Source organism: Drosophila ficusphila, unplaced genomic scaffold, assembly GCF_018152265.1.
Source record: "Drosophila ficusphila isolate 14025-0441.05 unplaced genomic scaffold, ASM1815226v1 contig_357, whole genome shotgun sequence".
Lineage (NCBI taxonomy): Eukaryota > Metazoa > Arthropoda > Insecta > Diptera > Drosophilidae > Drosophila > Drosophila ficusphila.
Window position 1 is genome coordinate 1,959 of NW_025064266.1, and position 66,311 is coordinate 68,269.

The 66,311-nt window shown below is 41.4% G+C and overlaps 7 protein-coding genes and 1 long non-coding RNA gene across 8 annotated transcripts; 1 reads left to right on the forward strand and 7 right to left on the reverse strand.

Moving 5' to 3' along the window:
- Positions 1-9,117: 9,117 nt before the first annotated feature.
- On the reverse strand, positions 9,118-9,546 carry LOC122319993. The gene is made up of 2 exons (XR_006245433.1): positions 9,453-9,546; positions 9,118-9,390 (listed from the first exon to the last, which is right to left on the reverse strand). It is a non-coding gene; the product is annotated as an uncharacterized LOC122319993 (long non-coding RNA).
- Positions 9,547-13,290: 3,744 nt separating this feature from the next.
- Positions 13,291-18,906, reverse strand: LOC122319991 (adenylyl cyclase X E-like). The gene is given in 14 exon segments (XM_043207893.1): positions 13,291-13,707; positions 13,709-13,959; positions 14,016-14,139; positions 14,253-14,404; positions 14,476-14,547; positions 14,550-14,569; positions 14,631-14,992; positions 15,053-15,506; positions 15,807-16,170; positions 16,224-16,324; positions 17,358-18,135; positions 18,204-18,363; positions 18,632-18,772; positions 18,823-18,906. Coding segments are annotated over 14 exon segments (3,366 nt in total). The 5' UTR covers positions 18,895-18,906; the 3' UTR covers positions 13,291-13,392.
- Positions 18,907-20,300: 1,394 nt separating this feature from the next.
- LOC122319992 (adenylyl cyclase X E-like) lies at positions 20,301-21,949 on the reverse strand. The gene is made up of 4 exons (XM_043207894.1): positions 21,575-21,949; positions 21,360-21,519; positions 20,520-21,303; positions 20,301-20,460 (listed from the first exon to the last, which is right to left on the reverse strand). Exons 1-4 carry the CDS (start codon positions 21,656-21,658, stop codon positions 20,427-20,429), a joined length of 1,062 nt encoding a protein of 353 aa, XP_043063829.1. The 5' UTR covers positions 21,659-21,949; the 3' UTR covers positions 20,301-20,426.
- A 1,801-nt stretch (positions 21,950-23,750) lies between these two features.
- Positions 23,751-29,910, reverse strand: LOC108101383 (adenylyl cyclase X E-like). Its single transcript, XM_043207890.1, has 12 exons — positions 29,618-29,910; positions 29,431-29,571; positions 29,216-29,375; positions 28,376-29,159; positions 28,216-28,316; positions 27,806-28,160; positions 27,195-27,642; positions 25,168-25,529; positions 24,987-25,081; positions 24,775-24,926; positions 24,582-24,717; positions 23,751-24,420 (listed from the first exon to the last, which is right to left on the reverse strand). The coding sequence occupies exons 1-12, from the start codon at positions 29,717-29,719 to the stop codon at positions 23,912-23,914; spliced, it is 3,345 nt and encodes a 1,114-aa protein (XP_043063825.1). The 5' UTR covers positions 29,720-29,910; the 3' UTR covers positions 23,751-23,911.
- A 2,790-nt stretch (positions 29,911-32,700) lies between these two features.
- LOC122319989 (adenylyl cyclase X E-like) lies at positions 32,701-37,198 on the reverse strand. The gene is made up of 12 exons (XM_043207889.1): positions 37,043-37,198; positions 36,849-36,989; positions 36,636-36,795; positions 35,788-36,571; positions 35,626-35,726; positions 35,233-35,560; positions 34,579-35,026; positions 34,066-34,427; positions 33,910-34,004; positions 33,695-33,846; positions 33,489-33,633; positions 32,701-33,275 (listed from the first exon to the last, which is right to left on the reverse strand). The coding sequence occupies exons 1-12, from the start codon at positions 37,142-37,144 to the stop codon at positions 32,734-32,736; spliced, it is 3,360 nt and encodes a 1,119-aa protein (XP_043063824.1). The 5' UTR covers positions 37,145-37,198; the 3' UTR covers positions 32,701-32,733.
- Positions 37,199-38,702: 1,504 nt separating this feature from the next.
- LOC122319990 lies at positions 38,703-40,090 on the forward strand. The gene is made up of 2 exons (XM_043207892.1): positions 38,703-40,017; positions 40,073-40,090. Exons 1-2 carry the CDS (start codon positions 38,818-38,820, stop codon positions 40,082-40,084), a joined length of 1,212 nt encoding a protein of 403 aa, XP_043063827.1. The 5' UTR covers positions 38,703-38,817; the 3' UTR covers positions 40,085-40,090.
- A 7,118-nt stretch (positions 40,091-47,208) lies between these two features.
- LOC108101782 (adenylyl cyclase X E-like) lies at positions 47,209-51,715 on the reverse strand. Its single transcript, XM_043207891.1, is given in 15 exon segments — positions 47,209-47,789; positions 48,002-48,146; positions 48,208-48,359; positions 48,423-48,517; positions 48,579-48,940; positions 49,092-49,472; positions 49,474-49,540; positions 49,748-50,075; positions 50,141-50,241; positions 50,303-51,042; positions 51,044-51,087; positions 51,152-51,311; positions 51,365-51,423; positions 51,426-51,504; positions 51,558-51,715. Coding segments are annotated over 15 exon segments (3,357 nt in total). The 5' UTR covers positions 51,660-51,715; the 3' UTR covers positions 47,209-47,247.
- A 2,238-nt stretch (positions 51,716-53,953) lies between these two features.
- Positions 53,954-58,449, reverse strand: LOC108095870 (adenylyl cyclase X E-like). The gene is made up of 12 exons (XM_043207895.1): positions 58,294-58,449; positions 58,100-58,240; positions 57,887-58,046; positions 57,039-57,822; positions 56,877-56,977; positions 56,484-56,811; positions 55,830-56,277; positions 55,318-55,679; positions 55,162-55,256; positions 54,947-55,098; positions 54,741-54,885; positions 53,954-54,528 (listed from the first exon to the last, which is right to left on the reverse strand). The coding sequence occupies exons 1-12, from the start codon at positions 58,393-58,395 to the stop codon at positions 53,987-53,989; spliced, it is 3,360 nt and encodes a 1,119-aa protein (XP_043063830.1). The 5' UTR covers positions 58,396-58,449; the 3' UTR covers positions 53,954-53,986.
- Positions 58,450-66,311: the final 7,862 nt, after the last annotated feature.

A 66,311-nucleotide genomic window follows, 5' to 3' on the forward strand; every position in this document is an offset into this window, starting at 1 on the left:
GTCGAGGGTCTTTCAGAGTCGTCATTGGTAATTAAGCGCATTTCTTCGTCGAATATTTCATAGGCGGCGGGGGTTCGTGTTAGCTTCTTCAGTTCTGCGTGTGTCTTGTTCACCTCTTTGAGGAACTCTTGTATGTTGTTTGTATTCTTATGGATTATGTTTGTGTTATGTATTTGTGTTTTAGTTGCTGAGGTGGGGTTTTCTGTTGGTGGTGGATTTTGAAGGGTTTGAGAATATGAAGTTTCTTGGATTGGACTATGACGGGTGAAGTATATGGAGCGGGCAGTTTTGTGGTCAACTTTTTCTGTGATTCTGATGGCTATTAGTTCTTGTTCTTTGAGGAAGATTGGGCATTTTCTGTCCGTGGATGAATGGTTACCCCTTGCAATTAATGCATTTAGGTGGTTGCCTACAGTCGTTGTTGTCGTTGTTGTGGATGGACTCAGAGCAGTTTTTGCATGTAGGGTTCTCTTGCTTGCAGCCAATTTGCGGGTGGTTGAAGCGAAGGCATTTTTGCATTGCATGGGACGTGGTATGTATGGACGTGTGAATACTATTTCATAGCCGATAAACACTTTTTCAGGGAGATTGGTAGAATTAAATGTCAGTAATATAAGTCCTGTTGGAACTCGATTTTGATCGATTAGTTTGGTCCATTTGTACACCTCAGTAACTTTTTGGGACTTCAGTTCGGCTAGAATTTCTTCTTCTGTGACATTCCTAAGCAAATTACAATAAATAACCCCTTTGGTCTGGTTAAGGTTTTTATGTTCGTATGCTTCTACGTCTACTTCACCAAGTTTTTTTAATTTTTAGTAGTTTTTCGGCTTGTTGTATGTTTTTTGTTTGGATTAGGATTGTACCTGCTCTTGTAATTTTGCATTTTTCCACTTCACCTCCGCAGATGTAGTCGATTGATTTTTTAAGAATGAATGGGTTTGTGTTTTCAAGGGATGTATTGTCTTTACTTTTTATGACAATGAATTTATGTTCAGTTATTAAGTTTTTTAGAAAAAAGTCTGTTTTTGTCTGGTGGTAACATTTTGGTTATGTGGGGCGAGCCCCCTGCTTGTGGTTGTTGTGATCACGTGACTGTTTGTTGTTGTATTTTTTTTTGATTTTTTGGGAGTCTCTTTTGATTTCTTGATTGTTTTTGCAAATTTTGCTGATAAGCACTGGTTGTTGGTGATTTAGATCGCCGTAGCTGCACGTCTTTACTCAATGAGGTCTGGAGTGAAACTGATAATAAATAAAATAAATTTATTATTATTATGAAGATTGTGTTTCAGATGTGATGATCAAACACAGAAAATAGTTAAAATTAAATTCGTTTTTGTAAGTCTCCGTTCTCCGTCAAATGTTATTTTTAGGAATGGAGAGAAAGCTGGAGAGAAATCGTTTTACTGGCAGTCAAATTAAATTGAAGATAAAATTATTTTGCATGTTATACTAATTTGAAGAAAAGGCGTATACGTAATATTTCAACAATTTTTTTTCGTTTATGTTCAGATAACATAAAAAAGACGGAAATATGTATGACAATTACTTCAGCATGAAACTAAATGCAATAAATGCTGAAAAAAACTCTTCATAAATCAATTATTTTTTATAATTTATATTTTAAAATTTAAAAAATAATGTAAAATCTTTATATTTTCTGGCAGTGTACGGCGACAGAAGCAGATAAGGCCAAGGGGATCACGGGGGGGCGTGAGCGGGCAGAAGCTTTGAGTCTTTGGTTACTTTCTTAATTTCATTTACGCAATAGCAGCGACGCCAGCAGCGGCGGCAGCGGCAACTTTCCAGCTTCCTTTGGACTGTTTTGTTTTTCAATTTGGCCCTGGCGATGGAAACTTTACCAAATACATCTCAAAAGCAGCAACAGCAGCCAGAGACGAGGGCAACAACAGCAACAACAACAACTAGAAAAACAACAGCAATAAGAGGAGACGTGCAAAGTTTCTATTAAAACGGATTTAATTATGTAATGGAATCATGATAAATTTCGCGCAACGTGAAAAGTGTTTTGGCCAAGTCTACCCTTCTCGCTCGTTCGCTCAAGTTGTAACACACAAAGGCCAAGAAAAAGGAAGCTAAGACAAAAGTTGTACAAGTGGAGCAGGCTAAAAACCGAAGAGGAGATGGACGGCCCAACCAGATAGCCAGATAGATGGATAGTTGGATAGATAACACTGTGCGACAAAATTTAACGAAATGTTTGTTTGAGTTACTTTTTTGATTGTTTTCGGTTAAGGGGCATAAGTTATGCACAAAAATATTTATGCCACCTTCTAAGTGATAGGATTTCTTTTTTTATGATAAATTTTATGAAATTATTATTATGAAAATAATTAACACAAAATATTTTTTTTTTTTACTTCCAATAAACTATTATTTTTTTTTAAGTGAATTTTTTTCCAGATTTTTTTGGCTTTTTCAGAGGTATCCTCGCGTAACAAGTTCCATACGAAGTCGCCCAGAGTATAGAGCTGGGAGAAAAAAATTTTAAAGCATTGTTATAAAAGCCTAACGGTATATTTGCTTATTACATTTTAATTAATAGATATTGAACTTGCATAAAACGCTTATAACGGTGAAAAAATATTTTCCCAATATGGTATTATAAGGCTGTGAAATATGCAAAAACACGCGTTTTGGGACCTTTGAGTGTGCGTAGAAGCTGATTGGCTATTGATATTAACAAATCCAAAAACTTGTATTCTTATTTTGACTAGTAGAAGTGAAAAATAAGAAAAAATCAACTCAAACATTTTTTTGTCGCACAGTGTAATGGGGTGTGGCCAAAAACCTGGCAGCCCCAAGAAATCCTGCTTTATGTTAAGGCCCGTGATTTATAAGGAGTAGTTTAATTAACGATGCTCATAACTAGTGGTTCAAAGTTTCCGCTTCCGGTTCTGCCGCGCCATTTTCTATTGTTATTTCCGGCTTTTCAACCAGACTGCTACGACTTCAAGTGCTGTTCACTTAATGCTTCCCAATTAGCCAAGCGAAAGTTGGTTTTATCATCTTACATTAGTGCTTATAAAGTATGTTTTTAATACATTAAATTAAAGATGGAAAAATATTAAGAGGGTTTTAATAGCTTACAAATTTAGTTAGCTTTTTTCGACTTTAACTTTTTCAGCATGTATCTTTTTATTAGAAAAATTCTCAAAATAAAATTGGCTTATAAATTAATATAAGTTGATATCTAAAAATTGACTTTGATTTTAATAACATTGATTATTAAAAAGTATGAGGTGGTGTATGATAATTATATAAAAATGTGCAGTATGCGTATCCAAAATTAAACAATCTTAGACTAAGTACAAAAAGTGTTCGTTTCTCTTGATTAATTAAAATGCGTAGTCATAACTTTTTTCCTCCCATATCCCTCCTATATGAACTTTCCTTGCGATTGTACAAATATTTGTATATCTGTGGGGAAATGTGTGCCAGAGTGCATTATTCTGTGTGTTCCACTTCGCCTTCGTTATGCACATGTGTGTGCTTATTTGTTTGTTGCTTTGTGTTCCTGCTGGCAAAGATTCTTTGTTCTCTTGCCATACTAAATAATTAACATTTGTGAAGTTTTTGTTCGCTCTCAGCGCCCCAAAATGGTATTCTTTTCATGTACTTCTTTGGCCGTAATTAACATTTCAAGACCAGAAAACAAATGCACCATCAGCGGCAGCAACAATAATTTAGAAACATTGTGCTGTGCAACAAAAGTTTATCCTAATTTTGTTGACGTTCATTCCCTTGGTTTTCCTTCCGCTCTAATTGATTGTCGTTTAAGTCAAAAACAATGCTTGATTAAAAATTGTTATAGTTTTTTTTTTTGTTGTATGTTTGTATGTTTCTGAGTAATGATTTCTAAAGAAATACCTGCTTAGAAGTTTTCCTAATTAAAAACATAAAAAACCCAAAAAATAGCAATCGATTTTCTACGGTGTTCAGTTATATACAATTGCATCTTGTTTTTTTAATTTAAAGATAAGTTCATTAAGTATTTACGATAATAAATACCTGATTAAAATATTTGCAATTACAGAATAAATTAAAATACAAAGTAGTGTTAAATGAAGGCTGGAATACTATTTAACGGCTTTTGTTTTATTATCAATATTTATTTAGTCATCAACTTCTTCTCTTATATTCTTTTTTTAATTATTCTCTTATTCTCTTTTTAATTTATTTGGCAGATCGTCGTATTGATTGGTTACTGTATCATGTAATTTAGACACACATGCTAAAAAAAGTACCTTTCTATTTAGCCCACACATTCATTAGCAGAGCTGCCTTTTGTCCACATTCTTGGCCACAAATTCACTATCATTTTTTACCGCATTGTCATTTATTTGCTGCTCGTTTTTTTACCTTTTCTACCTTTCATTGTATCTGTTTTGTGGTCCGCCATTTCCTCGCGAGTCCTTGCCGCCCATCCTTGCATAATTTCTATTTTTTCTCCGTCGGCCGCTTAATAACGTTTTAATTGTTGTTGTGGGCTTTGACCGTCGAGGACCGTGGAAATTTCCCACGCAGATCTGCCCCCGACCTCCCGCCATGCCACGCCCCCTTTCGGCCATATCGCCGTGCCGCTCAGCATTTTATTATCATAATGAGCATGCGGTAAGGGGTTGGGTTTTCCACGGCTGTCTGTGTGTGTGTGTGAGTGCTAAAAGGAATGTTGCATAATGTGGCCACCGCGACGCCGAAAAACCATTCGAAATTATGCATGCGGCGGTATTATTTCTACTCTTTGTTTTCCCCGCTCCGTAAATTCTTTTTTTTTTTTTATTGTTTTTTTCTGTTAACTCTTAACTTTTTCCGGGAGGAAATAAATTCAAGTTGCTCTGGCGAGTCTATTTAGATTTTCAAAACAGCTTCGCGGCTCGCTGAGTTTATTACCATGAGTTTAAAGCGACTTCTGGCTGTCTGCTTATCAAGTTGCCATTAAATCTCCCGCTTAAACGTCCTCCAATCCCCTGCCACGCCCCGCCGATAAGCAAAATTTCAGCGCAAATTTATTTGATGTGTTTTATTGTGTTGTTAAATTTCGCGTGGAAAACGAAGGCAGAAGAAAAAAAACAAACAAACAACCAAGGGACAGAATAAAAAATATACCCCACCTCATTCAGGTTGCTTAGCTCTATCAGTCGAGCCGTTTATCATTCCCAGAAGCTCCTGGCTCCTTCAAATGGCTCTCAGCTGTTTTGGGCCCCGTTCACCTGCTCTGTTACCTGAATTGCCTGAATGCCTGGCTGGTTGCCTGTCGCCAAAGTTCATTAAATGCGCCATGAATGCCAAATGCCCGAGCGGTCTGAACTTTAAGTTGAAATGGGACTCGATTCCAGCTCCCCGGGAATTTCGAACAAATTGAAGCCGAACTGAAGGAGAGAGTTCAATGTCACTGGCAATTGGCTTATTTGAATGCAAATGAGCTGGAACTGCTTTAAATTCCAATTAAATTATATTTCGTCTCATTTTGTTTAATGCGATTCGATTGAGCGATGACATTTTATGTATAGGTTTATATTTCAGTTTTACATTAAATTTATTATTTAAGATCAAAAAATATGTCAAATGAAAATTAAAATCATAATACTCTTTAAAGCTTATTTGTTTGAGATTTGAAGTTGGTTATGTAACTCAAAACATTTTCATGAAATTAAAATCCATTGATACTTTAATAATTGCTATTGCCAGCTCAATTCTTAATATTGTTACATTACTTAAATACAATTAATCTGTATATTTTGTTTCCTTGTAAATAAGCTCCGAATGGCAATTGCTCAGCTGCAGATCGATTAAGTGGAAATTTCTTCCTATGTGGTTTTTGGTCCCCCACATTTGAAAGAGTATTTCGATAAAAGCCATCATTCCTGCCCAGATTCTTCTCACTTCGACCCCCAAACCATAAACAAGACATTATCGAGCCACCGAACAAAAGTCGAACCAGAAATGCAGCTGGCTTCGTTTGGATTATCGTTTATTGCATTATTTTTATGCGATGAACGCGCGTCGATTAGAAAACTAAAAATGTATTTCGCATTTCGCTCGCCGATGCTTCTGCTTCTGCTGCTGTTGCTGTTGCTGAGTGGCGAAAAGCGAATGAAATGCAATAAAAATGGAGCAGAAATGAGAACTCCCCATGGAGCACTGGGAACTGGGGGAAAAAAAGGGGCGAATAAGGGCGAAAAAAAATGGCAAAACGAGCTGCGGAGCAAATGGCAATCGCATTTGGCGCATTGCACTTTGCCAGGCAACAGCAACACTGGCAGCAGCGGCAACTATCAGCAGTTTACAACAATATTGGCACCTCCACTTGGCTAACTTGGCTAACTGTGAAATTGTGGCCCATAAAACGTGAGCACTGCCATGGAAAACATGGCGAGAGTTTTCGACTATAAAATATCCGGTACTCGACCTGAAATTACTATATCAAATCGATAAACCAAAAGAGACAAGGGAAATAAATATGGCGGTAAAGTTGCAGTCAATGAAATTTAAGTACAAGTTAAAAATTATTTTACTTTGTTATTTCAAATAATAAAAACCGGTTATGACACAATACAATATATAAATATTTAATGGGAATTATATGACAAAAGCGAGGAATTTACTTCGATTTGCATTTCAAATTCATAACATACAACATACATAACATAACATACACAAAAAATATTTGTCTTAGTTATCCTCTTTAATGCAGGTATAGAGTATATTTCCTTTATAAAAAAAAAATTCCCGCTTTAAAGTGTATTCTAAAGTATTTTTTATATCATGAATGTTTTATGCTTACAAATTAAATAGAAATTTTATTTATATTTATTTAAATACACAGCAAAGCTCTCTACAGTTTTATAGTACCAACCTAAAGCTCTTCAACTGCCAAGCAGACAAAAATCTTGGGCGGCCACATGGCGTATACGTGTTAATTTAGCGCAACGATTAGACACAGCGCGCTCCTTGGCTCGTTGTTGCAACCACGAATCCTTCGGCTTCCTCCGACAATTGCAGTTTGGTAAATTGCCCGTTTGCTTAGCACAATAAATTTCAACACTGGCTCCTGTCAGTCAATGGCGAAGGGTTGGCGGGGATCTTGGCCGGTTAGCCTGCTTGGTTAAGTACATTTTAGCCGAAACGTTTTCAATTTGGCCAGAGTCAGTCTATTTTTAGGCTAAGCCCGACACAAAACACTATATTTTGCCGGACTATAAGTAATGATGTGACGATTTGGCAGCAACCGAATGAGGTGAGCGAACTGGAATGGGTTTGGATCGTATACTGTATACTAGTATATATAAATATAACCTAAGCATGGGCGTTTCTTAATATAGTTCATTGGCCCCGGGCGATGTTTTGCACTGATGTTTAGCATTTCCCACACGCAATTCAAGGCCTCTCTTTGTAGGTTTATTTAAGGTTGGGTTATAACAACTTACCAAATTAAGTAGTCGCAAAATTTTTGGTTTTTGGAAGGGTAACGAAAATAAGTGGTGTCTTCTCAAAGAGTAGATAGCTAAGCATTAATTTTTGTAGAGCATAAAATAATTAAGACAACAGTCAAGCAACATGTGATGCATTTTAAGCAAGTCGTAAAAATTAAATATTTAATTAATAAAAAGGGTCTAATTAGTTTATTAAACATTGAATTCTTCAGAGCCTTCAGTCTTCAAATTATTTTCCTTATGATTTCATTTGGACGCACTGTATAGTTAAAGAGTATCTCAAATTTCCAACCATAACTCTTGGCGAAATGTTGCCCACTTTGTTTGTTTGTTGCTGCCGTTAAATAAAATTTACTTTGCCATGCACTTTGGGCATACATTCTGCTCGGTAAAAGTGGCCGGGGTCCTTGTTTTCATTTTTCGTGCTTCGTTTTCGTGTTTCTCCTCCTCCAGGAGTTTTTTGTTTCCTTCGGCGAGGAAAGCAGCTCGGGTCGTTTGCCCAGTCTGATAAATTGTTTCCGTAGAGAGAACGCTGCACGTAATTGCTGAGCGGATCGATGAAAAGTAGCTTAAGGATGCCAGACAAAAGTGAGTTGTTGCTGTGCTCTTATTGTTGCTATTGTTGGCTACTCGCTGCTGCTGCTGCTGCTGCTTCTGCTGGCTGGCTGGTTGTGACAAGGCCAACTAATTTGTACACTTCACTCGGCAAACCGAACGACAGTTGGCATAAAAATAAGACAATGTTCAAAGCTGCAGAGCCAACTCATTGCAACCAACACCCTTGCAACTTGTTTCCGTGTGAAATGTAATGCAATTTCATGTCAAAAACCAACACAGACGACAGCACTCACTGGCAAACTTTAAAGTGATATTTTTGTGTCGGTTAGTGCAGCACACCTGTCCTGTTGCCTTCTACCTTCTGCCTGATGCCTGATGCTACTACCTACCACCACCTGCTGGCTTCGTCCTGCAGGCTTTATCCTGCCGACTTCCACCTGCTGCCATCTTCGAGTTCGTGGGCTGCCGTCTCTTCTTGGTTTTTGCTGTCACTGCAGCAGAAATAGCAGCAGCAGCAGTAGAAGCACTGGCAGCAGCACCAGACAGAAGTGCCAGTCATGGGGCCGCAAGAAAACAAACTTCAGCCGCTTCCTGTCCCCTTCCCCTCCATTCCCAATATTCCCTTTCCCCTTCCTTCCCCTCCTCCACTGCTTTAACTCCGCTCATCCTCGACCGCAGCACACGGCGCTTACTTCCGCTTTTGAGTGTTAAGCAACGCACACAAACGGATGTACACTCAACTACTCGGTTCGAAGAAATTTGGTATCAGAATTTTATAGTGACGACTTCTTAAAAGTATTAAAAAACTATACTTTTATAAAGAACAATATGAATTTTTTTATTTTTTTTATTAACAATTATTTGATATTGATTTTTAGCTAGCATTTCTCTGCTAGATTTAAAAATTGATAAAATAAGATATAGGTACATAAATTCGTTTAGCTACATATACAACCATGATAAGCATGTAAGAAAAGTAAAAATTGCCTTAGCAACAATATATTCAATAAGCATTAAAGCCAGTTTTGTTTTTTTGCTTCTTTAGACGATTTTTAATATTTCTAATATTTTTGCATATTTACAACAAAAAATTCATCATGACAATGTTCATCGATGTGCTCTTTACTTGTTCAAAACTGTTCATACATTTTAAAATTAATCAACACTCCATAGTGTCTGTACCAAAATTACAGACGCCATTGGCGATTGTGCAATGCCGTCTTCCCAAAGCATGGTTTCTTCTAACATATCGACCTCCATTGGTTTGGGATGCATGTCATTAACTCTGAAGTCCCTTCTCGTACGATTACGGAAGCGTTTTTTTGAGATATCGTAAATACTCGACCGAAAGTTTCATCCTACAGTTCTTTTTTGCTTTCTATGCTTAGACAGACAAATAAAAATGTAAAAATACCTTTGGTTTTGTTTGAGATGACATACTTAGCCAGCTTGTCTTGAAGTTAAAATTTAATATAAGAAGGTAACACAATATGAACTAATATTTAAGAGGAGAAGAAGAAATCAATTGTCTGACACTGTTTTCAATGTTAACGCGGTTATGTACATCATTTATAATTTTAGCTGCAATTAATAAGGATACTTTAGAGAATATTTTCAAAATGGAATTAAATTTAACCATATTTTTTTCTCTGCAGGTAGCTAGGGCACTCACACTCGCAGGATTCGTTGTCCTTTGACATGCATGTCTCGGTCTTTAGCTGTTCAACCTGTCTGCTGCTGCCACTCTGTGTGCAGTTTTTGTCATTCCCGGCTCTTTACTTGAGCGCAGCCTGAAGGCAGTGCAAGTTATGACAAAACCTGCCACGCCCCCACGCCCATCGAACGCCGTGCCTTTCACCTTTCACCCTTCTCCCCTGCCACCCAATTGGCCAAGTTCCTTTGGCCGGAAAAGGATGGAGGTGGAGTGAAGTGGCAGGACGAAAGACCAAAAAGTGCATAGGAAGCGTTAAAGGTGATTCACTTGTTTGTTGCTTGTTTGTTTGCAATTTGTTGCCATAATTCTGTAGTCGTTGCCTCTTGGTTTTCACGCTTCTGGATTTAGATTTCTGCCAAAGCGGGTTGGCTGTGAGTGGAAGTGGAAATTGTTATGGCAACGCACTTGATCCTCGAGCGAGATGGAATTTCTAGCAGTATATAATGTTGAATGGTGGAGGTTTAGTGATCGGGCTTAATGAAAAGAAAGCCATTCTTAAAGTATTAATAACTGAGGAAATGTATAAGTTTTATATACAGTTTGACTGCAAAAGGAACATTAATTTGATGTTCATTTTAATGTACATGCTTTAAGGAGCCAAAATAAAAGTTTAAACTTTAGGGCTCATTAATTTAAACTTATTAAATTAATCCTACTTAATATTATATTAAATTAATTCTAAAACTTAATTATATATATACATATACATATTTTATATCTAAGCTTTTTCTGGGTTCTAAAAAGCTGAAGTAAAAACTAAACTAAAAGTAAACCAATCTATGTTGTTATTTATAATGCTAATTCAGGAAATGTTTCAAGGGCATGCGGAGCTATTCTCCCATCCTTTTTCTTTCAGCTCCACTGTTTACGGGGCGTATACGTGATATTTTCGTTTGCATCTGCACCTCTGCGAATGCTGACCATTTCGGTGGCCATATCAATTTCGCCATCGCTCGCTTTCGGTCCACATTACCGTTAAAATTGTATTGGATTGGTCCTGGATGCTTTGCTGACCAACTGGATAACCGAATGGCTATTGTGGCCCCAAGTCAGTGCCAGATTGAGCTATCCTGTATCCTTTTCCCATCGTCTGCATTCAGTCGCACTTCGCCATACACACACACATACATATACAAATATATGTATATATCCTTACATGAGTATGTGCTTATAGATTTTTCGTTATAGCCACACGAAGTTCTTCTTAAAATGCAATTTTCAAGATTTTTCTTTTCCTTTTCAGCTCGTTTGGCTGGCGCCATTTTAGTCCTTGCCCGCTGATTTTAAGCCTTTTCTTCTTTTCCTTCCTTTGCTCCTCCGCTCCGCTCAGCTGGCCAACACTTTTGGCTGCGGCCACGCCCCCTTTTGGTTGTGCTTGCATGTGTCAAAAGGTATTTTTTATGTTCAGTTTCGTGTTTTTTCAGCGTTTTTCCAGCGTTTTATTTTCCTTTTCTTGGTTTGGTTTCTGGGCTCACAGGACATTGTGAGTGTGGAAGGACGAAAGGGGGCGAGTCGAGTCCCATCTTGTGTGCAGGTAATGTGGCACTTGGCTAAAATGGTGTGTGAAATTTTATGCGAAACGGCTTAAGATGTTGTTGCTGTGGCCGGAGTTGTTGCCGTGCTTGTTGTGCTGATATTTCTGGAACGGAACACAATCATTCTGCTATGTTGCACATAAAAAGTTACGTTGAGTGGCAGTATATATGTATGTATATATATATACATACCTTAGTGGGGGCGGATAGTTCCCACTTTTCGGTCGGGTTTAGTTCTATTCTCTGACCGAAGCCCTGCTGATGATGACATTTTCGTTTTGGTCGCTCCGATTGGCAGCAAAACATACACACAATACTGGTAAAAAGGGAAAGAAATCCCTAAAAAAGATTAGTTAGCTTGGGAGGGTTTAGTTTCAGTTCAATCCTTACTTTTTTATTTTTTTACTCTTGTGCGGACTTGAGTCAATGTTGTTAGTTTGGATTCTGGGAATGGCAAATGGCATGAGAACGAAACTCGATTTCGATTGCGTTCTTGTTTTTTTGCTCTCACTTTTTGTCATCGAAACATTTTCGGCATTGTTATTGAGTGTGCTAGAAACTGGTCTTCATTTCCAGCTTCGGTATTTGAAGTAATCATCTGAATACGAAACAAAAAGCGGATAAACACATGTCCTGCAAAATGTTCATTAAGGGAAATGCAAAGGCCTTAAATAAAATGGTAACTAACTATGCTTGTGTTCAATTTTCATGTGAACGACGCTTAGTCTAATTAAAACAAGAAATTTGAAATGTTTCACGAATGTGTACCTCCACTTAGCCAAATTAACAGCGTTGATTTTAAACTAAGCTCCACGATTTTCACTTGTTTTTTACCTTTTGCTGTTTGATTTATTCATGTAAAAATATTCAGTTTTAAGTTAGCAAAAAGCACATGGCAAATAAATAATAATGACTGCGATATCACAAAACTCGCACATCAATTTTAACTATAAATATTTATTAATTAATAGAATTCAAATTCTAAATACCCTGTAGCAGACATTTCTTTAAAGATAAGCAATCGCAAATTGTAATATGTATTTGGAAATAACTGTTTAGTCCCTATTCGCGTAACTCAATTTCTTATTTAGTTTAAAATCTTAATTGATTCATACAAAGTGCTGGTAAAACCTGAAATACCCTTGGAATCGAAACAAATAATTGTTTTTAATTTTCTCACCTGTTTTCTGGGCAAATAGGTTTCGAATTTTAATTTGCATTTGGAACTCACATGAGTTTCAATTTGTTGCCAGTGCGTTTTTCTACTTTAAAAGGTGTGCTAGTGTGTGTTTTTTTTTGGTGACATGCATTTGGTCGAGAGAGTTTTACATATCAAAGGAAAGTTGGACTGTGTCCGTGCGGATAAAACAACTCTATGCCGAGCGGAAAGGGAAAACGGATCCTGGGGGCTTTTCACCGGAAATGGATGTTTCTCTAACGCGTATCCTCGCATTTTCCGTCGGTCGTGCTTTTTGATGTTTCACTGGGGCGAGACCACGTCAATTACAGAAAACAATGACAAGCATCATCAGCATCAAAGGGGACGATCTCACCTTCCTCGTCCTGCAAATGCCATCATATTTCCAAATTGGTTGTAAAAATACCTTTTAATTGCTCGTGAGAAGGGGGACTCCATGGCAAATCGAAATCAGCAGGCCCACGGCACTCAAAATTTTAACACGGTTCGGGATTAATTCAATTAAAACGGAGCGGAATGGGGCAAAAAGGCAAAATCTAGTCAACAGCCGGGTTCTGATTTCGGTTTTTGCTGCCGCCGTCCTTGCTTTTGACACTTTTAATGGAAAGGCCTAGCGAAATCATTAATTATGTTACGAAATTTTGATGGAAAATGCATGTCACTGTGTGGATTGGGAAAATGGGGAGACATTCTAGCAAAACCCTTAGACTTCTCTTTATAAGTGCAATAAATTGATTGTAATACATACACAACCACATCAAGTTTATAGGTTATCAAACAATATTAGAAATTTATTTCTGTTATTCTTCCAGTAAGTATTAAAAGCCAAAAATATATTTATGAATTTCGATTTTTTGTTGGTCTGTTCTTGTTGCGAAATTTTATCAGTAAAACCATAGGAATAAATTAGTCTTTTTTGGTATCAAAGTCGTCTTAAAAGCGAGAAGTTATATTCGAAAGGCTTTTCAAGTCACCAAAAACGCTATTATCCTGGTACGTAGATGCCAAGGATATCGCCGTGCTGCGCTCCAAGTGACTTGGCGTCCGTTTTTGTTCAATGTAGATGAAGTTAAGGTCTTCATCAAGTTTCACCAAGAAGGTTGGAATTTTTCCACGCCCCTTTACAAAAGTCATGTCGCGATACTCGCAGTAAATCCCGAAGTCGTTGAGGATCCTGGCGGACTCCTCGGTGACCTGGATGTGCCCCACTAAGCCCGTCGATTCCATTCGAGAGGCCATGTTCACTGGGGGTTCCCCAGATGTCGTAGTGCGGCTGAGAGGCTCCCACAATTCCAGCCATAACCTCACCGCTGGAAATGCCAATGGCGATGGTGCCGTCTGTAATGGTTCGATCGCTCGGAATGCCTTGGTAGATCTCGTTGCTTTTGGCCAAAGTGCGCATCATGTCCCGGGCAAAAGAGGCCATCACAAAGACCACCTCCTCGAGTTCGTTTTCGTGCACTCGAATGGATAGTTTTGGAGCATCTGCATCGCCGGTGTCTAAATCGTAATTTGAAAGGTTGGTTATAACGTTTATCATTTTCCTAACGACTTACCAGTCGATCCAATTGGTCTACTCGTGGAACCGGCAAAGCTCAAATCGAGGCCACAGGCAGCCATATATGTGCATCCTACAATTTTGATTTTCTCAACCGAAAAATACTCCTTGTAGAACAGCAACTGTTTTGGGATTAAACATCGGAAAATAAGAATTATGTCGTGGAATAATAAGTATATAAAAAATAACTTTAAAAATATATAACTTATCTACCTTAACGTAACTCTTATCTTACCAACACATCGAATTCGGCAATAATTTCATTCAGTACACGCAAGCCTCGAAGATCTGTTTCAAAGTTCATTAACATGGCAAACATTACGGAAACCATACTATAGTTTTCATAATACAGTTCGTGTTTGGCCAAAGAATTAAGGTATACGTCAACTGTAAGAAAAATTAGGAAAGACCTTTTCCACTGATATTCCACTATACCCATATCAATTAGGACCACCTACCTATGTAACTAGGAAGAATATTGTTAAGGATTATTATGATTGATTGGTTGGTTAAGCTGGCGTCATTCTCCTTTTTTTCAACTCCACTCGCCAGCTTAATAATGAATAATAATAAAAAGTTATTAATCAATTTCAGCTGGTAAATCTAAACTTACTTGAAGTTCACTTTGTTAACAAACTCAAGTTGGCGCTCCTTCACAAACATTGTCACCAGGGTGATGCAGATCAGTAAACCATGGGCGTACTCAGCGGGAAAATGGGGGTTCGTGGTAATGCTGCTGTGAAAGACGAACTCAAATTGGAAGAAGATGATCACCATGTATCCAAGTGTCTCCAAAACAGCAATTGCTGTTTTCACTAAAAACGGAATTCTGGTGAAGGTGAAAGTGATGCAGATCATTAGGGAAACCATGTTGGAGGCGACCCAGGGATGGAAACAGATTTTACTATCGTCATCGTAGTGGAAAAGCTTTTCCTCAATGTTCCTTAACTCGAACTCGTCCCGTTCGCAGGACATCTAATTATAGAATATATTGCTGTAAATAATGTAAACCGTTTTTGTCACTTTAAATCTTACCACTATTAACAACATTATGGTATAACTTGAAAACACTAGGAACAAATACAATACAATGCGAATGCCCAAACTTCCTATGATTTTCTCGTGTATCTTAAATATTGTGCAGCTAAATAGGCTATACTTATGGTCTGATTCCCTATATCTCGTCCAGCACATCTTCTTGTACCAAGCGATGAGGGTCAAAATGCTCATCACTGTGATCACGCAAATCGAAAAAATAAGGCAGAAGCCGCCAGTTATTTCGGAGACCATCAGTTGAATGTACATTAGACAGCAAGTAAGACAGCAGACCAACAACATACTATACTTGAACATATAATCGGTCTGGTTCAAGTAGGCCTTCTCCATGGAGTGATTGTAAAAGGACAAACAGGAGTTCAGTTGTTTGTTCAGTTGCGGATTCTGATTCTGATTTTGCTTTTGGCGATACTTGTAATACAACTCTTTCGGACTGTAAAAAGGGTGGGGAAAAATAGGTCAATACTACTTGGTAAAATTATAAAATAAATGTTGATTAATAATCAAAAAATGTAAATGTTTTTATTTTATTTCTAATAAATTAAAGTTGATATGCAAAAGGAGTTTTTGTTATTTTTTTACTTGCTACAAAGCAATTCAATTAAATTTTTGGGTAACAATTAGAAAAATATTACTAATAAGGTAAATGCTTCCCAATACAATTTTGTTTTAATATGTAACAAATATTTTTCCATTTTCAAATTATTTTTTTTTGCCTATATAATCAACTTACTTAAATGCACTGACGGGCATTTTCCGAAATTGTTCGCGTAACTCGTCCTGGAAAACAACTCTTAAACTTTCACTAGTATTAGCGCTCACTCTATATTTAGAGCCCAAGTTCATATGAGAAAGGGAATGCAATTCAAGGAGGGATTTATCACTTTCGCTTGACTCATCATCCTCCCTTATTTCCTTACGAACAATATAAGTACTTATTTGGCGTCTACGCAGAACAGGATTGTGCCTTGCGCTTTCAGGACCATTTTCAATGACGTAGCGATCGCGTTCAAGGTGGTTTAAGGTATCAGCACTAATATGCACGAAACCCGAAACTCCACTGGACTCCAAGGCATTGGCAATGTTGACATCCGTTCCTAAAGAGTGAAATGTTAGCAATTCGATCACAACTAATCACCCTGCTTCTTACCCCATATATCTAGTTGCAGCTTGGCTTCTCCGATGACACCTGCGAACAGAGTTCCCGAATGAACTCCAATGCGCATATTAATGTCCAATTGCTGGACGTCACTGGGGGTTTGCGATAAAAGGAATTTTAGTTGTAAAGTTCAAGTTCATTTGTGTAAAAAATAGGTGTATTGATTATTTTTGTAGCGCGTAAGTTGGATCGCCTCCACGTTCTTTTCCATTTAGCAATCCTGATAGGACTGGAACGAGGGGAGTGCAACCGGTTTTATTTTTTATTTTGACTTGCGTAATCTTTTACTACCGTCAAATGCTGAAAAACTTGTGTATATCCATCACAACTTACGTCTGATGAATTTAATATCGTAATTTGATAATAAATAAAAGTTTTGATTAATCTTATGTTTTTTTTTCCATGAATATTATCCGGCCGAATACTGAATACCAAACAAAGTGGCCGAATAGGCCGAATACTGAATAGTAGCCGAATATTCGTGGTATCTCCAATATAAATATCTATATAAACAGATCATTTACTGGTAATGAATAAATAGATGATTGTATATTTGCATGTAAAGTTTGGCTTATTTGCCATGAGATTCTGGAAGTCTATAAATTCATAGATTTTTGTTTGCTCACAGTAATTTATTTTTAAATTTGTTGTTTGTCTGCTGTCTTCTATTTTTAGGGAAATATAAATTGTCGTTTTATTTACTTTTACCTACCCTACTCTCTTAATTTCACTCAGAAAATAAGTAGATAGATCTACGTATTTTCTATACGGCAATTTCACATTTCTACATAATTTTCTTTATCTGACCTACGCCTTTTTTAAAATCCGAGTTGTTTATGTGTGTCGGTTCCTCCATGGAGGAAAAGCAAGAACATCACTCTGTAGTCGACGAGCAAATTTGCGCTTTTCGTCTAGGCTCCAGAGCTTGTATTGTATTCTTTGTGGAAAATGTAATTCTTATTTTGTATTAGTTATTGACTTAAACGAATTTTAATTAAAAGAAAATCCAGAGATGATTTCCTTAATTAATGAAAGTGTAAAGTGTAAAGAACACATATATCCTTTGTCCTTCTTCCTTTAACTAAATTTAATAAGACGCCCTTTGGTTCTGATGTTGATACTCACCGCACCTCCTGTATTTCATTGATCATGGAGAGCCCGAGCGACACACATTTGGTGGCGTGATCGGGATCTGGACCCGACAATCCCGCCACACAGTAGTAGCAGTCGCCCAGGAATTTTATGCGCTGCACTTTGTAGCGAAAGGCAGCCAAGTCGAACCGGCCGTAGAGATCGTGGAGGACCTTCACCAACTTCTCAACCGTTAGTGTGGTTGTCAGGTGGGTGTAGTTGACCACATCAGCGTACAAAATAGATACTTCCGGATGCATTTGAATGGCCATTGCTCTTTCCATGGCGCTAAAGGCATGCATTCCACCACCCTGCCTGGCCAATTTTAAACGGGTTTTGATGTCTCTTTGCAGTAACTGGGAGATCTGTGGCGGCAGGATGCTGTCCAGCAGCTGCTTCTCCTGCAGGCGGGCATTCCGGAGCCAGATCTCCTCCTTGATGTATTGATGGCGATCAAGGAAGGACGATCGTACCACCGTGTCGTTCATCACGCGGTAGAAAATGCCCACCAGGTTGAGGCACAAGTAGTGGACAATATCAACTGACATCCCGCTGATGGAAAATAGTTCTCCCAGAAACTCGAAGAACCCTTCGGCCAAATAATTGATAAAGTACAGAATATACAAGGCGGACACCAAGAGAGCCAAAAGGACTGCTCCTTTGATAAAGTGAATCGGCAGGAACATGTACACCATGTACAAAATGTACGTGTCGTAGAACGTGCCCAGTACCCAATTATGTGCGTAGTGGTGGTATATCGATTCAGTTAGGTCTAAATAAATGTCGGGATATTAGCAGAAAGTTAAGGTAATATACAAATTAAGGACAGCAGATACCCACCTGTAAACACCAAAGTCAAGGAGGCAAATATCGAGCTGGCGTACATATACCACGTGTGCTTTGCAATAAAGTCATCGCAAAAGTTGACACTTAATACAGCTAAAATAACAACGCAGCATCCTGTGACAAGGACCACGTCGAAATAGATAAGTTTACGGTCCTTTGGAAAAAATGCATTTAGATTAATAAGAAAAATACATTTAATTTAAATAAGTAAATACCACTTTATACGAAAGTGTCGCAAAAATTATAATTTTATTTGAATCAAAGCTTTCTAAATAAATCTCGTTAAAAACTCATTTGTAAACAATTATCTTAACAAAGAATTTTCAACATAAAATAATCAATTAAGCAATAAACTCAAATGAGAGTATTTTGGAAAAAAATGAACCCCCTGAATATTGTTGTCAACATTTCAAAGGCCTTACCTGAATTGTGGTTAACAAAAGCGTACAGTGAACCAAGGTGACACAAATATGCAGCATAAAAAAAGCACATAGGTAACTTTTCCACAGGCGTATTCGATAAAGTCGGAACTCGGTTTCCAACCGTAGCTCTGCACATCTCGCCTGCAGATTAATAAGTAATTTCTTCTAGTAAAGTTAAACTGTATTATTACCTTAAGGTAGCCGGGTTCCCACATGCGCTCTTTTGCATAATTAAGTTTGCATTTTTCCCTAGCAGAAATCATTTTTTTGTTGATTTTTTTTTAAATAACCTTTGCCTTATAATTTTAAAAGACAAGAAGTTTTGGCTTAACTGTACAATATACTTTTAACCAAAAGCCGACTTTGGTAGTACATTTTTGAGTTTTCACAATAACCTTACAAAAAATTTGTTTAAATTTTACAAATCTGAATTTTTAACAATTTAGCTTAAAACTTTTCCATACTCTTTAGAATTGCTGACCATACTGTAGCAGGCTATATGCATATACAGTAGAATCCTGTTATAACGACTCCGCTTATAGTGTCCGTCCGGTTATTGCGACGAAAACTCGATGGCTTGATTGGTCCCCGACAGACTTATACACTTATATCCTTTTGCTTAGTGCGTCTTCCGGGTATAACGAAGAAAACTCGTTGGTCCCTTGAAAGTCCCTATAAGCGGATTCTACTGTAATTATTTTCTTCGCCGTGCAGAGGTATATCTAGAATATATGATAAACTATTTGATGAAGACTGACCACCCTTCTTCGAAATGAACAGTAAGTTATCATCGATGTCCACAAAATAGGTAGGAACTTTCCCACGACCTTTGTCAAGGTCAAGCCGCGGAAATTGCACTTAATCGGTCACCTGGATGTGTCCTGGTAGTCCTGTCGATTCCATCTTGGAGGCCATGTTGACCGGGTTTCCCCAGATGTCGTAGTGAATGAATGAGATCTGGGGGCTGCGAGGCCCCCACCACAAGGTACCGATGATTGTCTTCAGGGAGGGAAACTCAGTAGCAAAAATGCAAATCTTGCACATTTTCGTGTTGGTCACGATCTGAATGTAGAGCAGGCAGCAGCCAATTCCCCAGGCCAGGAGCGTGGAGTACTTGAACACAAAGTCAAAGATGCAGACAGCATGGAAATCGAAAGCTGAGAAGCAAAATTGTTTAATTAAGTAAGCCATGGAAGTTTCAACTTGACATAATATCATAGTTTAAAGTATTATTTTATAAGCATTAACACATCAAATTCGGACCAAATTTTCCTTCGAGGAAAGCCAAAATTTCCCAGTGACTATTAAAGCAGCACTTACTGGAATCCTCCGACCGGCATCTTGTTGAACTCCTCGCGCAGCTCATCGGACATCGAGTCGATGTTTGCGGTTTCGCCACGAGTACTCCGACTCGTTTGGAGTGTCTTGATGTCCAAATTAACATGGGACTGCACCCCATGTAGGGTGGATCTCACCGATTCCCGCTGGACGTGACCCCTTATCAGGTAGGTGCCCATCGGGTGCTTCTGCAGCATAGAATCTCTCTGGGCTTTTTCGGTGCCCGGAAAGATTATGTATTCGTCTGCATTCAGGTTGCTCAGGGTTCGCCCACTAACGTGCACATATCCCGGTTTTCCAGTGGCCTCTAGGCGATTGGCGATATCAACATCCGCACCTGGAAAAACATTGACTTAAATAAGAGGGATAAATATCCTCATGAGCAACTCACCCCAAATGTCAAACTGCAGCTTTGCCTCGCCGATGACTCCTGCGAAGAGGGAACCCGAATGAACTCCTATGCGCATGTCGATTTCAAGGCGCGCTCGATCCTGCAAACCCAGCGAATAAATAAGAACAGACCCCAACCCAACTTTCAGTGAACACTTACCTCACCTCCTGGATGTTGGCTATCATGGAAATGCCCAGGGACACGGCTTTCGTGGCGTGATCGGGATCTGCCTCCACCAATCCCGCCACACAATAATAGCAGTCGCCCAGGAACTTGATGCGCTGCACCTTAAAGTGCGAGGCAGCCATATCGAATCTTCCGTAGAGGTCGTGGAGCACCTTCACCAACTTGTCCACCGCCAGGGTGGTGGTCAAGTGGGTGTAGTTGACCACGTCGGCGTACAGGATACTCACATCCGGATGGATCTGGATGGCCATGAAGTACTCCGCGCTTGAGACACCCAAGCTCTTGCGCTCGAACTCGTTCTCCGGCTGCATGATCCTGTGCTTGATGCTACTCTGGATGGGCTTGGCGATCTGCGGAGGCAGGACGCTGTCTAGGAGCATCGATTCCTGGCCCAGGGCGTGGCGCAGCCACCTCTCCTCCTTCATGAACTGGTGGCGATCGAGAAAGGAGGCGCGCACCATCGTGTCGTTCATGATGCGGAAGAAGATGCCCATCATGTTGAAGCCCAGGTATTGGAATATATCCACGGAGACCACGTCGATGCCGTAGACCCTTCGTAAAAAGCGTTTACTGGTGAAGGCCAGGAAGTGCATGAAGTAGGCCACGTAAATAAGGCTCACGGATGTGGCCAAAAGAGCAGCTCCCCTGATGGAGGGAATTGGCAGGAACATGTAAATCATGCAGAGCACGAAGACGTCGAACGTGGTGTTCAGCGGCCAGTGGGAAATGTAATAATGGTAAGTGTTCTGCATTAAATCTGTGGATCGAGAACAGATAAAGGTGTGAGTTGGTTAATCAACCAATAGAACTGACCACAAAATACCACGGCAAGCACGGACAGAACGGAGGTCAAAACCATAACCCACGGGTGGCGAAGCACAAAGCTCTCAAAGAAATTGACACTCATCAAGGAGGCTACCAAAATCAACGAAAGTCCATCGAAGAGCAAGTTCATCTTATTAATTTCCGTGTTCTTATGAGAAGTTCATTTAGTAGAAAAGTTAAATCTTAAACCAATGAACTCTCACCTCGACACAAGTCCATGTGACTAATTGAAGGCAAAGCATCACCAGTAAAAACAAGGGGTAGAAAACGGTGAGGTAGCTTATCATAAGACGGACCTGATACTTCCTGTACTCCTCCTCCAAATTCAGCTCCTTGCACTTTGCCTGGGAACGATCCGTTTATTAAATGATAAACTGGTCATTTGCTCACCTTCAAATAGCTGAGCTCCCAATGCAGCTCGTCAGCGTAGTCGGCTTTAAAAGTAGCTTAGAATCTCTTGTATTTTAAATGGACAAGAAGAGAACTTTATGCATTTTTTTATTAATCAAAACCCATGCCGGTTAAAAATTACAAATAACAATTTTACACCAGCCAAAATTCCGATTTCTTATACAATTTTCGACCGCCCACAAAATATAAAGCTTTTTGGTGTAAACACTTTTTTTAATGCACATTTAAGAAACTACTTTCTCTCATTTTCTTCACAAGTTGGATTTTGAGAAAATAAATCCAGTGAAGAAGAGTCTCGTGAAACCAACTTCAAGTTTTCATCGATTCCCACAAAGTAAGTGGGGATGTTTCCGCGACCTTTTACGAAGGTCAAGCCACGGTAAGTGCAGTGGATGTCGAACTCCTGGAGGACCTTGGCGGACTCCTCGGTGACCTGGATGTGACCTGGCAGACCGGTTGATTCCATTCGAGAGGCCATATTGACCGGGTTCCCCCAGATGTCGTAATGAGGCTGCGAGGCACCCACCACTCCGGCCATTATCTCTCCGCTGGAAATCCCGATGCAGATCTCTCCACTCGCCAAATCCCGTTATCCGACTGTATGATCCTGCTTTTGATGCTGTCCTGGATGGGCTTTGCGATCTGGGGCGGCAGGATGCTGTCCAGGAGCATCGATTCCTGGAGGAGGTCGTTCCGCAACCATACTTCCTCCTTGATGAACTGGTGGCGATCGAGGAAGGAGGCGCGCACCAAGATGTCGTTCATAATCCGGAAGAAGATGCCCATCACGTTGAAGCCCACATAGAGCAGTTTATCAATGTCCAGAACATTGTAAAAGTCCGAAAACAAAGGGGTGTACTGCAAGTTGTTCAAGAAGTTGACCACGTAAATAAGGCTCACTGAGGTGGCCAAAAGAGCAGCTCCCTTAATTGACGGAATTGGCAGAAACCTGTAAATCATGCAGAGCACAAACCCATCAAATGTGTCAACGAAAAATTTACAACGGAAATGTACTAATTAAAGAATAAATTCATAGTAGTATCTTCGAAAATAAAATTGTCACTATTGAATGAATTCTTGACAATTAAAAAAAAACAAGAAAGGAAGCTAGCTTCGGCAAGCCGAAGCTTATATACCCTTGCAGTCATCAAATATCAAATAGGTTAAACAGAATCGAAGCTATGACGATTTTTCTATTAATTTTCCATATTTTCGACTGTTGTTCATATGACGGCTATATGAAATTAAATTCGGTATTAAAAAGTCGTTAGACTCTATTGTTAAACTATATATTTTAAAAATCATGCTTGTCTGATGAAAAACAACGATGTTATCATTTTCTTTCCGATATTTCTATATAGATTTTTCGATCTTTCCTATGACAAGCCCTATGGTAACGATGACCGATTGTAATGAAATTTTTTCTCGTTTCAAGGGTTATTAAAAAGCTCTAAATTTTTAAAATCATGCTCGACGGATTAAAAACGATTATTTCTATAAATTTTTTCAATCTTTTCTATGGCGGATAGCTATATGATAGAGTTATGCGATTTTGATAAAATTTAATCCGAAATTCAATAGTAGTTAGAAAACGCCATGTGGAAGAAATCAAGTCGATCTGATCAAAAACAACGGAGTGAGAATTTTTATTTCTTTCTCTCGTATGGGAGCTATCCGATGTAGTCGGCCGATCCAGCCCGTTCCGACTTATATACTGCGTGCAATACCTACACAACTTTTGGGAAAGTTTCAGCAAGATAGCTTTAAAACTGAGAGACTAGTTTGAAGAGAAACAGGCAGACGGAGAGACGTATTTGGATTCTGATCGTGATGCTGATCAAGAATATATATACTTTATGGGGTCTGAGGTGTCTCCTTCACTGCGTTGCAAACTTTTGACTGAAATTATAATATCCTTTTTATACTCTTTACAGTAATTGACCATACCAAGACCTGTTAATTTAAAATTTAAAATAAATTTTTTATTGAAGGGTAAGTAAGTAAGGGTTAAGGGTAAGGTCGTAAGTACACTTTGTAAACCCAAATACAAACAATTTACAGGAGACAAAATCAAAAAAAAAAAAACCGAAGGAAAGTAGCACGTAAAATTTTTCCCGTTTGAACACCAACTAAACGTTTTCTTCGTCATGCAGAGACATATCTACGATAGCTGATAAACTATTTGGTGAAGACTGACCACCCTTCGAAATGAACAGAAAGTTATCATCGATGCCAACAAAATAGGTAGGAATTTTCCCACGACCCTTGACAAAGGTCAAGCCGCGGAAATTGCACTTAATGTCAAATTCCTCGAGAATTCTGGCGGACTCCTCGGTCACCTGGATGTGTCCTGGCAGTCCTGTCGATTCCATCCTGGAGGCCATGTTGACCGGGTTTCCCCAGATGTCGTAGTGAGGCTGCGAGGCCCCCACCACTCCGGCCATTACCTCCCCGCTGGAGATTCCTATGCAGATCTCCCCGGTGGCTAAAGCCCGATCAAAAGGTGTTCCTGCATACGCCTTGTTGCACGCCGAAAGGGTTCTCATCAGGTCCAAAGCAAATGAGGTCAGGATGATCACAACTCCTGGATGTTTATATTCGCTTTTAATTGTCCCCGACCGACTGCGACTTCGTTGCACTGAAAAATTGTAATTTTTGTGTCATTAAAATGCAATAAGTACATACTTATAAATGGTTATTAACAATCTATAAGGCTTTAAAAAATAAGTCTGTAAATCAAATCTTCAATACACTTTTTTTTTGTTCCTTTAAAAGGTTTAGATATCAGTCAGTACGTACTTTCTAGAAGCATTGAACCGTAATTAGTGGACCGATGTTTTGAGGCCAATTTAAAATCCAATCCACAAGCTGCCATGTAAGTGCACCCAACGACCTTAATCTTCTCAACCACGTACTCTCCCTTATAGTTAATTAACTTAAACAGGAAGGAATATTAAGTTTAAAATAACAAAGTGTTCAATTATTGAATTACCAATCGATCAAATTCTGTAATGATATCATTAAGCACTCGTAAGCTGGGTAAGTTCATTTGAAAGTTGGTAAGCATGGCGAACATGACCGATACCATTTGATAATTTTCAGAGTAGAGTTCGTGTTTGGCAACTGAGCTGAGATACACCTCGACTAAGAATGAAAGATACAAATAATCAATGGATTACTAACGAAATTTAGTCTGAAACTGACCAACATGGGCAGGTAGAATGTTGTTCAGCAGAATGATGATAGTTTGGTTTGTGACATCGGCCGCCTTTTGCTTGTTTTGCAAATCCACGTTGAGCCTAGACATGAAATAATTACATGATGATAATTAATGATAATGATAATTAAAATGGCTATAATTATCGTAACAAATTGTTCCACCCACTTGTAGTTTATTTTCGTGTTGAACTCCGTCTGACGTTCCTTCGCATACATAGTGACCAGCATCATACAAACCCGACAACAATGCGCTATTTCCGCTCTCAAAAACGGAGAAGTGGTGGCACTGTGTTGGAAAACGAAGCCGTACTGGAAAAACACGATTAACACATATGCAATTAACTCCAAAGTGCCGATGATTGTCTTCAGGGCGAAAGGGATTCGGGCGAAGGTGTAACTCATGCCGAGGATCAGCGCCATCATGTTCGTAAAGGCCCAAGGATGAAAACAGGAACTAAAATCCGCTTCGTAATGATAGATTCTGCTCTCAATGTAATCCAACTCATACTGGTCCTCGTCACATGTTTCCTGTTTTTTTTTATTAAAATCAAAACAAAATTGAGTTATAAAAAAATCCCTGGAGTAAAGGTCTTTTGTTTTTCTTTGTTTCATTATACTCTTGCAGAGCAAAGGGAATTATAAACTCAGACCCCATAAAGTATATTTATTTTTGATCAGCCACCATAACCATCAGAATCGAAATACGTCTGTACTTCTGTCCGTCTGTCTGTTCTTATGTAAACTAGTCTTTCAGTTTTAAAGCTATCTTGCTGAAACTTTACCAAAAGTTGTGTAGTTGTTAGTTAGGGCCGGATCGGGCGATATATGATCAGATCGACTTAACTTCTTCCAATGGCGTTTTCTTACTACTACTGAATTTCGAATTAAATTTCATCAAAATCGGATGACAATATCATATAGTTGTCATATGAAAATATGGTCGAAAATATGGAAAATTAGTATAAAAATCGTTATAGCTTCTATGTTGTTTAACGTTTATGTATTTTTTTCGACATATTTGATGTCTGCAAGGGTATATCAGCTTCGGAGTGCCGAAACTAGCTTCCTTTCCTGTTCTTTCTAAGCCTACGAAGCATAACATAAGTATTAAGGGCCACAACTAGTGTGAAGTTTTAAAAAAATCAAAAAAATTTTTTTTCATTTTTCGGTAGATTACACTTACACATATTAAAATTTTAAATCGATATCTCAAATAGTTTTTGAGTTATAACAATTTAAAGAGCAGCCGCTCTCATAACAGTACAAACGATCATTTTATCTTTAAACTTTTCTCGAAACAGCATTTTCCGAATTTGCTGCAGTGATAACTCAAAAACTAATGATCCGATCACTATCAAATTTGTTTTGTATGTTCTATATATAGTTCTCCGTACCATGAGCTATCGGTTTTTTGATCCGATCAAAAATCGAATTTTGGCAGGTCAAAAACGACCAAAATTTTGGCTAAAATTCGATTTTTTTTTAAACGCCGCCATTTTGTCAATTTTTGATATTTTTCTTTTATCGTAGTTCATGGTATAGACAATATCATCTAGTTTAACGAGAATTTTTCAGTTTTTGATTTCATCCACGGAGAGGGCCGGAATCACTGCAGCAGTTAAGGCACTTTTTTTTTTTAGCGCCGTTGAAGATCGACGCTAACTTAAAAAATATTTAATTTTTTTCTTTAAAAATTTCACTGTATATTCTTAAAACATGTATTAATATATTCTGAAAATTTTAAAATAATTGATCAAGTAGTTTAATTTATAAAAATCCCCAAAAATCACCTTTTTTTTAGGCCGTAGGCCCTTAAGTAGGTGTTTAACAAAAAAAATGCAAATTTTAAATTATTTCAGTGTATATAAAAGAGTACTTATTTTTGTAACAACAAATATTTTAACCAAGTAGACCTATAATGAAATAGGGAATTATATCTAAAGTCAAATGCATTTGTTGGCTTCTGTGTTTTTATACCCTTGCAGTAGGGCATTCTTATTTCTGACAGAATTTTGCAAAACAGTGAAGGAGCATTTATTTTGCTCAAGATTTGTGATAACTGCAAGTGTATATAAGCTTCCTTTCTTGTCTTCTATATCGTTTGTGGAAGATCAAAAATTTTTTTGAGCTAGTTAGTATTTTTGGTCATTATTGCCTAGAATTAGATAGTGAATAAAGTTTTGAAAATCTTACTAGTATCATGGAGATCACCATATAGTAGCAAAAAATAGTCATCATGTAGACAGTGATCCGCAGGACGAAGCTGTGCTGGATCTTCTCGAACAGGGCAAAGGCCATGCAACTGTATTTGCCGTAGATTTTGAAGTCATTATGGCCGAACCTCCACCAGCAAAATTTTTTGTACCACGAGAGGCACAGCAAGAAAGTCAGTATGGAAAATGCACACAAGTCGATAACGATGCAAGTCTTGCACAAACTCTTGTTGGTCACAATCTGAATGTAGAGCAGGCAGCAGCCAATTCCCCAGGCCAGGAGCGTGGAGTACTTGAACACAAAGTCGGGTTGATGCAGATAGCTCCATTCCAAAGAAGAGTCTTTGAAGGCCACACAATAAGTGCCTACAACCCGTTCGGACTTTTCACTCTCATTTCTATCACGGCGGCAGCAGGGAAATCGAAAGCTGAGAAGCAAAATTGTTGGATTAAGTAAGCCATGAAAGTTTTAACTTGACACAATATCATAGTTTAAAGTATTATTTTATAAGCATTAACACATCAAATTCGGACCAAATTTTCCTTTGAGGAAAGCCAAAATTTCCCAGTGACTATTTAAGCAGCACTTACTGGAATCCTCCGACCGGCATCTTGTTGAACTCCTCGCGCAGCTCATCGGACATCGAGTCGGTGTTTGCGGTTTCGCCACGAGTACTCCGACTCGTTTGCAGTGTCTTGATGTCCAAATTAATATGGGACTGCACCCCATATAGGGTGGATCTCACCGATTCCCGCTGGACGTGGCCCCTTATCAGGTAGGTGCCCATCGGGTGCTTCTGCAGCATAGAATCTCTCTGGGCTTTTTCGGTGCCCGGAAAGATTATGTATTCGTCTGCATTCAGGTTGCTCAGGGTTCGCCCACTAACGTGCACATATCCCGGTTTTCCAGTGGCCTCTAGGCGATTGGCGATATCAACATCAGCACCTGGAAAAACATTGACTTAAATAAGAAGGATAAATATCCTCATGAGCAAACTCACCCCAAATGTCAAACTGCAGCTTTGCCTCGCCGATGACTCCTGCAAAGAGGGAACCCGAATGAACTCCTATGCGCATGTCGATTTCCAAGGCGCGCTCGATCCTGCAAACCCAGCGAATAAATAAGAACAGACCCCAACCCAACTTTCAGTGAACACTTACCTCACCTCCTGGATGTTGGCTATCATGGAAATGCCCAGGGACACGGCTTTCGTGGCGTGATCGGGATCTGCCTCCACCAATCCCGCCACACAATAATAGCAGTCGCCCAGGAACTTGATGCGCTGCACCTTAAAGTGCGAGGCAGCCATATCGAATCTTCCGTAGAGGTCGTGGAGCACCTTCACCAACTTGTCCACCGCCAGGGTGGTGGTCAAGTGGGTGTAGTTGACCACGTCGGCGTACAGGATACTCACATCCGGATGGATCTGGATGGCCATGAAGTACTCCGCGCTTGAGACACCCAAGCTCTTGCGCTCGAACTCGTTCTCCGGCTGCATGATCCTGTGCTTGATGCTACTCTGGATGGGCTTGGCGATCTGCGGAGGCAGGACGCTGTCTAGGAGCATCGATTCCTGGCCCAGGGCGTGGCGCAGCCACCTCTCCTCCTTCATGAACTGATGGCGATCGAGAAAGGAGGCGCGCACCATCGTGTCGTTCATGATGCGGAAGAAGATGCCCATCATGTTGAAGCCCAGGTATTGGAATATATCCACGGAGACCACGTCGATGCCGTAGACCCTTCGTAAAAAGCGTTTACTGGTGAAGGCCAGGAAGTGCATGAAGTAGGCCACGTAAATAAGGCTCACGGATGTGGCCAAAAGAGCAGCTCCCCTGATGGAGGGAATTGGCAGGAACATGTAAATCATGCAGAGCACGAAGACGTCGAACGTGGTGTTCAGCGGCCAGTGGGAAATGTAATAATGATAAGTGTTCTGCATTAAATCTGTGGATCGAGAACAGATAAAGGTGTGAGTTGGTTAATCAACCAATAGAACTCACCACAAAATACCACGGCAAGCACGGACAGAACGGAGGTCAAAACCATAACCCACGGGTGGCGAAGCACAAAGCTCTCAAAGAAATTGACACTCATCAAGGAGGCTACCAAAATCAACGAAAGTCCATCGAAGAGCAAGTTCATCTTATTAATTTCCGGGTTCTTATGGGAAGTTCATTTAGTTGAAAAGTTAAATCTTAAACCAATGAACTCTCACCTCGACACAAGTCCATGTGACTAATTGAAGGCAAAGCATCACCAGTAAAAACAAGGGGTAGAAAACGGTGAGGTAGCTTATCATAAGACGGACCTGATACTTCCTGTACTCCTCCTCCAAATTCAGCTCCTTGCACTTTGCCTGGGAACGATCCGTTTATTAAATGATAAACTGGTCATTTGCTCACCTTCAAATAGCCGAGCTCCCAATGCAGCTCGTCAGCGTAGTCCAGTAAACATGGCCTAAATTTCCTTCTGAACGACGAAGAAAAGTATTGGTAGGTGCCCATTTTAGTTCGATGTGTATCTTTGTGTTGGATTGCTTCGAATGAATAAGGTCTCTATCTGGACTAACAAAGGTGTGTGTCAATTTAGAGCATTGCTACTAGGATTGCAAAACACAAACTCGGTTTATTACGATTATTATTATTACTTTGCAAGTAGCTTAGAAAGTTATAATTTAACTTTAAAATCTTTTGGATTTAGTAAACAATATTAAAAATTTAAATGGACAACAAGATAACTTTAGGCATTTGTTTGTTGATTCAATTCCGGGCTTTAAAGTTACAGCCATGGACAGATAAATAGCACAAGTCAGACAAAGAGAAGAAATGTCCAATGTGTTATCGAAAACGTATTCTATCAGGATAAAGGATATATTGATTCTAAAATATATTAAGTAAATTCTGTAATAACTAAAAAACAGTAAACTATTTAACGATAGAACAATGTTTATACCTTTTTTGTCAAAGTGCCTCCAAATCGCATGGACACATATAAAGCACAAAATTTTCAAAAATGTTTTTTTTTTTAGAAACTGGAGGTCTTAGCCTCTTTGTTTTAGTATCGTCGTTTCCAAGTTCGTTTCTTCGAAAAGTTTACATTTCCTCGATGTGAGGCTTTGTCAAGTGTCTTTTTGCCGATGCGTCAAAATAGTAATCTTTTTGAAATCAGTTCTCTAGGCAAATTCATGTTACATGTTACATAGAATCGTATCTAATTTGATAAAAGATAAAATAGGACCACTTTTTTTCCCCCGGACTGTGAGTCATTTGAAGTATTCGGTCGGTTTTTGATGAAATTTTTTTAGAATTCGGTTTCTATTCATATAATAATTAATTTGAACGACTTTTTAATAATTTCTGCAAGTAATTTTTATATTTCGTTAATTTCAGTAGCGGTTTTGCCAGATTCACTAAGTTGATAAGTGAAGGTCCTTTTTATACCCTTGCAGAGCAAAAGGGTATTATAATTTCAGTCAGAAGTTTGGAACGCAGTGAAGGAGACACCTCAGACCCCATAAAGTATATATTTTCTTGATCAGCATCACGAGCAGAGTCGGAATACGTCTGTACGTCTGTACGTCTGTACGTCTGTCCGTCTGTCCGTCTGTCTGTCTGTCCGTCTGTCTGTTTCTATGTAAACTAGTCTCTCAGTTTTAAAGCTATCTTGCTGAAACTTTCCCAAAAGGTGTTTAGTTATTGCACGCAGTATATAAGTCGGAACGAGCCGGATCGGCCGACTATATCGGATAGCTCTCATACGAGAGAATGAAATAAAAAATTCTTACGCCGTTGTTTTTTATCAGATCGACTTGAATTCTTCAAGATGGAGTTTTCTAACTATTATTGAATTTCGGTTTAAATTTTATCAAAATCGGATAACTCTATCATATAGCTGCCAAAGGAGAATTAATGGAAATAAATTTGATAAAATCGTTGTTTTTTAACCCACAAGCATGATTTTTTGAATATTAAGTTTTTTTAACAACCCTTATATTGAGAAAAAATTTCATAAAAATCGGACAACTATATCTTATAGCTGCCATAGGAAAGATCGAAAAATCTATATAGAAATACCGGAAATAAAATTATAACATAGTTGGTTTTTATTAGATAAGCATGATTTTTGGAATATAAAGTTTTCTAACGACTCTTGAATTACGAATTAAATTTGATCAAAATCGGACAACTATATCATATAGCTCCCATATGATCTATAGTCGAAAATATGGAAAATGAATAGAAAAATCGTCTTAGCTTCGATGTTGTTTATTTTGTGTATTTTGTTCGACATATTTGATGACTGCAAGGGTATATAAGCTTCGGCTTGCCGAAGCTAGCTTCATTTCTTGTTTTAAGAGTACAATGTATCACGTGTCCAATTTTTTTTTACAAAATTGTTTCAATTGAAATTCATTTTTGATAAACATACACCAGAAAATTAGTATTAAATCTTTACCCTTTGAAAATTACGTGTAATACCAATGTGTGCTTTTAAGTGGCCACACCAAAGACTGATGTGTTATAAAAAAAAACAATGAAAAATGTAACAAAATTTTTTTTGGCACAATTTGATAAGCAAAAGTACGGAATATATAAGACCTCAAATAAACCAAAGAAATAACTTAAGAAATAACTTAAAGAAAACTTTTATTTGTACATTTGTGTAATTTATCTGTCCATGGCTGTACTTGTATCAAGAAAGGAAGTTAGCTTCGGCGAACCAATGCTTATATACCCTTGCAGTCATTAAATATGTCTAACAAAATACATAAAGTCAAAAATCATCGAAGCTATGATATCTTTTCTATTATTATAATTTTGTAAATCTTCGACGATTGTTTATATGACAGCTATATGATATAGTCGTCCGATTTTTATGAAATTTAATTTGAAGTTAAAGAGACATTATAAAAGTCATTCAAAAATTATTTTTGTCTGACGGAAAACAATAATGTAATAATTTTATATCCGATAACTTCCGTTAATTCTGTATGAATTTTTTTTATCTTTCCTATGGCATATATATGATGGTTGTCCGATTTTTACCAAATTTTTTTCTTGATTCAAAAATATTTAAAAAACCTAATGTTCTAAAAATCATGATCTTGGGATAAAAAATCAACTACGTTATCATTCTTTTCCCATTACTTATATATGTACCTATATACTTTTTGATCTTTCCTATGACAACTATATGAAAGAATTATCCGATTTTGATAATATTTAGTTTGAAATTCAATAGCAGCTAAAAAACACCATCTGAAAGAAATCATGTCGATACTATCAAAAACAACGGCGTAATCAACGGCGTATGGGAGCTATCCGATATAATCCGCTCCGACTTTTGCACAGTGAGCAATAACAACTTGAATTTCGAATTGAATTTCATAAAAATCGGACGACAATATCATGTAGCTGCCATCGCCGACTTAATTCCCCGATTTTTTTTACATTGGTCGGCCGCCCAAAATTTCAAGTTCTTTTTTAGAAAATATATATTTTAATGAACATTCAAGAAACTACTGACTCTCATCTTCCTCACTGGTAGGAGTTGCATATGGTTCCAGTGAAGACATTACTGAATAACGTCTCGATGAGGCTCGATCGACGAGTCTCGCGGAAATGAACTTCAGGTTTTCATCGATTCCCACAAAGTAAGTGGGGATGTTTCCGCGACCCTTAACGAAGGTCAAGCCACGGTAAGTGCAGTGGATGTCGAACTCCTGGAGGACCTTGGCGGACTCCTCGGTAACCTGGATGTGACCTGGCAGACCGGTTGATTCCATTCGAGAGGCCATGTTGACCGGGTTCCCCCAGATGTCGTAATGAGGCTGCGAGGCACCCACTACTCCGGCCATTATCTCTCCGCTGGAAATCCCGATGCAGATCTCTCCACTCGCCAAATCCCGGTCGAAGTGGAAATCCGAGTAGGCCTTGTTGCACACCGACAGGGTTCGCATCAGGTCCAGGGCGAACGAGGTCATAATGAAGACCACCTCATCGTGGTTGGACTCGGTCTCTTTGTTATCAAGGGACGATCTCTGGTTTAGAACCCGTTCCACTGGAAAAAAAATTTAATCAGGTATTGTTATTTAAATACTAATAAGATGTGTAATTCGTGAAAATATTTATGTAATATATATGTATATTATTATCTTCATAGTTTTCTAGGCACAAATTTTGTTCCGTGGAAAGATTTTAAATCTTATGATAGTCTTCAACTGAATGTATTTTAGCTGTACATTTAACAATGGCGTTCAGTCTTAATACTTACCATCTACATGGAGTGAACTACTGCGTAAATTACTGCTGGCTCTGACTCCTGAAGCTAATGTGAAGTCCAATCCACAAGCGGCCATATAAGTGCAACCGACGACCTTAATTTTCTCAACAACATAATATTCTTTGTAGACCGACAACTCCAAATCGAAAAAACTCATGAAGGATGTTTACAAGATGTTAATATATATTTTGTCTTACCAGTTTGTCAAACTCTGTAATGATATCGTTAAGAATTCTTAGGCTGGGCAAATTCATTTGGAAATTTACAAGCATGGCAAACATAACTGAAACCATTTGATAATTTTCGTAATACAGCTCATGGTGAGCTATGGAATCAAGATACAGGTCGACTAAAGGAAGGAAAGAAAACACTTGTAAGCCAATTATTATGGATTAATATTAAGCAAACTTACCAACATGAGAAGGCAGAATGTTGTTAAGCAGAATTATGATGGATTGGTTTGTAACATCAGCTGCTTTTTGTTTTTTCTGCAAGTCTACGTTAAGCCTGTGGATAACACTAGTTTAATAAACATTTTTTTGAGTACAACTATCATCCTTTTACTCACTTGTAGTTAATTTTTGTGTTGAACTCCGTCTGACGTTCCTTTGCATACATAGTGAGCAGCATCATGCAAACCCGAAAACAATGAGCTACTTCCGCTTGCAAAAACGGAGAAGTGGTGGCGCTGTGCCGGAAAATGAATGCGTACTGGAAAAACACGATCAGCAGGTAGGCCAAGGTTTCGCAACCACTGACTACTATCTTCAGTACGAACGGAATTCGTGCAAAGGTGTAGCTCATGCCGATTATCAAAGAAATCATGTTCGTAAATGCCCACGGATGAAAGCAGAAATCCCGATTCATTTCATAGTGGAATAGCTTGCTGTGAATAACACTCAGCTCAAACTGGTCGCGGTCGCAGTTTATCTAAGGATTGGGAAAGATAAGTAACTTCGTATATAAATAATGATTTCTATGACAGAGGCTTCATGAGGTGTAAATTAATTGAACTGAGTTCTTATAAGCATTTTCTGTTTAAGGCATTATAACAGAAATTAATACCAAAGCCATTTCTTACCATTATTAAAGAGATCACCGAGACGTAGCATATAATGATCAGCAAGTAGGCGGTAATGCGCAGAGTCACACTGTACTGAAGCTTCTCGAACAGGTGGAACACCGTGCAGCTGAATTTGCCGTACACTTTGGATTCCCTGTGTCTATCCTTCCACCAACACACTTTCTTATACCAGGCGATACACAACATGGCAGTCAGCAAGAGAAATGTGAGTAGATCCACCACAATGCAGGCCTCGCAGACAAAGCTGTTGTCCACCACCTGCATGTAGATGAGACAGCAGCAAATTCCCCAGGCCAACAGCATCGAGGCCTTGAAAATGAAGTCGGGCTGCTGTAGGTAACTCCTTTCCAGAGAAGAGTCTTTAAACGCCACACAGAACGTGCCCAAATTGCGTTCGACGCTTTCATCCTCGTTAACACCACGGCGACAGCAAAGCTTTCGAAAGCTGAGAACAGATTTGAATCAATGTTTTTTTTTAAATTGTAATGGATTAAGAAATAGGAAAATTACAATACCCCTTCATAAATCTATTTAAAACCGCTTTAAAGGGAAAAGTGATTAAAGTAAATTGAGAAAGTAAATACACGATTATTGTTATTTTATTTAAGGGCACATATAAGAAATAATTGTTGATCAACTTATATAGCTTACTTGAAGCCACCGACTGGCATTTTTCGGAACTCCTCACGAAGCTCATCCGACATTGAGGAAGGAGCGGCCGTTTGTTCCCGTTGTATCTCTATATACGTGATATCAAGGTTCGATTCCGACAAGACGGTTTGAATGGAACCTCGGGATACAGTTCCAGTGATAAGATATGTGCTCATCGACTTCAGCAGGTTGTCCTTTCGAGCCATTTCAGTGCCTGGATATATCACATAGTCAGCAATATTCAAGTAGGCAAGAGTGCGCCCACTAACGTGGACCTGACCCGCCTTTCCTGTGGCCTCTAAACGACTGGCGATGTCAACATCAGCACCTTGAAATGTGAATAATACATAGGAATAGAATACGATTTCGTAACAGATTATGGGATAGTCGCACCCCAAATATCGAGCTGCAGCTTCGCTTCGCCGATCACACCTGCAATTAAAGAACCTGAGTGGACTCCTATGCGCATATCGATATCCAATCCGCTTTCCGTCCTGAAAACCCAAAACACTTTTCAGTGATCTACTATATTTTGTTATAAGGTATGAAACATACCTCACCTCCTGGATGTTCGCAATCATTGATATGCCCAACGACACCGCCATCTTGGCGTGATCAGGATCTGGTGTCGTTAATCCTGCCACACAATAATAGCAGTCGCCTAGGAATTTAATACGCTGCACCTTGAAGTGGGAGGCTGCCATGTCGAATCTTCCGTAGAGGTCGTGCAGGACTCTCACCAGACTCTGAACTGTCAAGGTTGTGGTCAAGTGGGTGTAGTTGACCACGTCCGCGTACAGGATACTGACATCGGGATGAATCTGGATGGGCATAAAGGTGTCACTCTTACGCCGGCGACCCATGGAGAAGCGTTCGGGCGCATTTTCCGACTGCCTGATCTTGCTTTTGATGCTGTCCTGGATGGGCTTTGCGATCTGGGGCGGCAGGATGGTGTCCAGGAGCATCGATTCCTGGAGCAGGGCGTTCCGCAACCACACTTCCTCCTTGATGAACTGGTGGCGATCGAGGAAGGAGGCGCGCACCAAGATGTCGTTCATAATCCGGAAGAAGATGCCCATCATGTTGAAGCCCACATTGTGCAGTATATCAGCGGCTAGATTCTCGTAGCCACTGGTTTCGCGCTCAAACGAAGGGTGTTTGATCAAGTTGCGTACGAAGTAGCCCACGTAAATAAGGCTTACTGAGGTGGCCAACAAAGCAGCTCCCGTAATTGACGGAATTGGCAGAAACATGTAAATCATGCAAAGCACAAACACGTCAAATGAGGTATTTAGAGGCCAGTGGGAATTGTTCTTGTGATATTGGACATATGCTATGTCTGGAGAAAAACAGCATTCAGCATAGAGTATGCCGATAATACCACTATTATTTCTGAGACTCACCATTAAATGTCACGGCATAAGCCGCCAAAACTGAGGTGAGAACCATTACCCACCGGTGGCGCGTTACGAAACTTTCGAAGAAGTTGACACTTAATATTGAACACACCATAACCAGATGACTAGCAGCAGAAACTGTATTTATGGACATTAAACTTGTATTCTGCGAAAAAAATATTTCTAAAAATGTTAATTTGTTAAACTGAGATGTCTCACCTCGACACAAAGCCACGCGATTAACTCCATACCCAGTGTCACCAGTATAAACAGGGGGTAGAATACGGTGAGAGAGCTTATCATCAGACGGATCTGATATCTCCTGTACTCCTCCTCCAAATTCAGCTCTTTGCATTTTGCCTATTTGTGGTTTATTTAGATTTTGTAAGTGATAAATTTGACGAATTTCCTACCTCCAAGTAGCTTTGCTCCCAGACGCGCTCGTTGGAATAGTCGAGATGGCACCGCCTAGGTTTCTTCAAGTATTCCCGTTTGTAGAATGTCTTACTGTTCATATTGAATAGATGTTTTTTATCGGTTGTATAGTCTTGAACGTCCGATGCTCACAAGGGCTGAGCCTGCTTTGCCTCAACATTTTTGTAAACCTTTGAATATTATTTTTCTATGGTTGCTAAATTGAAAGAAATTCAACATTTATATTAAACAAGTTATTGTAATCTTGGCAAGGTATTGTAATTAGATTATTCCGTTATAAGGTAAATTCCAGCCTAAGTGCTAGAAAAAATCATCGAAGGAGTCTACGCACAACCGCACTCCAGGACTCCTCTAAATACTACGTACCAGCTCGTGGCGTTGCCCATATCCTGACCTAGCACCTTTCAGATCCCAGCGATACAAATCCACAACACAATTGACTTGTCCGGCGTTCGAAGTCTCGACTTTGCGGTCGTGATCCTGCTGAACCGTCCTTTTGCTTTGACTTCAATTGGCTTTCACACGCGTTGATACTCGTTTATATAATTGTTTAAGTTATATGTATATGTAGTTTCATTTGACCTTCCTTGACAAAACCGTCCTCCGTGGCTATGCCAACCTAACGGTTGGTTGGATGGCGTTACGCCCTCTTAATAACATGCGCTAGATCCGTTATTCTTTTCCGTGTAATTGGGTTCAAGGTCCAACGATGTCCCGTTAGTTCACGGCGCATTCTCTTTGTGCGAATCCAAAGTCCGTCAATTTACTGTTCGACCTGAATGGCACCGTTATTTCGCGGTCTCCGCTCTGCGCCAGTCCAAGTTTCAAAATTTCCCGTTCTCCCTGGTTGACTTTGACCTCTTCGGCATTCCAGTCTCCCTCGTTGTTGCTAAGCTCTACTCACCTGCACCTCAAATTGTGGGGATTTTAAAACTCCTCACAACCACCATCAACTTCTCAACAATTAGTGTGGAGGACAGTTGGAGGTAGTTGACCACATCTGCGCTTCTCTTTGATATATGATACTGATGATTCAGAAAGGACGATCATAAAGTGAACCGTGTTGTTCATTATTATTATTAGGGGGGGGGAAAGGTTACCTCGACCCAACTGGATCTATTGTACCCCTATCTGAGCTTAGAGCTTACCCATCAACCCGGCTCCTTTGATAAGGTTAAGGAGCTTTATCGGGTCGATGCTTCCAGAGGTCCCAAGTGTAAGGAACCTGGACCCGAGGGTTCTGCTCCTCAGGCTACTTAGTGCTGGGTAATCTGATATTATGTGTAGGGAGGTTTCATCCTCGCTATCACAGAATCTGCATGTTTTACTGTTTGTAATCCCTATATTGTAGCAGGATGGCTACGTAGATATATATGTATGTATGTGTAAATGGTTATATTATTTGTAAGTGCGCATTATTGTAAAGTAGCTTTAAGTATAACGGGGAAGATCGTGTGTATTAATAAGAAATAGCATATGCAGCTGCATGTTTTCTGTGATCTGGCTCTCACTCTCTTGCGCTCTTGCCTCTCGCTAAAACGAGGGTTGATTGGGATCGCAAGAGTCGAGAGGAGTTCAGTCGAACACCAGGAGTTGAGCCATCGAGAACTTAAAAAAGTAAAATAAAGAATATTAAAATTGAACTTGACTGTGTTGGTGTTTTACTGGGATATACATTCACATCCCTACAAAATCAGAAGTGGGCCGATCACGAGCTAATATTAAAGAGAAAAACATTAAATAAAATAAAAAAATGAATTTTGACAATACATCAATTGCACAACTAAAAAAGTGGTTAAGTGTATTAGACTTGCCAACAACGGGTTCAAAGCGAGAACTTATTTTGCGTTTAAATAATTCGCAAAAAGAAATGCAAAAGAAATTTGAAAGTTTGAAAAATGGAGAAGATGGAAACGAAGATAATGAGGATGATGGTGAAATCGAAAATACAGAGGACAGTTACGAAGAAGCTGACGAAGATGGAGATGGTGCAAATTTCAAGGAAAAAGACGGAGAAGAAGACGAAGATGGCGATAACAACGGCAGAAAAGGCGGAGAAGAAGACGAAGATGGCGATAACAACGGCAGAAAAGGCGGAGAAGAAGACGAAGATGGCGATAACAACGGCAGAAAAGGCGGCGAAGAAGACGAAGACGGCGATAATAACGATGGAAAAGGCGGCAAAATTTACGAAGACGGCGACAACGGAGAACTTGGAGAAGAGAAGGAGATAAAGAATTCCAGTCAGATTTTAGACATTTCGTTGCGAATGGCAACAGAAGTTTTAAACGAATTTTCGGGAGAAACCTGTGCTCGAAAATGGATTACGCAGATGTTTAATATTGGAAGTATTTATGGTGTTAGTGGACAATACATAAAAATGCTTATGATTAGCAAAATTAAAGGCAAAGCTAAGTTATGGCTGCATGCAAATCCTGGACGCATACTATTACCGATGGAGGACCTGATTGATGACCTGATCGGAATGTTTGGCGAGAAAGCATCCAAGTTAGAAACAAGGCGCAAATTTGAAGAACGGAAGTGGAGTGCTGGAGAAAGTTTTGGAAGTTATGTTGATGACAAGGTGATGCTGGCTCAGGGCATAAATGTAGACGCTGAAGAACTACTGAGCGTAGTCATCGAGGGCATTCCCAACATAGGGCTGCGTATTCAGGCACAAATTCAATGCTTTGACGATGTTAAGCAGTTGAAACGTGCATTTGCTGATGTTGGATTACCCAAACCGTACGGAGCTAAGAAGGAGGCGACTTCGTTGCAGAGCAAGGACGACAATATTATGCGCTGCTTTAACTGCAACGCTAGAGGACACTGGGCGAAGGACTGCAGGAAACCAAAGCGGGAGAAAGGATCGTGCTACGCATGCGGTGAGATGGGGCACTTTGTGGCGCAGTGCCTGAAGAACAAAACTAAAGGTGTGGGCGACAACAATTATGTAAGAAATTTTGAAATTAATTTTATGAATAGTTCTAATAGTAAATTGAGTACAGAATGCCTCATAGATACAGGAAGCCCAATTTCGTTTATCAAAATTTCAAAAGTACCGAAAGATGTTTGCAAGTTACCAGTTTTAAGTTTATATCATGGATTAAACAAAAGTTATTTGAAACGTATGGAAAAATATTATGTTATGTCTTAAAGAATTTAAATAAAATACATTTTCATTTGGTTATTGTGGCAAACAAATCTATGAGTCATGATGTAATCCTAGGTAGAGATTTTATGGAAGCATGCGATTTAAAATTGAATCTGGACACTTTGAAAATGGTTACGTTGGAGAAAGTTGAAAAGCAGATAGTTAGTAATGTTAGAAATAAAAAGTCAGATAGTTAGTGATGTTAGTAGTAAAAATCAGATAGTTAGAAATAATTTAAGTAAAATTGGAGAAGAAAATTATTTAGTTAGTGATGTTAGAAGAATTATGAATGGGGAAAACGTTAGTAATCAAAATTACACTATGGACGAGATTATGTTAGAAAATACTAAGGAATTGGAAATAAATATAGTGGAAAAGGAATTATTTAATATTAATATAGAAGATAAATCTATTGAATATGAAATTGGAAATCAAGTGGACTATAATGTTAGGCGACATTTTATCAAAATGGTAGAACGTTGTTATGTAAATAAAGAAAGGCCAAAGGAACCAGAGATTAGATGTGAAATAAAACTGAGGTTGGAAGATTCGAAACCCTTTAGTTGTTCGCCCAGACGATTAGCTTACACAGAAAAAGAAAAATTGCAGATCATATTAGATGAATATTTAGAGAAAGGAATTATTAGACCCAGTGAATCGGAGTATGCATCTCCAATAGTGTTAGTGAAAAAGAAATCAGGAGATCAAGGTTATGTGTGGATTATAGGAAGCTTAATAAGACAATGATTAAAGATAATTATCCTCTACCGTTAATAGATGATTTATTAGATAAGTTAGTAAATAAAAAAATATTTTCAAAATTAGATCTTAAGCATGGATACTTTCATGTGTTTGTTGAAAAGGAATCAATTAAATACACCTCATTTATGACGCCGTTAGGACAATTTGAGTTTATGCGGATGCCAATGGGGCTTAAAAATGCCCCGGCGGTTTTTCAAAGGTTTATCAATAAAATATTTGCAGATATGATAAGGGAAGACAAGGTAGTTATTTATATGGACGACATTATGATTGCGAGTAAAGAAATACAGGAACATTTGGATGTACTACAGGAGGTTTTTGACAGATTAGCAAGGAACAAACCAGAGTTAAGAATGGATAAGTGTGAATTTTTGCAAGAAAGTAAAGAATATTTAGGCTTTGTAGTAACGGGCAAAGGAATAAAGGCTAATGACAAGGGAATAGATGCTATTAGAGATTTTCCAGTTCCTGTTAAGGTACATGGAGTTAGAAGTTTTCTCGGATTGTGTTCGTATTTTAGAAGATTTATTAAGGGGCACAACTAGTGTGAAGTTTTAAAAAAATTAAAAAAATTTTTTTTTCATATTTCGGTAGAAAACACCTTTAAAAATAACATATTAAAATTTAAAATCGATATCTCAAATAGTTTTTGAGTTATAACAATTTAAAGAGCAGCCGCTCTCATAACAGTGCAAGCGATCATTTTATCTTTAAGCGCGTTTTTCTCGAAACAACATTTTACAAATTTGCTGCAGTGATAACTCAAAAACTAGTGATCCGATCACTACCAAATTTTTTTTACATGTTCTTTATATAGTTTTACGTACCATGAACTATCGGTTTTTTGTTCCGATCAAAAATCGAATTTTGGCAGGCCAAAAACGACCAAAATTTTGGCTAAAATTCGATTTTTTTTTTTTAAACGCTGCCATTTTGTCATTTTTTGATATTTTTTTTTTATCGTAGTTCATGGTATGGAAAATATTATCTAGTTTAACGAGAATTTTTCATTTTTTGATTTTGTCCACGGAGAGGGCCGGAATCACTGCAGCAGTTAAGGCATTTTTTTTTTTAGCGCCGTTGGAGATCGACTATAACTTAAAAAATATTTAACTTTTTTCTTTAAAAATTTCACTATACATTCTTAAAACATGTATAAATATATTCTGAAAATTTGAAAAGAATTGATCAAGTAGTTTTTTTTATAAAAATTCCCAAAAATCACCATTTTTTAGGCCGTCACACTAGTTGTGCCCCTTAAGGACTTTTCGACGATCGCCAAACCTTTGTATGATTTATTGAAGAAAGACAAAGAATTTAGTTTTGAAGACAAGGAGTTACAATGTTTTGAGATCCTTAAGAAAAAGTTAGTCGAAGCACCAGTGTTAGGTTTGTATTATTATAAAGATGATATAGAGTTGCATACAGATGCAAGTGCACAAGGATTTGGGGCAGTATTATTACAAAGGAAAGAGGATAAAAAGCTGCATCCTATATTTTATTTTTCGAAAGCTACAACAAAGGACGAGGCGAAATATCATAGTTTTGAGTTGGAAACGTTAGCCATAATATACGCGCTAAGAAGATTTAGAATTTACGTACAAGGCAAACGTTTTAAAATTGTTACGGATTGTAATTCATTGACATTAACGTTAAATAGAATAGAATTAAACCCCCGTATTGCCAGGTGGGCATTAGAACTGCTTGAATACGATTTTGAATTAATACATAAGGCGGGCAAGCATATGCAGCATGTAGATGCGTTAAGTAGGAACACAAATATTCTAATAGTAGAAACAAATAGTTTCGAAGACAATTTAGTTATATGTCAAGCAAAAGATGAGAAATTAAAAGAAGTTAGAAAAAGATTAGAAAAAGCTGAAGACAAGATGTTCGAGATGAGAAATGGGGTAGTTTATAGGAAAGCAAATGATGGAAGATTACTGTTTTGTGTGCCACGAGAGATGGAAGAAAAAGTTTTGTACAAATACCATAATGAATTAGGTCACTTAGGAAGAGATAAAGTAATGGATGCAATTGTTAGAACGTATTGGTTTTCGAATATAAAAGAAAAAGTTGTTAGGCATATAGATAATTGTTTAAGATGTGTAGCGTTTTCACCAAAGTCTGGGAAAGGAGAAGGATTCCTTCACAGCATTCCAAAAGGAAATGTACCATTTGAAATAATACACATTGATCATTACGGTCCTGTGGACTCTGGAAGGTTAAAGAAACATCTTTTTATAGTTATAGATGGATTTACTAAATATGTTAGGTTATATCCAACAAAGACGACGAATACGAAAGAAGTTATTGTAGCGTTAAAGGATTATTTTAGATCATACAGCAGGCCAGTATGTATTGTGTCGGATAGGGGAAGTTGTTTTACATCAGAGGATTTTACAAAGTTTTTAGAAGAGTACAATATTAAACATGTAAAAATTGCGACTGGTTCCCCTCAAGCAAATGGACAGGTGGAAAGAGTTAATAGAATATTAGGACCAATGATAGCAAAATTAGCGGATAATGAAAAGGGACTACACTGGGATACAGTTATTGAAGACGTTGAATTTTCGTTGAATAACACAAAACAAAGAAGTATTGCACAAATTCCAAGTAGAATGTTGTTTGGTATTGAACAGAAGGGAAAGATTATCGACGAATTAAGACAGAAGTTAGAAGAGTTAGATACAGTTAGAGACGTTATTGAAGTTAGGCAACTAGACGATATTAGGAAAAAGGGATCAGAAGCGCAAAGGAAAGTACAAAATGACAACGAAAGAAGATATAATGAAAAGAAAAATATGAGTTCAGAGTACAAAGTTGGAGATTATATTATGGTCAAGAACTTTGATTGTTCAGTTGGAGTAGCAAGGAAGTTAATACCAAAGCACAAAGGTCCATATGTTATAGATAAAGTCTTAAGAAATGATAGATATTTAATTAAAGATGTCGAAGGATTTCAATTATCACGAAAGCCATATCAAGGTGTCTGGAGTAGTCAAAATATTAAACATTGGATAGGAAAGCGATAATGTAACTTAATTTATTGTAATTAATTGTAAAATAACATAAGATCAGGGGATCTTAAAGGGTCAGGACGGCCGAATTGTAGCAGGATGGCTACGTAGATATATATGTATGTATGTGTAAATGGTTATATTATTTGTAAGTGCGCATTATTGTAAAGTAGCTTTAAGTATAACGGGGAAGATCGTGTGTATTAATAAGAAATAGCATATGCAGCTGCCTGTTTTCTGTGATCTGGCTCTCACTCTCTTGCGCTCTTGCCTCTCGCTAAAACGAGGGTTGATTGGGATCGCAAGAGTCGAGAGGAGTTCAGTCGAACACCAGGAGTTGAGCCATCGAGAACTTAAAAAGTAAAATAAAGAATATTAAAAGTGAACTTGACTGTGTTGGTGTTTTACTGGGATATACATTCACATCCCTACAATATTAAATAGGTGTCTCCTTAGTTTGCAGTGTCCGGTTAGTAAGCCGGTAACTATCCTAAGTGAACTCTTCCCTAGTTGTATTTAAACCTCTTCATGTCATAATTGACGATGAGGGTTTTGGCTTGTCTTTGGCCTGTGGTGTTTTCCCAGCAGGCTTGCTCATATGTACCTCTTCTGTTCTTAGGTAATCTTTGACTGTGTGTCTGCCTATGCCACAGTAAGGCTCGGGTCCTATAAGGGGTCGTTCCGCCCCTAGTTTTGCCAGCCTGTCGGCTAGTTCATTCCCGGATATGTCTTTGTGTCCTGGAATCCATCTTAATGACAGCCTGTTGTTGCTGCCCAGAAGGTTCAGCTTTGTTCTTACTTCTCGAACCAGCTTCGAGGTGATTCTATTGCATAGTGCAGTAATTGCCGCTCGACTGTCCGAGAGGATCGCAATGTCCTTGTTTGTGTACCCACGCTTCATATTGAGCTCTGCACACCGTCCTATGGCGCAAACTTCAGCTTGGAATATGCTGGTGTATTGGCCTAACGATTCATGGTATTTGATTCGTGGTCCTACTACTCCAAGGCCAGTGCCTTGGTGTGTTAAAGAACCGTCCGTATACCATGCTATATTGTGACTCGCCATGGAGTGTACTTGACATGATGAGCAGAGAAATTCTTTTCAAAGATGAATTCTACTGTTATTTCGTCCCTGGGGTGTGAGCTCAGGGAAGGTTCGACTAGTAGTTTTGCTGCATCCCTTGAACTGAGGATGCGGTCACTGCCATTACCACAAGAAGTGATTCTTAGTAGGGTGGCCTTCCGCTGTAACTCTACTACGCAGTGTAGCGGAGTGAGTTCCATGAGAACTTCCAGTGCCGGTCTTTGCAGCCTTTGGAGCTGTGCCTTGCTCGTTTACCCCAGGCTACTGACCCATATGTGAGTATTGGCCTCACAATTACAAGGTATAACTATCTGATAATTTGGGGTGAGGTCACCCAAGATTTTCCTCCAATTTTCCGACAGGTGAAGAGAGCCCTGAGGCACTTATACACTGTCTTTTGCATATGGGTTGCAAACGTTAGCCTCCTGTCGAAGGTAACTCCAAGCTACTTAACTTCCCGGCTTATTGCTAAGGGAGTACCTAGTAGGATGATTTGTCTCATCTTCTTTAGTTGTTCATTAGACGATAAAAAATGCCCACCTGGTTGAGGTTCGGAGAACCCTTCGGCCAAAAAGTGGATGGACTAAATTTTATACATGAGAGCCTAAATGACTACTCCTTTGATTAAGTGAATTGGCAGGAACGTGCACACATGTATAATATGAACGTGCCATATTAAGTGCTCAGTAGCCAATTGTGTCCAAAATGGCGGAATATAAGGTCTTAGTAAATATTTAGACATTATCAGAAAATAAAATTAATACAATTATTACAATCAAAAGAACAATGCGGCAACTTGTGACAAGTGTCACAACGCAATCGACAATTTTACTGTCCTTTTTTATACCCTTGCACAGCAAAAGGGTATTATAATTTTAGTATATATAAAGTATATATGTATATTCTTGATCAGCATCACGATCTCAGGGGGCGGACGCAGGGGGTGTCCGGGGGTCTGGACCCCCCAAAATCTCTGACTTTTTCAAATTTCCTTACAGCACACGGCTTTTCAACCATAAAAACTAAATTTTTTTGGTCGGACCCCCAAATGAACAAATTTTTTGATCGGACCCCCCCAAACGTAAAAATTTTTGATCGGACCCCCAAACAACAAAAATTTTTCGATCGGACCCACCCCCCCCCCAAAATTTTTTTCTGCGTCCGTCCCTGCACGATCTGAATCGAAATACGTCTGCACGTCTGTCCGTCTGTCTGTTTCTATATAAACTCAGTTTTGTGTCTTGTCTTGTCTTGTCTCTCAGTTTTAAAGCTACCTAGCTGAAACTTTCCCGAAAGTTGTGTAGTTATTGCACACAGTATATGTATACATAAGTCGGAACGGGCCGGATCGGCCGACTATATCGGATAGCTCCCCCACGAGAGAATGAAAAAAAAAATCCTTACGACGTTGTTTTTGATCAGATCGACTTGATTTCTTCCATATGGCGTTTTCTAACCACTCTTGAATTTCGGATTAAATTTTATCATAATCGTGTTAACTCTATCATATAGCTGCCATAAAAAGATCGAAAAAAAAATATATATAATGGGAAAAAAGTTGTAACATCCTTGTTTTTAATCCCACGAGCATAATAACCCTTAAGCAGGAAAAAAAATTTCATTAAAATCAGACAAAGTTATCTTATACATAGCTGACATAAGAAAGATCGAAAAACTTATATAGAAATAACGGAAATAAAATTATAACATCATTGTTTTTTATCAGACAAGCATGATTTTAGGAATATAGAGCTTTGTAATGACTCTTGAATTACGAATTAAATTTCATCAAAATCGGACGACTATATCATATAGCCGTCATATATACATAGAAAAATCGTCAAAGCTTTGATGCTGTTTAGCCTTTATGTGTTTTGCTAGACATATTTGATGACTGCAATGGTAAATAAGCTTTTGTTCGCTGAAGCTAGCTTCCTTTCTTGTTTTTCGATATTTTATCTATCTCTCCTATGAGAGCTATTCAATAACGTCTTCCGATCCGATATACTGCAAAACTTTTGATAAGTAATTTCGAGGAACCTATAAAACTAGTTCGTATAAGAACAGACAGACTAAATACCCCGATTTTTATTACATTGGTCGGCCGCCCAAAATTTCAAGTTCTTTTGTAGAAAATATATATTTTAATGAACATTCAAGAAACTACTGACTCTCATCTTCCTCACTGGTAGGAGTTGCATATGGTTCCAGTGAAGACATTACTGAAAAACGTCTCGTTGAGGCTCGGTCGACGAGTCTCGCGGAAATGAACTTCAAGTTTTCATCGATTCCCACAAAGTAAGTGGGGATGTTTCCGCGACCCTTAACGAAGGTCAAGCCACGGTAAGTGCAGTGGATGTCGAACTCCTGGAGGACCTTGGCGGACTCCTCGGTAACCTGGATGTGACCTGGCAGACCGGTTGATTCCATTCGAGAGGCCATGTTGACCGGGTTCCCCCAGATGTCGTAATGAGGCTGCGAGGCACCCACTACTCCGGCCATTATCTCTCCGCTGGAAATCCCGATGCAGATCTCTCCACTCGCCAAATCCCGGTCGAAGTGGAAATCCGAGTAGGCCTTGTTGCACACCGACAGGGTTCGCATCAGGTCCAGGGCGAACGAGGTCATAATGAAGACCACCTCATCGTGGTTGGACTCGGTCTCTTTGTTATCAAGGGACGATCTCTGGTTTAGAACCCGTTCCACTGGAAAAAAATTTAATCAGGTATTGTTATTTAAATACTAATAAGATGTGTAATTCGTGAAAATATTTATGTAATATATATGTATATTATTATCTTCATAGTTTTCTAGGCACAAATTTTGTTCCGTGGAAAGATTTTAAATCTTATGATAGTCTTCAACTGAATGTATTTTAGCTGTACATTTAACAATGGCGTTCAGTCTTAATACTTACCATCTACATGGAGTGAACTACTGCGTAAATTACTGCTGGCTCTGACTCCTGAAGCTAATGTGAAGTCCAATCCACAAGCGGCCATATAAGTGCAACCGACGACCTTAATTTTCTCAACAACATAATATTCTTTGTAGACCGACAACTCCAAATCGAAAAAACTCATGAAGGATGTTTACAAGATGTTAATATATATTTTGTCTTACCAGTTTGTCAAACTCTGTAATGATATCGTTAAGAATTCTTAGGCTGGGCAAATTCATTTGGAAATTTACAAGCATGGCAAACATAACTGAAACCATTTGATAATTTTCGTAATACAGCTCATGGTGAGCTATGGAATCAAGATACAGGTCGACTAAAGGAAGGAAAGAAAACACTTGTAAGCCAATTATTATGGATTAATATTAAGCAAACTTACCAACATGAGAAGGCAGAATGTTGTTAAGCAGAATTATGATGGATTGGTTTGTAACATCAGCTGCTTTTTGTTTTTTCTGCAAGTCTACGTTAAGCCTGTGGATAACACTAGTTTAATAAACATTTTCTTGAGTACAACTGTCATCCTTTTACTCACTTGTAGTTAATTTTTGTGTTGAACTCCGTCTGACGTTCCTTTGCATACATAGTGAGCAGCATCATGCAAACCCGAAAACAATGAGCTACTTCCGCTTGCAAAAACGGAGAAGTGGTGGCGCTGTGCCGGAAAATGAATGCGTACTGGAAGAACACGATCAGCAGGTAGGCCAAGGTTTCGCAACCACTGACTACTATCTTCAGTACGAACGGAATTCGTGCAAAGGTGTAGCTCATGCCGATTATCAAAGAAATCATGTTCGTAAATGCCCACGGATGGAAGCAGAAATCCCGTTTCATTTCATAGTGGAAAAGCTTGCTGTCAATAACACTCAGCTCATACTGGTCGCGGTCGCAGTTTATCTAAGGATTGGGAAAGATAAGTAACTTCGTATATAAATAATGATTTCTATGACAGAGGCTTCATGAGGTGTAAATTAATTGAACTGAGTTCTTGTAAGCATTTTAGGTTTAAGGCATTCTTACAGAAATTAATACCAAAGCCATTTCTTACCATTATTAAAGAGATCACCGAGACGTAGCATATAATGATCAGCAAGTAGGCGGTAATGCGCAGAGTCACACTGTACTGAAGCTTCTCGAACAGGTGGAACACCGTGCAGCTGAATTTGCCGTACACTTTGGATTCCCTGTGTCTATCCTTCCACCAACACACTTTCTTATACCAGGCGATACACAACATGGCAGTCAGCAAGAGAAATGTGAGTAGATCCACCACAATGCAGGCCTCGCAGACAAAGTTGTTGTCTACCACCTGCATGTAGATGAGACAGCAGCAAATTCCCCAGGCCAACAGCATCGAGGCCTTGAAAATGAAGTCGGGCTGCTGTAGGTAACTCCTTTCCAGAGAAGAGTCTTTAAACGCCACACAAAAACGTGCCCAAATTGCGTTCGGCGTTGTCATCCTCGTTAACACCACGGCGACAGCAAAGCTTTCGAAAGCTGAGAACAGATTTGAATCAATGTTTTTTTTTAAATTGTAATGGATTAAGAAATAGGAAAATTACAATACCCCTTCATAAATCTATTTAAAACCGCTTTAAAGGGAAAAGTGATTAAAGTAAATTGAGAAAGTAAATACACGATTATTGTTATTAAATTTAAGGGCACAATATAAGAAATAATTTTTGATCAACTTATATAGCTTACTTGAAGCCACCGACTGGCATTTTTCGGAACTCCTCACGAAGCTCATCCGACATTGAGGAAGGAGCGGCCGTTTGTTCCCGTTGTATCTCGATATACGTGATATCAAGGTTCGATTCCGACAAGACGGTTTGAATGGAACCTCGGGATACAGTTCCAGTGATAAGATATGTGCTCATCGACTTCAGCAGGTTGTCCTTTCGAGCCATTTCAGTGCCCGGATATATCACATAGTCAGCAATATTCAAGTAGGCAAGAGTGCGCCCACTAACGTGGACCTGACCCGCCTTTCCTGTGGCCTCTAAACGACTGGCGATGTCAACATCAGCACCTTGAAATGTGAATAATACATAGGAATAGAATACGATTTCGTAACAGATTATGTGATAGTCGCACCCCAAATATCGAGCTGCAGCTTTGCTTCGCCGATCACACCTGCAATTAAAGAACCTGAGTGGACTCCTATGCGCATATCGATATCCAATCCGCTTTCCGTCCTGAAAACCCAAAGCACTTTTCAGTGATCTACTATATTTTGTTATAAGGTATGAAACATACCTCACCTCCTGGATGTTCGCAATCATTGATATGCCCAACGACACCGCCATCTTGGCGTGATCAGGATCTGGTGTCGTTAATCCTGCCACACAATAATAGCAGTCGCCTAGGAATTTAATACGCTGCACCTTGAAGTGGGAGGCTGCCATGTCGAATCTTCCGTAGAGGTCGTGCAGGACTCTCACCAGACTCTGAACCGTCAAGGTTGTGGTCAAGTGGGTGTAGTTGACCACGTCCGCGTACAGGATACTGACATCGGGATGAATCTGGATGGGCATAAAGGTGTCACTCTTACGCCGGCGACCCATGGAGAAGCGTTCGGGCGCATTTTCCGACTGCCTGATCTTGCTTTTGATGCTGTCCTGGATGGGCTTTGCGATCTGGGGCGGCAGGATGGTGTCCAGGAGCATCGATTCCTGAAGCAGGGCGTTCCGCAACCACACTTCCTCCTTGATGAACTGGTGGCGATCGAGGAAGGAGGCGCGCACCAAGATGTCGTTCATAATCCGGAAGAAGATGCCCATCATGTTGAAGCCCACATTGTGCAGTATATCAGCGGCTAGATTCTCGTAGCCGCTGATTTCGCGCTCAAACGAAGGGTGTTTGATCAAGTTGCGTACGAAGTAGCCCACGTAAATAAGGCTTACTGAGGTGGCCAACAGAGCAGCTCCCGTAATTGACGGAATTGGCAGAAACATGTAAATCATGCAAAGCACAAACACGTCAAATGCGGTATTTAGGAGGCCAGTGGGTATTGTTTTTGTGATATTGGACATATGCTATGTCTGGAGAAAAACAGCACTCAGCATAGAGTATGCCGATAATACCAACATTATTTCTGAGACTCACCATTAAATGTCACGGCATAAGCCGCCAAAACTGAGGTGACAACCATTACCCACCGGTGGCGCGTTACGAAACTTTCGAAGAAGTTGACACTTAATATTGAAGACACCATAACCAGATTAAAAGAAGCAAAAAATAAATTTATGGAGATTAAACTTGTATTCTGCGGAAAGAATATTTCTAAAAATTTTAATTTGTTAAACTGTTAAGTCTTACCTCGACACATAACCAATTTACAAACTCCATGCCCAGTGTCACCAGTATAAACAAGGGTAGAATACGGTGAGAGAGCTTATCATCAGACGGATCTGATATCTCCTGTACTCCTCCTCCAAATTCAGCTCTTTGCATTTTGCCTATTTGTGGTTTATTTAGATTTTGTAAGTGATAAATTCGACGAATTTCCTACCTCCAAGTAGCTTTGCTCCCAGACGCGCTCGTTGGAATAGTCGAGATGGCACCGCCTAGGTTTCTTCAAGTATTCCCGTTTGTAGAATGTCTTACTGTTCATATTGAATAGATGTTTTTTATCGGTTGTATAGTCTTGAACGTCCGATGCTCACAAGGGCTGAGCCTGCTTTGCCTCAACATTTTTGTAAACCTTTGAATATTATTTTTCTATGGTTGCTAAATTGAAAGAAATTCGACATTTATATTAAACAAGGTATTGTAATCTTGGCAAGGTATTGTAATCTTGGCAAGGTATTGTAATCTTGGCAAGGTATTGTAATCAGATTATTCCGTTGTAAATTCCAGCTTAAGTACTAGAAAAAAATTATCGAAGCAGTCTACGCACGACCGCACTCCAGAACTCCTCTTAATACTACGAACCAGCTCGTGACCTTGCCCTTAACCTGACTTAGCACCTTTCAGATCCCAGCGATACAAATCCACAACACAATTGACTTGTCCGGCGTTCGGAGTCTCGACTTTGCGATCGTGATCCTGCTGAACCGTCCTTTTGCTTTGACTTCAATTGGCTTTCACACGCGTTGATACTCGTTTATATACTTATTTAAGTTATATGTATATGTAGTTTCATTTGACCTTCATTGACAAAACCGTCCTCCGTGGCTATGCCAACCTAATGGTTGGTTGGATGGCGTTACGCCCTCTTTTTATAACATGTAATTGGGTTCAAGGTCCAACGATGTCCCGTTAGTTCACGGCGCATTCTCTTTGTGCGAATCGAAAGTCCGTCAATTTACCGTTCGACATGAATCGCGATCTCTCCGCTCTGCGCCAGTCCAAGTTTCAAAATTTCCCGTTCTCCCTGGTTGACTTTGGCCTCTTCGGCATTCCAGTCTCCCTCGTTGTTGCTAAGCTCTACTCCCCTGCACCTCAAATTGTGGGGATTTTTGAAACTCCTCACAACCATCATCAACTTCTCAACAATTAGTGTGGAGGTCAGTTGGAGGCAGTTGACCACATCTGCGCTTCTCCCTGATATACTGATGATCCAGAAAGGACGATCATAAAGTGAACCGTGTTGTTCATTAGACGATAAAAAATGCCCACCTGGTTGAGGTTCGGAGAACCCTTCGGCCAAAAAGTGGAAGGAGTAAATTTTATACACGAGAGCCTAAATGACTACTCCTTTGAAGTGCCATAGAAAGTGCTCAGTAGCCAATTGTGGCCAAAATGGGGGAATATAAGGTCTTAGTAAATATTTAGACATTATCAGAAATAAAATTAATACAATTATTACAATCAAAAGAACAATGCGGCAACTTGTGACAAGTGTCACAACGCAATCGACAATTTTACTGTCCTTTTTTATACCCTTGCACAGCAAAAGGGTATTATAATTTCAGTCAGAAGTTTGCACCGCAGTGAAGGAGACACTCAGACCCCATAAAGTATATATATTCTTGATCAGCATCACGATCTGAATCGAAATACGTCTGCACGTCTGTCCGTCTGTCTGTTTCTATGTAAACTCAGTTTTGTGTCTTGTCTTGTCTCTCAGTTTTAAAGCTACCTAGCTGAAACTTTCCCGAAAGTTGTGTAGTTATTGCACGCAATATATAAGTCGGAACGGGCCGGATCGGCCGACTATATCGGATAGCTCCCCCACGAGAGAATGAAATAAAAAATTCTCACGACGTTGGTTTTGATCAGATCGACTTGATTTCTTCCATATGGCGTTTTCTAACCACTCTTGAATTTCGGATAAAATTTTATCAAAATCGGATAACTTATCATATAGCTGCCATAAAAAGATCGAAAAAAATATATATAATGGGAAAAAGTTATAACATCCTTGTTTTCAATCCCACGAGCATAATAACCCTTAAGCAGAGAAAAAAATTTCATTAAAACCAGACAAAGTTATCTTTTACACAGCTGACTTAAGAAATAAATAAATAAATAAAATTATAACATCGTTGTTTTTTATCAGACAAGCCTGATTTTTGGATTTTAGAGCTTTGTAATGACTCTTGAATTACGAATTAAATTTCATCAAAATCGGACGACGATATCATATAGCCGTCATATACACATAGAAAAATCGTCAAAGCTTTGATGCTGTTTAGCCTTTATGTGTTTTGCTAGACATATTTGATGACTGCAAGGGTAAATAAGTTTTGGTTCGCCGAAGCTAGCTTCCTTTCTTGTTTTTTGTTACATTATCTATTTCTCCTATGAGAGCTATTCAATAACGTCTTCCGATCCGATATACTGCAAAACTTTTGATAAGTAATTTCGAGGAACCTATAAAACTAGTTTGTATAAGAACAGACAGACTAAATACCCCGATTTTTATTACATTGGTCGGCCGCCCAAAATTTCAAGTTCTTTTGTAGAAAATATATATTTTAATGAACATTCAAGAAACTACTGACTCTCATCTTCCTCACTGGTAGTAGTTGAATATGGTTCCAGTGAAGACATTACTGAAAAACGTCTCGTTGAGGCTCGATCGACGAGTCTCGCGGAAATGAACTTCAAGTTTTCATCGATTCCCACAAAGTAAGTGGGGATGTTTCCGCGACCCTTAACGAAGGTCAAGCCACGGTAAGTGCAGTGAATGTCGAACTCCTGGAGGACCTTGGCGGACTCCTCGGTGACCTGGATGTGACCTGGCAGACCGGTTGATTCCATTCGAGAGGCCATGTTGACCGGGTTCCCCCAGATGTCGTAATGAGGCTGCGAGGCACCCACCACTCCGGCCATTATCTCTCCGCTGGAAATCCCGATGCAGATCTCTCCACTCGCCAAATTCCGGTCGAAGTGGAAATCCGAGTAGGCCTTGTTGCACACCGACAGGGTTCGCATCAGGTCCAGGGCGAACGAGGTCATAATGAAGACCACCTCATCGTGATTGGACTCGGTCTCTTTGTTATCGGTGGACGATCTCTGGTTTAGAACCCTCTCCACTGGAAAAAAATTAAATCAGGTATTGTTATATAAATACTACTAAGATGTGTAATTCGTGAAAATATTTATGTAATATATATGTATATTATTATCTTCATAGTTTTCTAGGCACAAATTTTGTTCCGTGGAAAGATTTTAAATCTTATGATAGTCTTCAACTGAATGTATTTTAGATGTACATTTAACAATGGCGTTCAGTCTTAATACTTACCATCTACATGGAGTGAACTACTGCGTAAATTACTGCTGGCTCTGACTCCTGAAGCTAATGTGAAGTCCAATCCACAAGCGGCCATATAAGTGCAACCGACGACCTTAATTTTCTCAACAACATAATATTCTTTGTAGACCGACAACTCCAAATCGAAAAAACTCATGAAGGATGTTTACAAGATGTTAATATATATTTTGTCTTACCAGTTTGTCAAACTCTGTAATGATATCGTTAAGAATTCTTAGGCTGGGCAAATTCATTTGGAAATTTACAAGCATGGCAAACATAACTGAAACCATTTGATAATTTTCGTAATACAGCTCATGGTGAGCTATGGAATCAAGATACAGGTCGACTAAAGGAAGGGAAGAAAACACTTGTAAGCCAATTATTATGGATTAATATTAAGCAAACTTACCAACATGAGAAGGCAGAATGTTGTTAAGCAGAATTATGATGGATTGGTTTGTAACATCAGCTGCTTTTTGTTTTTTCTGCAAGTCTACGTTAAGCCTGTGGATAACACTAGTTTAATAAACATTCTCTTGAGTACAACTGTCATCCTTTTACTCACTTGTAGTTAATTTTTGTGTTGAACTCCGTCTGACGTTCCTTTGCATACATAGTGAGCAGCATCATGCAAACCCGAAAACAATGAGCTACTTCCGCTTGCAAAAACGGAGAAGTGGTGGCGCTGTGCCGGAAAATGAATGCGTACTGGAAAAACACGATCAGCAGGTAGGCCAAGGTTTCGCAACCACTGACTACTATCTTCAGTACGAACGGAATTCGTGCAAAGGTGTAGCTCATGCCGATTATCAAAGAAATCATGTTCGTAAATGCCCACGGATGAAAGCAGAAATCTCGTTTCATTTCATAGTGGAAAAGCTTACTGTCAATAACACTCAGCTCAAACTGGTCGCGGTCGCAGTTTATCTAAGGATTGGGAAAGATAAGTAACTCGTATATAAATAATGATTTCTTTGACAGAGGCTTCATGAGGTGTGAATTAATTGAACTGAGTTCTTATAAGCATTTTCTGTTTAAGGCATTATAACAGAAATTAATACCAAAGCCATTTCTTACCATTATTAAAGAGATCACCGAGACGTAGCATATAATGATCAGCATGTAGGCGGTAATGCGCAGAGTCACACTGTACTGAAGCTTCTCGAACAGGTGGAACACCGTGCAGCTGAATTTGCCGTACACTTTGGATTCCCTGTGTCTATCCTTCCACCAACACACTTTCTTATACCAGGCGATACACAACATGGCAGTCAGCAAGAGAAATGTGAGTAGATCCACCACAATGCAGGCCTCGCAGACAAAGCTGTTGTCCACCACCTGCATGTAGATGAGACAGCAGCAAATTCCCCAGGCCAACAGCATCGAGGCCTTGAAAATGAAGTCGGGCTGCTGTAGGTAACTCCTTTCCAGAGAAGAGTCTTTAAACGCCACACAGAACGTGCCCAAATTGCGTTCGACGCTTTCATCCTCGTTAACACCACGGCGACAGCAAAGCTTTCGAAAGCTGAGAACAGATTTGAATCAATGTTTTTTTTAAATTGTAATGGATTAAGAAATAGGAAAATTACAATACCCCTTCATAAATCTATTTAAAACCGCTTTAAAGGGAAAAGTGATTAAAGTAAATTGAGAAAGTAAATACACGATTATTGTTATTAAATTTAAGGGCACAATATAAGAAATAATTTTTGATCAACTTATATAGCTTACTTGAAGCCACCGACTGGCATTTTTCGGAACTCCTCACGAAGCTCATCCGACATTGAGGAAGGAGCGGCCGTTTGTTCCCGTTGTATCTCTATATACGTGATATCAAGGTTCGATTCCGACAAGACGGTTTGAATGGAACCTCGGGATACAGTTCCAGTGATAAGATATGTGCTCATCGACTTCAGCAGGTTGTCCTTTCGAGCCATTTCAGTGCCCGGATATATCACATAGTCAGCAATATTCAAGTAGGCAAGAGTGCGCCCACTAACGTGGACCTGACCCGCCTTTCCTGTGGCCTCTAAACGACTGGCGATGTCAACATCAGCACCTTGAAATGTGAATAATACATAGGAATAGAATACGATTTCGTAACAGATTATGTGATAGTCGCACCCCAAATATCGAGCTGCAGCTTCGCTTCGCCGATCACACCTGCAATTAAAGAACCTGAGTGGACTCCTATGCGCATATCGATATCCAATCCGCTTTCCGTCCTGAAAACCCAAAGCACTTTTCAGTGATCTACTATATTTTGTTATAAGGGATGAAACATACCTCACCTCCTGGATGTTCGCAATCATTGATATGCCCAACGACACCGCCATCTTGGCGTGATCAGGATCTGGTGTCGTTAATCCTGCCACACAATAATAGCAGTCGCCTAGGAATTTAATACGCTGCACCTTGAAGTGGGAGGCTGCCATGTCGAATCTTCCGTAGAGGTCGTGCAGGACTCTCACCAGACTCTGAACCGTTAAGGTTGTGGTCAAGTGGGTGTAGTTGACCACGTCCGCGTAGAGGATACTGACATCGGGATGAATCTGGATGGGCATAAAGGTGTCACTCTTACGCCGGCGACCCATGGAGAAGCGTTCGGGCGCATTTTCCGACTGCCTGATCTTGCTTTTGATGCTGTCCTGGATGGGCTTTGCGATCTGGGGCGGCAGGATGGTGTCCAGGAGCATCGATTCCTGGAGCAGGGCGTTCCGCAACCACACTTCCTCCTTGATGAACTGGTGGCGATCGAGGAAGGAGGCGCGCACCAAGATGTCGTTCATAATCCGGAAGAAGATGCCCATCATGTTGAAGCCCACATTGTGCAGTATATCAGCGGCTAGATCCTCGTAGCCGCTGATTTCGCGCTCAAACGTAGGGTGTTTGATCAAGTTGCGTACGAAGTAGCCCACGTAAATAAGGCTTACTGAGGTGGCCAACAGAGCAGCTCCCATAATTGACGGTATGGGCAGAAACATGTAAATCATGCAAAGCACAAACACGTCAAATGAGGTATTTAGAGGCCAGTGGGTATTGTTTTTGTGATATTGGACATATGCTATGTCTGGAGAAAAACAGCACTCAGCATAGAGCATGCCGATAATACCACCATTATTTCTGAGACTCACCATTAAATGTCACGGCATAAGCCGCCAAAACTGAGGTGACAACCATTACCCACCGGTGGCGCGTTACGAAACTTTCGAAGAAGTTGACACTTAATATTGAACACACCATAACCAGATGACTAGCATCAGAAACTAAATTTATATAGATTAAACTTGTATTCTGCGGAAAGAATATTTCTAAAAATGTTAATTTATTAAACTGTTAAGTCTCACCTCGACACATAACCAATTTACAAACTCCATGCCCAGTGTCACCAGTATAAACAAGGGGTAGAATACGGTGAGAGAGCTTATCATCAGACGGATCTGATATCTCCTGTACTCCTCCTCCAAATTCAGCTCTTTGCATTTTGCCTATTTGTGGTTTATTTACACTTTGTAAGTGATAAATTCGACGAATTTCCTACCTCCAAGTAGCTTTGCTCCCAGACTCGCTCGTCGGAGTAGTCGAGATGGCACCGCCTAGGTTTCTTCAAGTATTCCCGTTTGTAGAATGTCTTACTGTTCATATTGAATAGATGTTTTTTATCGGTTGTATAGTCTTGAACGTCCGATGCTCACAAGGGCTGAGACTGCTTTGCCTCAACATTTTTCTCAACCTTTGAATATTAGTTTTCTATGGTTGCTAAATTGAAAGAAATTTAACATTTATATTAAACAAGTTATTGTAATCTTGGCAGCAATCAGATTATTCCGTTATAAGGTAAATTCCAGCTTAAGTGCTAGAAAAAATGATCGAAGCAGTTTACGCACAACCGCACTCCAGGACTCATCTAGAGACTTCGTACCCTAAGCTCGTGACCTTACACTTTACCCGACCTAGCACCTTTCATATCCCAGCGATACAAATCCACAACTTAGCTGACTTGTCCGGCGTTCGGAGACTCGACTTTGGGATCTTGATTCAGCTGGACCGTCCTTTTGGTTTGACTTCAATTGGCTACTCGCACTTGTCTTTTTATAATATGTGCTAGATCCGCTATTCTTCTCCGTGTGATCGGTTTCAAGGTCCAACGATGACCCGTTAGTTCACGGCGCATTCTCTTTGGCACCGTTATTTCGCGGTCTCTCCGCTCTGCGCCAGTCCAAGTTCCAAAACTTCCCGTTCAACCTGGTTGACTTTGGCCTCTTCGGCATTCCAGTCTCCTCCGCTGTTGCTAGGCGCTGCTCTCTTGCACCTTGAATTGTTGGGAAAATTTAGGCTCCTCACAGCCTTCACCAACTTTTCATCTGGGGACTTCCCAATGTTGTTTCATTAAAACTATTGAATTTCAAACTAAATTTTATGAAAATCGGATGACTATATCATAAAGCTGGCATAGAAAATAGAGAAAACAAAAAGGGAAGCTAGCTTCGGCAAGCCAAAGCTTAAATACCCTTGCAGTCATCAAATATGAAATACATACGTATTTCGATTAAGATCGTGATGCTGATCAAGAATATATATGTTCTATGGGGTCTGAGGTGTCTCCTTCACAGCGTTGCAAGCTTCTGACTTGAATAACGATACCCTATTCAAGGGTTGAAATATAATACATACATATATGTATAAGTTGAATAAAACAAAAATTATGATGTCGTTGTCTGTTATCACTCAAGCATGAATTTTGGATTTCAAGTTTTTAGGTACTCTTGAATTTCTATAAATTTCTATAAAAATAATTAATTATACTATTTAATAAAATTTGTGAGGTAACCCTCACAAGGGCCTCCCCCTACCGTATGTACATATAAGTTAGGAATAGTTTATAAGATAAGAATTAGGGATTTAGGTTAAGGAGCTAGAAAGACCCATGGAGGGCACTACATCATCGCCACATCCCGGCCACACCGGCATCACCGCCAGCAACATCATCATCGGCAACATCGCCGACACCACGCCAGCAACATCATCATCGGCAACATCGCCGACACCACGCCAGCAACATCATCCTCGGCAACATCGCCGACACCACGCCAGCAACATCATCATCGGCAACATCGCCGACACCACGCCAGCAACATCATCCTCGGCAACATCGCCGACACCACGCTAGCAACATCATCTCCGGGAACACTACCATCTCTCCAAACTTGCGCTCTCGGCAGCCGACTACCGGCAGAACCGACGGCCGGGTCCGGAGAGCCACGAAAAGGAAGAGAGGAGCACGATCGCGTAGAAAGACGCGGGTGCAGGAAGCAGCAGAAGAAATAGGACGCCAATAGAACTGCACGGAGGCAGCGAAAGGGCCGCTGCCGCGGTCGACGGCAGCAGCAAGGGCTTCGAACAGCCTTCGCTGTTCGCCGATCGAGGAGTCGAGTTTTAGCTCCCGGAGTGAGGAGTCGCATTTTAGCTCCAGAAGGAGCAAGTCGGAGTTTTGACCACGGGAAGCGAACAGAGGATCAACAAGGACACGTGGACATGGAGTCCCTCCAGTAAACGGGTGAGCCGGCCGCGGGCCATCCCTACGGGGTGGCCAGGATGTGCACAGGGAATTAGGGACTCTCAGACATTAAGAAGCTATAAATAAAATTGTAAGAAAAGCACAATCGACCGTAGTATTCTCTCTCCCAAGTCCTCCTTCCCCCTTCCCCCCTCCATACCTACGAGCACCGGCCACCGGGTGACGGGGCCGGCATGCTGACTCCCGGGTGACGGGAGCAGCCGCTCATACCCCGTATTTAGGAGCACCGGCCACCGGGTGACGGGGCCGGCATGCTGACTCCCGGGTGACGGGATCAGCCGCTCATAACCTGTATTTAGGAGCACCGATTCCCGGGTGACGGGATCGGCCGCTCAAAATCCCCTCCTTCGTAGTCCGAGCACCGGCCACCGGGTGACGGGGCCGGCATACTGACTCCCGGGTGACGGGATCAGTCGCTCACTACCTCCTTTTCCTTGGGCACCAGCAACCGGTTGACGGGGCTGGCAAGTCGACTCCCGGGTGACGGAATCGACCGCTCGTAACCCTCCGCCCCCTAGCCGGGCTCCGGCACCCGGTTGACGGGGCCGGATAGCCGACTCCCGGTTGACGGGATCGGTCGCCCTTGGCCTGCCCAGGACCGCTGGCCGCCCGAGTGACGGGCCGACGGCATAACCACGGCACGCAACCCAAACTTTCCCGAACTTTCCCCCTCGAACCCACACCTAATTAGGGAACCCGCCTCCTTGTCCTGTCTGTCTCCGTAAATATAAATTATTTCTGTAGGGGACCCTGGATAGACTGAGTATTTATCCTGGCCCGTGATTAGCATCCTTACAGATGGCGCCCGAACAGGGACTAGGCAGGATAACGTAAGGACATTTTAATCCTTCGTGGCATAAAAAAAACCCACCAGAAGAAAAATAGGGTCGAAATTAGGTAAAAATCTGAGGTTAGGGACGAAAGCTAGGGAAAACAAGTTTTGGACGGAAAGAAAAGGAATAGAAAAAAATAATTACGAGAGAGAGGAAAATGTCGTAGCACGCGACAGAAAGTACAGTCATACGGGAGAGAAACGAGAGAAGGAGAGATGGAGAGAAAGAGAGCCGCCAAATTTAAGCCACGTGGACGCCGTAGCCGGCAACCACGCGATTAGGAAAATTTAGTTCCCTTGCGCACTACTGGTCCCTTTACAAAGTGGGACGCCCGACGCCGGCAAAGCCGAGAAGTATTTAGGTCGCCAGCCGACACACACCGAGGACAGTCGATCACCAGAGTTACAAGAAGACAGTCGATCACCAGAGTTACAAAAAGACAGTCGATCACCAGAGCTACAGGAGGACACATCGATCCGCAGGATCACTCAAGGACATCAAGGGTACACATCCCCCTCAAGGACCACAAGGATACACACCCCTCCAGGATAACAAGGATACACATCCTCTCAAGGACATCAAGGATACTCAAGGATACACATCGCCGCTCCTGCACCCTAGCCAGGACGCTCAAGGATACACAGGACTACAAGGACACACAGGACTTCAAGCACAACCAGGACACATCAAGCAACATGGGAGTCTCTTGGATCTCATACAGGAAGAAGCACGAGCTCGAGGCTATTCTTCTCGATCTCGGCCTGGAGTAGAACGGCACAGTCGAGGAACAACGAGCCCGACTGTACGCGTTCGCCAGGCAACCGGAGCACTCCGAGGACACACTGATCCGGCTTGGGGAGTTGGAACGCAAGTATACCCCTCCCGGAGATATTAAACCACCGTCGCCGATACCCCCTACCAGGAGAAGGTACCCAGCAGCAACCACACGCTGGCTGTACCACGCAGCACTTCCCCGTCCCCAGGGACGCGAGGAAAATCGGAGGGCACCGCACGCGCCAGTGCATCCCAGTTCGACGCAGTCATCTGCTCGATGTTGGTCGACAAAGCGACCAAATGGGGACTATCCTTCGACGGCACCTCAGACCCGCTCAGCTTCGTGGAACACATCGAAGAACTGGCGGATACCTACCGGATTGACCGGGAGTATTTGTCTCACGCTATCATTGTCCTCCTGACTGGCCGAGCGGGAAGCTGGTTCCGAACCAGTGATCTGCAGGGACGGACCTGGGCAGAAGTCCGCCGGGAATTTTTAGAATTTTTCCTGCCGCCCCGGTACTATCAACGACTCGACGACGAGATCCACTCTCACTTCCAGAAAGTGAATGAGCCGTTCAAGGAATACCTGGTGGATCTTCGCCTCCAAATGCGCCGCGCTGGATTTTCACCAGAGCAGGAATTAGAACGAGTCTACGAGAACATGCTGCCCGAGTACCAGATGTTTACCCGCCGCCAGGATTTCAAGACGCTGACCGAACTCACGCACCTGGTGGCCAACTTTGAGGATGCCCGCAGCCGAGGAGGCCGAACCATCCGTGGATACCCATCAGCAAGCCCAGATGCTGAGTATCCATCCCATAGCAGAGTCGCACGACCCAGGGCGAACCCAGCCTACACACCGCAGGTGCCACGCCCTGGGGACGCGACCGACGAGCCCGCCAGCCGAGGCACCGGAGGGAACTCCAACCAAGGGGCCACGCCCATCAGGTCAACCAACCCCAGCACCGCCTGCCGAAACTGCGGCCAGGCCGGCCACTACGCCGCGGAATGCCGGAACCAGAGAATCATGTTCTGCTGGGACTGCGGTCGCCAGGGCATACGCACTATCGAGTGCTGCAGGAACCAGACGCCGGGAAACGGGCAAGGGCCTCGAGTATCAGGGAGTCACCCGAGGAACCCACCAAACTCCCGCACCCAGTAAGCAACGCCATCCAACAGGATCGGAACCGTATCCGCGCACAGGTCACGGTCGAGGGACGCCCGCTCACCGCCACCTTGGATACGGGGCCTCGCATAGCTTTATAAGCGAGCGCCTGGCGAGAAAACTCGACGATGGAAGGAATCACCGCGCCGTACGGACACAGGTAAAGCTAGCAGACGGAACCGACAGGGGAGCTCACACAGGCCCTACGAGTCACGATCCAGTTGGGGAAAGCTCGGATCAGCGTCTCCGCTCTCATCATGTCGGACGTGCTGGACGACCTTCTGCTCGGCATGGATTTCCTGTGCTACAGCGGGGCCACACTACAGTGTGGGGGCATGGCCCTCAAGCTTCAGCCACCCACTCCGGCTCGACTTGCGAGAACCAGCTCGCTAGAACCGACGCGAAGCGAACGCGCCGCAGCAACGCCGCCACACAAACGTGCCGCCACGCCGGCGCATACACCCGGCACCCAGGCGCACTCATCCGCCGCCACCCAAGCGCACTCACCGGCCGCCGCCACGCAGGCGCAAACACGAGCCGCTCCACGGGCGCACAAACGTGCCACCACGCCGGCGCACACACCCAGGCGCATACCCAAGCCGCCCCACGGGCGCACACTCAAGCCGCCCCACGGGCGCAAGGACAAGCCGCCGCAATCCAGGCACACACCGAGGCCGCTCCACGAGCGCAAAAGACAAGCCGCCCCACGGGCGCAAAGACAAGCCGCCACCCAGGCGCACACCGAAGCCGCCACTCAGGCGCACACCCAGGTCGCCGCAACGCAGGCGCACACCCAAGCCGCTCCACGAGCGCACATCAAAGCCGCCACACAGGCGCACACCCAGGCTGCTCCACGAGCACACACCGAAGCCGCCACACAGGCGCACACCCAGGCTGCTCCACGAGCACACCGAGGCCGCTCCACGAGCGCACATCGAAGCCGCCACACAGGCGCACACCCAGGCTGTTCCACGAGAACACACTGAGGCCGCTCCACGAGCGCACATCAAAGCCGCCACACAGGCGCAAGTACAAGCCGCCACACAGGCGCACCCCCAGGCTGCTCCACGAGCGCACATCGAAGCCGCCACACAGGCGCAAGTACAAGCCGCCACACGGGCGCACACCGAAGCCGCTACACGGGCGCACACCGAAGCCGCCACCCAGGCGCAAACACAAGCCGCCACCCAGGCGCACCCACCAGCCGCCATACAGGCGCACACCCAGGCCGCTCCACGAGCACAAAGACAAGCCGCCCCACGGGCACACGCATCAGCCGCCACGCAGGCGCACCCACGGGCGCATTCACCAGCCGCCAAGACGCACTCATCGCAACGCCCTGACGCGCAACGCAGCGCCAGGTACACCAACGCGAGCAAGGCCCCAAGCTGGGCCGGAGCACTACCTACGCCTGATCCAGCAGCGGTTCAGCGAAACCCATTTCGCAAAGGGGGCGAGAGAGTCCGCTTCAGCGACCTGGAGCCACCGCCTCCATCCTGCGGTATCGCTGACGCTGAGTACGGCACCGAGGATGAGGCCGACACCGAGGAGGAGCCCCTCCCCAGACGAAGTGCTACTGCAAGGCGCCCAAGTGCGCGACCGAAACGGGTGGATCACCGCCGACGGCTGGGCCCCCTTGGCCCTGCGGGAACGGGTCGACCAGCACCTGCGCCAGCCGAGGTACCGGGAGGTCCGGTATTTGGAGGAGGCAGCCGGCGTCCGGTACCGGGAACAGATCGCCCGAAACGGGCAAGTAAGGATTCTTCCCCACCCCCGAGGAAGGGATGGGGTGTGAGGTAACCCTCACAAGGGCCTCCCCCTACCGTATGTACATATAAGTTAGGAATAGTTTATAAGATAAGAATTAGGGATTTAGGTTAAGGAGCTAGAAAGACCCATGGAGGGCACTACATCATCGCCACATCCCGGCCACACCGGCATCACCGCCAGCAACATCATCATCGGCAACATCGCCGACACCACGCCAGCAACATCATCATCGGCAACATCGCCGACACCACGCCAGCAACATCAGCATCGGCAACATCGCCGACACCACGCCAGCAACATCATCCTCGGCAACATCGCCGACACCAAGCTAGCAACATCATCTCCGGGAACACCGGGACTACCGGCAGAACCGACGGCCGGGTCCGGAGAGCCACGAAAAGAAAGAGGAGCACGATCGCGTAGAGAGACGCGGGTGCGGGAAGCAGCAGAAGAAATAGGACGCCAATAGAACTGCACGGAGGCAGCGAAAGGGCCGCTGCCGCGGTCGACGGCAGCAGCAAGGGCTTCGAACAGCCTTCGCTGTTCGCCGATCGAGGAGTCGAGTTTTAGCTCCCGGAGTGAGGAGTCGCATTTTAGCTCCAGAAGGAGCAAGTCGGAGTTTTGACCACGGAAGCGAACAGAGGGATCAACAAGGACACGTGGACATGGAGTCCCTCCAGTAAACGGGTGAGCCGGCCGCGGGCCATCCCTACGGGGTGGCCAGGATGTGCACAGGGAATTAGGGACTCTCAGACATTAAGAAGCTATAAATAAAATTGTAAGAAAAGCACAATCGACCGTAGTATTTCTCTCCCAAGTCCTCCTTCCCCCTTCCCCCCTCCATACCTACGAGCACCGGCCACCGGGTGACGGGGCCGGCATGCTGACTCCCGGGTGACGGGAGCAGCCGCTCATACCCCGTATTTAGGAGCACCGGCCACCGGGTGACGGGGCCGGCATGCTGACTCCCGGGTGACGGGATCAGCCGCTCATAACCTGTATTTAGGAGCACCGATTCCCGGGTGACGGGATCGGCCGCTCAAATCCCCTCCTTCGTAGTCCGAGCACCGGCCACCGGGTGACGGGGCCGGCATACTGACTCCCGGGTGACGGGATCAGTCGTCACTACCTCCTTTTCCTTGGGCACCAGCAACCGGTTGACGGGGCTGGCAAGTCGACTCCCGGGTGACGGAATCGACCGCTCGTAACCCTCCGCCCCTAGCCGGGCTCCGGCACCCGGTTGACGGGGCCGGATAGCCGACTCCCGGTTGACGGGATCGGTCGCCCTTGGCCTGCCCAGGACCGCTGGCCGCCCGAGTTACGGGCCGACGGCATAACCACGGCACGCAACCCAAACTTTCCCGAACTTTCCCCCTCGAACCCACACCTAATTAGGGAAGCCGCCTCCTTGTCCTGTCTGTCTCCGTAAATATAAA

Bases quoted from the DNA above. Each gene is read 5' to 3' on its own strand.
- LOC108095870 (XM_043207895.1), bottom strand. From the start codon at position 58,395: ATGAACAGTAAGACATTCTACAAACGGGAATACTTGAAGAAACCTAGG. The intron at 55,257-55,317 runs GTGAGTAAAAGG...TGTTATCCACAG, and splicing joins AACACAAAAATTAACTACAA to GCTTAACGTAGACTTGCAGA. The intron at 54,529-54,740 runs GTAAGTATTAAG...ATTTTTTTCCAG, and splicing joins TAGTTCACTCCATGTAGATG to TGGAGAGGGTTCTAAACCAG.
- LOC108101383 (XM_043207890.1), bottom strand. From the start codon at position 29,719: ATGGGCACCTACCAATACTTTTCTTCGTCGTTCAGAAGGAAATTTAGG. The intron at 24,927-24,986 runs GTCAGTTTCAGA...TTTCATTCTTAG, and splicing joins CATTCTACCTGCCCATGTTG to TCGAGGTGTATCTCAGCTCA. The intron at 24,718-24,774 runs GTAATTCAATAA...TTCCTGTTTAAG, and splicing joins TTACAGAATTTGATCGATTG to TTAATTAACTATAAGGGAGA.
- LOC122319992 (XM_043207894.1), bottom strand. From the start codon at position 21,658: ATGATAAGCTACCTCACCGTTTTCTACCCCTTGTTTTTACTGGTGATG. The intron at 21,520-21,574 runs GTGAGAGTTCAT...ACTTCTCATAAG, and splicing joins TCACATGGACTTGTGTCGAG to AACACGGAAATTAATAAGAT. The intron at 20,461-20,519 runs GTAAGTGTTCAC...CTGGGTTTGCAG, and splicing joins GCCAACATCCAGGAGGTGAG to GATCGAGCGCGCCTTGAAAT.
- LOC122319989 (XM_043207889.1), bottom strand. From the start codon at position 37,144: ATGAACAGTAAGACATTCTACAAACGGGAATACTTGAAGAAACCTAGG. The intron at 35,727-35,787 runs GTATGTTTCATA...TTGGGTTTTCAG, and splicing joins GCGAACATCCAGGAGGTGAG to GACGGAAAGCGGATTGGATA. The intron at 33,276-33,488 runs GTAAGTATTAAG...TTTTTTTTCCAG, and splicing joins TAGTTCACTCCATGTAGATG to TGGAACGGGTTCTAAACCAG.
- LOC122319990 (XM_043207892.1), top strand. From the start codon at position 38,818: ATGAATTTTGACAATACATCAATTGCACAACTAAAAAAGTGGTTAAGT.